The sequence below is a fragment of the Phalacrocorax carbo genome, chromosome 1, assembly GCF_963921805.1.
Source record: "Phalacrocorax carbo chromosome 1, bPhaCar2.1, whole genome shotgun sequence".
NCBI classification, from domain to species: domain Eukaryota; kingdom Metazoa; phylum Chordata; class Aves; order Suliformes; family Phalacrocoracidae; genus Phalacrocorax; species Phalacrocorax carbo.
Window position 1 is genome coordinate 55245738 of NC_087513.1, and position 67572 is coordinate 55313309.

The following is a 67572-nucleotide window of genomic DNA, read 5'->3' on the forward strand; positions in this document are numbered from 1 at the left end:
TTGGATGCTTGGTTTGAGATGCTGACACTCAGTGCTGCTTTTACAGCGATGACAAACAATTGTATCTGCTCTGCGCTCAGTATCTGAGGTTATCAACATTACTAGCTCATCAAAACAAGCCAAATTAGGAGCTGCAATCACAGCTGTTGCTGTCAATGTCTGACTGTCAAATTCCACATAGTACGTGGGTAGGAAAGACCTGGGGCAGATGCACGCAGCTTTCCCAGCTGCCACCAGACTGCACTTCCCTTTCCTGTTCAGAGAGTGGTAGCAGGCTGGGAAGGACCTGCGTTGCACTTTGCATGGGTGAAAGTACGAGGTCCAAAGGGTTAGAAAAAAGCAGTACTACTCAGCTTCTTGGGACCTACCCACCCAGAATGGCCCTCACATAGATTGAAGACAGGTGCCATCTGACATGATAGAAATGTACACAGGTTTCTGTTGTGAATACTTTTATTGCACACATAAGATTTTAAAGGTGAAAACAAAGGCAATGTACTCAAAACTGTTCAGCTTCTATACATCATAGGGCATAGTATAGGTACAGCTTATTCCTCTGAATGCTACTTTAATGATTGACAGCATTAAGTACATGGCTAGGAGTGATTCTAACACAGTCATTACAGCTAACAAAGATGTCAGTGCTGAGTTTTCATGCCGTGTATGCAGCTAACCAGGTATTTGTGTTGGGACAGGCTCGTGTTCAGCAGGGAAGCTCTTATACCCTTAGTGAAGGGGGGAAAATAAAAACCCTACAAAAAAAAACCATCAAGTGATGCAAAGGTAGTCACCGCATCCCACCACCAGACTGGTGCCCAGCCAGTCTGCAAGCAATAGCTACTTTGGAGAAACACACACACCCCGCCCCCAGTTTTATTGCCAAGTGTGAGGTTACAGGGTAGGAACTACCCTCCTTGGTCAGTTGGGGGTCAGCTGTGCTGGCTGTGTGCTCACCCAGCCCCTTGGTCCCCCCACCAGCCCCCTCGCTGCAAGGGCAGAGCAAGAAACAGAGACAGGCCTGCCGCCGTGCGAGCACTGCTCATTTGCTAAAACACTGGCGTGCTGTCAACACCGTTTTTGTCGTAAATCACACCGTAGCATAAGGGCAGCTATAAAGAAAGCTAACTCCACCCCAGACAGACCCAGTATACTGCAGGATCACATCCTCTTCTTGGACAAACTTGGGCTCACACAGGCCACGCTGCTGAATCTGTGCACAGGTGCTGCAGGCAGGAGGCAAAGGAATGAGCTTTAATAGACATGGAAAATATCAAGCCCAAGTCAGAGATGCAGGGAGCAACCACAGCTGGGCAGAGGGGCTCACGCAGTGGCATAAGCACTCTTCATAGCTGTAATGTTACAATCTGGCATTCATATCCGCCCAGTTAGTGAGATCAAAGTACCCAATCGTATAATGGAAACAACTCTCCCACAGGTTTTGGATACAAGCCCCCAGCCTACACTGAGTTACTGCATCACAGAGTATCTTGACTGGGACAAGATCTCTTTAATTACACACAATCTATATAAGTGATGTTCTGAAGAAAGCTCAAATCCATTGACTGTCACCCCTGGCAGAGTTAAACCTGGACTCCAGATAGAGACCTGATATCAGAGGAAGAGACAATGTAGCTGAAAGAAGACATCAGGCTAAAAGAGATAATTATGGGCTGGTATAAGTGGAAGTTAGTCACCAGTCCAGAAGCTTTGTATCAAACACAGGCAGTGTCCAGATGCTTATATTGGTGTTACAGTATTCAGAGATGCAATGGGGCTAAGTTAGAAAGGCAAGAGATAAAGCAGCTGTCAGATAAACCTGCTGTCAGATACAACAGGAAGAGAGGTGTTGGACTGAAAGGATGGTTGGTGAGGAAAGGAAGAAACCAGAGAATCTGACTAGCAAACTATTACAAACATCTGTGCAAGCAGAAGGCTGGATGATGGACTTTATAGTCCATTTGCCTTCTCTATTTTAGTAGTTATTGCCGCCTTCTAAAGGCATGCTCTCCCTTGAGTTATTGTCCCGGCTGCTTGATGTACCGAGCATTTACACAGCTAAAAAATCTATTAAAACTACCCGACTTTGTTTGGAAGTAACATCAGTACATGTGGCTTTAAATTCAGTGAGCCCAAATTTAATATCCAGCTTCAGTTGACGCTTCCTCCCCAGCTTTGTGTCTGGCATTGGCACTGTGCAGGAACCAAGCTGTTCCATTCCTTCCTCATCTACATACTGAGCATCCTGCTTTTCTGTACAATAGAAGGAAAAGCATGCATTTGTTTGATCTGGTTCTGTTGGATGGAAATTATAGTGGGCAATTTCATTTATTTTCACTGACTCCTCCATTCCCACCAATTTCTTGAAGAGATCTGTGCAGTAAATATGGCCATCAGCTTTTGCGACCCTTAGTTTACGCAAGTCATGTATAGCAGCATCAAATTTCTGAGTTACTGCTAAGCCATATGTCTGAGCACTGACTCTTGAGACAACAATGTGTGGATTGACTCCAAATAAAACAGCCCCTTTTGCAATGGCCACTTGGGCCTCCATTGGACAAAGGACACGATACTCCTTGCTAAAGGCCTCCCTGATAGCATCTCTCAAGATGATGCTAGATGCAAAGCCTCCCACAAGCAAAATGTACTGGACCCTAGCCATCTGAGGCTTTTCAAGAATTTTCCTCAAAGTACAAATGATATTTTCAACACTGTAGTCAAAAAAACTCTTCATTTTCTCATATGTAATCATGATCATCCCATTGCACCACACAGCTCCTTCCACTTTTTTGAAGAAGTGGGAGATGTCCTTCTTGCACTCTGCCACTCTGGTCAAGTTGTAGTAGCAATGTAAGTAGACCGCCTCCCTGACAGCAGAGCATTTCTGTAGACTGAAGTTGTACATCATATGTTGTAATTCGGTTGGGTGGCTCTTAACATATTCTTCCCATACACCATCATCGAATATTTCCTTAAGGAAAGCAGCGAAGTTTTCATCCACTCTGTTGCCTCCCCATCCACCTCCAGTTGCCTTGTGTAACTCCTTCAGGTAATGGTTTTCTTGGATCTCATGTACTGTAATGTCTATTGTGCCACCTACGCACACACAGAAAAACGCAGTTAAGTCAGCTGTTTTCTTTAAAGTACACGAGGTCCTTACTTTCCACTGAATACAATCTTACCTTCTGAACTCCTGGTTCACAAGTTTGCTTTTCTGCTGCTTTCTTTTCTCATCCTCACTCCTATGCTATTGCCTCACACTTCTAGATTTCCTAAATTTACACTCTTCCATTTACAAGCCTGGTCTGTCAAGGTTCCTACAGTAATTGCTGGCTGCTGGCTGCTCTGACTTGCTCCCTGCACAAGCCAATCTCCTTTCTGATCACAAAAGCAGACTGGCCTCCTCACATAGATAGTTGACTCCTGTCTTTTGATATACAAGCTCTGAGTGAAGATGAGCAGTGGTGGTGAGACTCTCAGGAACTTGTGGTCCTCTTGATGCCTTTTCAGTATTTGTTCACTATCACCAGACTGATCTTGGCAGGTAATTCATGTCACACCAAAAAAAAACTCACACAGAAAAACAGAGAAATTACTAAGAAGTGCTCCATCAAATATTCTTAATGATTTACTCTACAGGGCTTGCTAGCTAATCCCTTTGGTCAGTTCACTGGGCACTGCACTTGCTCCTATAGAGGAGGCTGTGAGCTCAGGCTATACAACAGCACGTGGGTGTGCATCGGTGGCTGACTCTGGGACACAGTGCAGACCAGTCTGGCATGATGGCAGGAGCTCTTGCTGTGATTGTCTGGCCTGAAGTGCATGACGGCATGAGATGCTCAGTGACTTCCATTTGCCATGGATGAGACCTTTAGCAGTCCTGTTCTCTCCTCCCATTTTTCTGCCTGCCCATGGGATCTCATTAAGTGAGAAATAAAAACAAAAATGCCATGACAAGCACAGCAGTGGAGTCCAAGCTCTGGTACTGCACTGCAGACCTTTGAGGACACTGTGAAAAAGCCATGCTCTGCACACAGCAAAGATGACACCTGTTAAATTGGGAAAATTTTACCTCCACAGTCAACAACAATATACTGGATCCCAGGGGACTCTTCAAACTTCTTCTTGTCACTGCTGTCTGTGATAAACCCTTCCTGTGGAAGCTGTCTGCACCAGACTGATGCAGCTTCTGGCTCCAGGGCAATAATCAACTTCTCAGAAATCATGTCAGAGATGAGGCCTGCCTAAAATCACAAAAGGGAGGTGTCAGTTCAGTGAAAGGTGGCAAGATCACCGCTGCATGAACACCACCTGCTAGGGAGGCTGTTCTCACCCCAGGAGCCCAAGCTGGGGTGGTGGTTCTTGCACCGCCGATCTCCGTGGGGTTTATTTCTGCACGGCAGTTGAGGGAAAGGGCAGAGCAGTTGTTACTGCCAATTTGAGACATCCTCTCTCCCACTGCCCCCAGCATGGGAGATTTCCTGACATACTGAAATTTGAAATACAGGTTGTTTAAATGTTGAAGAGTTCCTCTGCCTTGATGGGTAAAGAATATCCAAAGATAATTTGAGGAAGTGGTTGGTTTGTTGGCTTATCGTTGTTTGGGTGGGTTGGTTTGTTGTTGGCATGGTTTATTCAGCCTGGAGAAGAGGAGACTGAGGGGAGACCTCATCATGGTCTACAGCTTCCTCACAAGGGGAGGAGGAGGGCCAGACTCTGATCTCTTCTCTCTGGTGACCAGTGATGGGACCCAAGGGAATGGCAGGATGATGTGCCGGGGAGGTTTAGGCTGGATATTAGGAAAAGGTTCATTCACCCAGAGGGTGGTGGAACACTGCAACAGGCTCCCCAGGGAGGCAGTCACAGCACCAAGCCTGACAATATTCAAGAAGCACTTGGACAACACCCTCAGAGACATGGTGTGAATTTTGGGGTTGTCCTGTGCAGGGACAGGAGTTGGACTTAATGATCCTTGTGGGTCCCTTCCAACTCCAGACATTCTATGATTCTATGATTCTATGAAGTGGGATAACCCCTGCTTTTACCTCTTTTGCCGCCAGACGCATGAACTGCCTGGCAGCAGCGCTCCATATGGCTGGGACAGTAATGACCCAGGTGATCTCCTCCTGGCCACAGATGGTTTGGAAAGAGGCCTCTTGGATGGTGTTCAGGGCATGTTCCTTCAGGTAGCGCAGGCTTTCAGAAAAGACCATCAGGGCAGGAAGCATCTTTCCATTGCTGGCTTCCAGTTCCATGGCAGAAGTGACTTTCTACAAAAAAAGAGACATGGGGTCAGACATGGCAGTCTCAGGAAGAGACCTGTCCCCTTCGCATTGAGCACTGCACAACGTATGGCACAGAAGGAGGTCCTGTCTCCAAACCGGAGTAAATTCCTAGCAATGGCTTCAGTATTGTGGCAAACTGCAGCCTTATTGACACAGGTGAGCTACTAAACAGCTTACCCAGAACATCTGTGATTCAATAGGCGAAATACCAATGTGGTTGATAAGTCAGCTGTTTCTCCTGGGCCAAATTTTGTTAAGACCCTGCAGGTACTCCTGAACAGCCAGTGGGGAGAACTGTACTTTCTATGTGACACCAGCATACATTTTCCAGGTGTTCATATAGAGACTTTAGACCTTTCTGGCTGCACCTATACTTCTATGTATGGCATTAACAAAATTATATGCTGGACAAACACGTAGACAAAGAACCCTGTGGTCTGACACAATTTCTCTACAATGTGTCCTCTTGGCTTATGCATTCCCCTGAGTGTGTCCTGAGGCAGGTGGCTGCTGTGACACTTTTTAGTCTCTCCTGGGAGATGAAAACTCCCTCCATCAGACCCTGATTGCCTGCTCTGTCTAGAAATAGTGGGAATTGTTGCCTGTATCCAAAGAAGTTTCAGGATCTAGCCTTCACTACGCTGCGCTTCTCTTTGTTTTGCTTCAGCAGCTACCGAAATGGCCCTAAATTACAGCGATTATCAGATGGATAACCAGCTCCATTAACCTGAGATCCTTTACAGCCAATAGAGAAAAACATACAGGTCCAGATGCTGCCCAGCTTAAATAACACACAACCAGTAAAGGTGCGGTGAATCCTCTTCTGCAGGTGCAGCCGCTTAAGAGAAAGGGAATCTATGTTCATTTTTACTTACAATCATCTCATCTCCTGTCACTGTTCATGGCTCAGTTAGGAGAGGTTGATATAAAGAAGCTGTTACGGCATGTCCTCCATGGACGCTTTCCATGGAGATTTGGAAATAACTACTTATGTGTCTGGGAACTGGTGTTCCCCTTTCTTGTCTCTGAGTCCTTCTAATGGTTGCCCAGAGACGTTTTGGAATCTCCATCCTTGCAGATATTAAAAATCTAGCTGGACAATAGTCCTGGGCAACCATGTATAGGTGGCTTTGCTTGAGTAGGGAAGTTGTAGCAGATGACCTTCATAGGTCCCTTCCAACCATATCTGTTCTGTGATTCTGTAATAAAATTTCCCTTAAACATTTTCTTCTTGAGTGCAGAGAAATGGGTTTGAACTAAAACCTCTCTCCAGTCCCCTCTGAAAGTCAGTGAGAACCTGCCACTCCACAGGTGACACTGTGGCAGACCACATCATTCCCAGCTTTCCCAGGGAGGGAAGTCTTCACAGAGGCCTCCCACCTACTGCCTCCCCCCCCCCTGCATCCAGGTCAGCACTCATTGCTTAGCACTGGGACATGCCAAAGAGCAGACATGAGACTTTTTCTGGGGCTGGCCCTATGATCTGGGTTATTCCAGACCCTGGAGCACAGACAAGGAGGCCCTAAGGTAGCCTAATGTTTGGCTGAATAAGCAAACCCAGAAAAAGCTGCGAAAAATTCTGAACTAGCACAGAGCCTTCAGAGAGAAATGACAGCCACTACACGCTTGAAGGACAGCTAGCCACCCTTAAATTGGCTTCAGCACACCATTTCAGGGGAGGGAGAGACAAACTAGAGGGAAGTATATAACATGGTGATCCTGAGGTTGCCCACCTCCTTTGAATTGCAGGAAGCTTCACTTGTTCCTGTCGAGGACCGAGGGCAGCTTTTCATTAAGAACAAGCACTTGGCTTCACCAAGGTGTGCAGTCAGGTTTTACTGTCTTTAGACAATGAACAGAATCATAAAGGAAGGGCCTGTGAAGCTTTTGGCTAATTAAGAAAATAAATAATTTCTTCTTCAGTTCGTCAAAATGCCCTTTGATTTCCCTTCGTTCATCCTTATCAGCCAGATTTACTCAGCCCTCTTCACCAATTCCTCTAACCCCCACCTCTCAAATAAATTAATAGCTCTGACTCCCAATAGCAGTAACTGTTCCACCTACTGTGTTGTACAGCTTCATCTTGAAGTTCTGGAAGAAGTACCAGTTGTCAGCTTCACTGGAGGGCAAGCTCTTGTACTTCATCACAGCATCATAGCCAAACTTCCTGAACTCCTTCTTCTGGTTGAACAAGATGCACGTGGGTGTCTTCGGGGTCTTGAGCCCATGCTCTGTTCCCCAGTAAACCTGGCGGATTTGGTCTGTACCCGAAGCAAGGGAGAAACAGTACCCGCTGTAGGACGTGCCAAAATCTATAGCAACAACAAAGACTGAATCGTTGGCCATGGCCACTGGCAGTGCAGAGGAGTGCAGCTCAGAGAGCTATAGAGGACTAAACAGATGGGACTGCGGTGAAACTGAAACTGCTCTGGCTGATATTGCATGGTGAAGCCACCCCCCCCCATTTTTATTGGCTGGAGAGAGGTATGACTCTAGATACTGTGCAAAGAAATGGTTCATTTTCCTGTAAAAAGATTGGGCTTCTTACTAGTATTTATAGCAGAAAAACCCCTTTGTGAAAGCAGGTAAGTGCCTGACACTTCCAGTAGCTTCCTGCGCTCCTGGCAGCACGGTCCCCTCTGCTGCCACTCATTTCTGCAAACATTTTCTGCTGCTGTAAAGGCATGAATACACCCGAGTTTTCTTCTTACGGCAGAACGGGGCCATTTGAAGGACCATGTAAGGATGTTGATCCTAGAGAGGTGACTGCAGAAGGCAGCAGGTATGTTGCACAGAGGGTGTATCTGGCTAAACTTACCAAGTTTAACCTTAGTAGGTCTGAATATTTCTACAGAGTTGCTCGGGGTATTACAACGAGGGACTGCAAACATTTCCCGACTGTGAAGTGTTTCAGTAAAAGCTCTGTTTTCTACTTCCTATCCTTCCTGTCCACCACAGGGACGATTCATGTCCTCAAGTTCAGCTCAAGTTCAGCTCCAAAGGGTGAGGCAGATATTAAGTGGGTGTGAGAGGAAGGAAATTGGAAAGAACGGTATAAATAGTGTAAAAGATCCTGGACTTCAGGGACTCAGACTGTGCTCATCAGTTTTGCAGGGAAAGGCTGACTTAATTGCTGATTTAATACTGGATTGTTGAGCTTAAAGAGAAAAAAAATGTCCTCAGTGAAAGACTAGAAAAGAAATTATTTAACTGAAAAGGAATCCATGCAAGTAAACAAATGCAAAATCCATTTCAGCGGGAGGGGAGAGAGGCGGAGCTGGGAGAGAGGGGCAGGACTGTCCCTTGCAGCAGCCGTGCAGACTTGGATCAGCATAAACTGATGGTGAAGCCTCATAGTTAGGCTTTCTCTGATGATGCCTTGCTGCAGGAAGGAGCTTGCCGTCTGCTCCACCTGTATCCAAGCTGCAGGAACACCTCAACCTGGGATTGTCTTTGCAGTAATAGTTGATGTTTGGGATTCTCATAAGGAAATAGGGCAGAGCAGTTGTCGAAATGAAAATTACCTTTAGAACACATAGCTTTGTTCTCCTCTATTAAAAAAAAAACAAACCACATCCATACATTGCAAAGTTGATTTCAGCAGAACAGCCACTGCATTTTCTGTTACCCACACTCCCCAGGTCTGGGTTGAGTTTGTTTTTCAGGAGTTGTCCCTGTATCCTGCCCACTTCATCCAGCCCGAATGATTACTCAGATAACCTATGTTTTACAAAACCTGGCCTGTGCAGTCCTCTGAACTGTGCCAGGCATCACCTGGGAGATTTGGCTCGCTTGTGCCAAAACTGCATCCAGGAGGGTACTGGGCCATCACGTGCACTGGAGTCTAGCTCTGGTCTTTTCAGTAGGGTGGATGTAGCCATGGAGCCTCTGCTTATGGGGCAGTCTTTTATAGGGTACCTGTTTAGAGTATGTGATTTTTTCCCCCTTCCTTTTAAGAATTCCATTTTCTTTTCTCCTCAGACAAATATTTGACTCCCTGTGGCAACCATCAGCCTATGGAGACAAGATTTCAAGGCTAGAGGCATCATATCAAGATCTCGAAAAAAGGCTGGTACAGGTGGAAAAAGAAATAAGGTGAGTCTGGTGACCAGAAATTACACCATTTAACATGGCCCCTGGTGATCAGCTGTAGCTGGTGTATGTTATTACAAATAAGCCAGACACAAGAGGGGCTCTGAGTTAGCACCAAATTTTGTCTGGGTTATATTGGGAACCCAAAGCCCATTTACAGAGGCTGTTTGATCTGCATCATATAACATGCAGATCTTACACTTTCAGAGTATTTTATTTGCACTGTTGGCACTGACTTATAAAATCACAAACCACCTACCTGGCAAAGCACAGCCTTCAGATGTTTTGGTATCCAGATTTTTTTTCCCTCTATGGGCTGATCAGGAACTGGAGGGAGGAAGCTTAGCTTGTGCATTCCTTAGGACTTTAACAGATACTTGCCTACTGACTGTGATGTGTTTTATTATTTCTTTCTTCCCCTGATGGACTGACGGACAGCAACAACAGAGCTTGGTCTGACACTGTTGATGCTCGACTACAGTCTCTGGAGGGTTGCCGCTGGTAATGCAATTCTTTATATTAAGAATATATATAAGAGGGGAAAAATCATAAATGTTTCTGTGGCTGTAACTGAAACATAGTTGAGCCTTGGTTATCACAGCTCTGTCCTGCAGGGCAGACCAAGTTGTCTCTCCTGTTTGACTGCATTGTCATGGCCAGGCATGAGCAGGTTTGTCTTGGAGCGCAGATGAGGGCACGTGCCCAGAACACAGAACACGAAATCATGTTATGTTATGAGATGAAGAGTTGCCTTAACAACAGCAGCTCTCAAGATAAAGGCACCTGGCCTAATATGAAAGGGAAGTGGTAAAAGCAGCTCTGAGGACACTTTGGGTAGGTGTGCAGAGGCAGTCCTGGGTTTTCATTGTGAAAACTGCCCTCTTATGAGCTAGGCAGGCACTGAGGGAAGGCATAGTGGCTGGGATACTGGCAAGAAGAAGGGAAGCTGTTAATCAGGAGGAAAGAAAAAGAAATAACAGCCTAAATAATAGCATCTTGGGGATAAAATGCCAACATAAGTAATTCTCTGTGTCTAAGGCCAGGAGTGAACAAACTTCAAATAGTATAGCTGGATTTTCATACCCTTCCTGAACAGCTTTGTGGAGAACAGGCTTTCTTGTTGGGATTTCCTTGAAGACAGGCTGTGATATTTTAAAGTTTCTGATGATGGCTGGAGTATCTGTGGGGTCATGAAGGGTTGGCAGGTGTGCAGTCACGCGTAGCCTGGTAGTGGCAGAATACTCACACTTCCTGAAACCTTGGAGCTTTCTTCCAGAGTGGCTCAATTTTGAGACTTGGGCTGCTGTAAGGCAAAGGTTCCCAGACACTGGACCTAGATGCAAATGATGACCAAGCTCAGTCACTTGTGTCTCTGAGTTTGTTTACCTAATTACAGAAAGCTGTCAGGAAAGCCGTCTAGATACAGATTACACCGCCCAAATTCAGGTCCTCATTCTTTGTTTGTTCCCAGTTCTGTCTGCTTAACATAGATTGTTTTCTTCCATCTCTAGGCAGTATGCTGCATCTAATCAATACGAGATGCAGGAGACCAGCAACCCTGATCCTCCTGACCAGGAGGGACACAGGAGCTATGAGGAGTGAGTACCGGGTTTTTCTGAACTTTCTCTTCTCAGTATTGTTCTTTCACCCACAGCCAGTCACCTTCCTCCACTATGCATCTACCACTTCCAAGGTTAGACAAGCTCCAAACACAACATTTCTGTGTGCAGTAATGGAGGTAATGTAACTGACAGAGCAGAAACTTGATGGGATAATTCACAAGATCAGAATATTAACACAAGATGGTACGGCTTACTCTGAAGGGAGGGGAAAGAAACACGGGACAAGAGGTCTCCTTTATATTAGGGCTGCATGTACTTGTTCTGGGATCTGTAATACAGACGACACAATCTCTAAAAGCCTCTGGTGAATGATAAAAAGCAAAAAATCTCCAGCACTTTTAGGGTGTGAGTATGCAATCAACCTAGGGTAATGGTGTAGGAAGGGCTTTTTTAAGCTTTAGTAGTGTCACCTAAAGAGCAGGCATTGGAAACGGGAAAACTTCACGCACTGGAGGAATAGAAGGCTGCTATTATGCAGACATCTGTGGAGAAAAGAAGCCAGGAGAACAGAACTCTCTGGAGGGTTTGGGATGTTTGGTGATAATGTTTTGATGTTAATGATGGAGGAAACAACTAGAGGAAAGATGAAAGTAAGATTCTAACAAGTGGAGAACACTTGTGTTTTCTTCAAGCCTTCAACCACTGATCCTCACAACCCCACCTCCCTCTCTTTGGATGTAAATAGTTTTCCCCTTGATTTGAGCATGAATCCTAGGTGGGGTTTTCAGGGAGGTTGTTACATCCCCTGGACTTTTTCCGGGGTGCTCTGCACTTTCCCATCTCACATTTTTGCTGCAATTCAGACTATTCAATAGGGGCGAGTCCACTGTTGTCCCAGTGTCCAAGTACAAATAAAGAGATGTCACAAAATAAATCTGTTTCAGAGCATTTCATGAAGGTATCACCCAAAAAGAGCTTCAGGGGAAAGAGGAATATAAGAAGCTGAAAGAGAAGAACAAAGAGCTAGAGGCAAGGTAAGGTATTTGTTCGAATTTCTGATGCAATGTGTGTTTCTACACTGAAAAGCCACATACTTATTGCTTCCTCTAGTCCTTAGGGACTCTTTGTTCCTTAACAGACAGCCTAGACACCTTCTCCCCACATTTTCAACCTGCCAGCATCAATTTGTAACTGATTTCTGGAAAATGGTGTGGGTTGTTCTGGAAAGGGAAGGAGATATTCCCAGGTGAACATGTTAATAAATCAGCCTACAATGACATAGCCCAAATGCTGCTCTTTGACCAGATTCCACTGTGACCGTGCAAAACTGAGCTGCGAAAGCACTAGTTCCCACAAGAAAGCTGCATGCCAGCTATATAATATAGTTGAGAAGTGCATTGTAGAAAACACAGGATTCATGAAATAGATTCATAACATGCTGTAAAATAGTTACACTTATTCATTGTTTCATCTTGTCTTAGCTAAGTTTTTTAATATCCTTCCTGACCTAGAAACAAAGAGCTGTTGTCTAAAGTCATGGGCATGCACAAGCACTCTGAGAACATGAATGACCCTTCACGTTTGTCTGCTGTGCTGCATATGTATGAGATGCTCAGGCTACGTGACTGGGAAAGATTGAGGAGTTCCACAGTTTCCTATTTGACGTATAAGAGTGGCAGCGGCATAATTAAGGTTTGTTCATGTCCATTTTCTCAGTCTGACTCTTATCAGATCAATATGGTGTAGCCAGTATAGCAGGCTTTGAGTACTAGTATTTCTGTATCAGACACAGCTGGGGACTGTTTGGGTCTCTGATTTTCCAGTCCAGCAGGGCCTGCGTAATGCTGTTGAGAGCAAACTGATGGTGACCTCCTTCCTCCTGCCTTTCATTCAAATCCCAGTCCCATACCTCACCCATGTTAGGCACAAGTGGGAAAACATAGCCCAGTTTCTTTATGGTTAACGCTTTAAATACTAGATTGGAGACCTCATTCTGATGTCTGACTCACTGCTCTGATGCTGGGGGGATCTGAAGGAAAATACCAAAATGGTACACGTTAAAGGATGAGACTGAGATGAGGCCATTACTAGCATTGGTTGTGATGGTAAGGCCCCACAGATGCTGAAGAACGGACTTCAACATGCAAACAGCTCAATGAAACAGTTTATTTCCCAGGTATTGAAGACATATTTCAATCAGTTAGTGGCCCTACAGTTTACTCTAATGCAGATGTGGTTTCAGCACATGCTTTACACAGTGCACCTCTTGTTTCAATGTGATTGCCGCTGTAATCAGCTGTTGTCTTTGCACTGCAGAAGCTCTTTGATGCCTGTGAGAAAGATATAGAGAAGAGAACAAATAACATAATTGAAGTTCTTGAAATTTCACCTTTGAATGACGCTATGATCAACAGCAAACAGGTACTTCATGTTTCTGTGTAAATGGACAGAAGTTGCCCAGGGAGGTGGTGGAGTCTCCATCCCTGGAGGTATTTAAAAGAAGGGTAGACGTGGTGCTTGAGGATATGGTTTAGTGGTGGACTTGGCAGTGATAGATTAGTGGTTGGACTCAATGATCTTAAGGGTCTTTTCCAACCTTAATGATTCTACGATTCTATGATTCTATGTCCCAGGGAGTGGGATAAAAGGGTCATCTGCGTCTGCCATTCATTTAGAACTTAGCTTCTGCTAGGGACACTGCTCAAAATATATTGGCAATGACAGTGGGGATAACTTATGAGCTGAGAGAGATGGGGGTGTGGAAAACTGAGCTCCAGCAACCTTTCTGTGTCCTGCAATTCACAGACATACGCTGCAGGTCTGAACTGTCCAGCTGGCGAGGTGCATATACAAGTGCAGAAAGCATTTTCCAGCCCTGTGTTACTTTCACAGAACCTTCCTTCAAAGCTTGAAATGGGCAGCTTCTCCATTGCCTACCGACATGATATGAGAAACAAAAATTCCCAATGCTCAGGGACCGCGCTGCTGGCCATACTACATGCTAACAGTCTGCTTTGTACTGTGCTTGGTTTGTAGGAGATGGTGCAACAGATAAGGAATCTCTTCAGATATTCCTACTCCCAAAACCACTCAGAGTTTTACAGCAAAATTGTCATGGTGAGTAAAGATACAGCCCAGGAATAGGGGCTGTGGTTCAATTTTCCGGCATGTCTGTGCATCTTGGTATTAAAAAAAAATGGGAGGTCTCCCTTCTGCTTGGGGTTGTTTTCCACTTGTGGTGAGGGTCTTCCAGCCCATTTACTCCCAAATACTCTCACAGGCATGCACAGAGGTATGTGAAACCTTGTAAGGGAGATACAAAGCTGCACCAGGAACAGTGGGGAATGGCAGGACAGGCAGGGCAGTGCCCTCACCAGCAAGGGCACAGTCCTACCAGTCTCAAGCAAGGTGCAAAGAGCAGGGACTGGTGGTGGTCATCAGGGTCAGCCACAGACCAGTGATCACTGGGCAAACCCACAGCGACCAGGCAGGTCAAGACCAATCTGGGAAGCCGGTGGGTGGGTCAGGGCCAGCAAGGCTGAACACAGGCATCCCAACATCACAGCTCAGGCAAGCAACCAGCCACCACTGAGCTTGAATCAGCTCCTGGGCCAAGTGTTGGAGGGTCTGTGGGTAGAGACGAGGCTTCTCATAACTCTTTCGCACACCACCCTTTCTGCCAGCTTAGCTGTTTTTGCAGCAGTCAAATCCAAGGTTACGTGGCCATGCTATATCAGAGCTGACCCTGAATACAAGCAGCCAAACCCCTGAGGAGGCAGGGGAAAGCTTGCAGAGACTGTTGGTGTGCACAGAGCCCTGAGACTTGCTATCCAAATGGACTACAATCTAGTGGGTTTTTTTCTGGAAAATATATATATGTGTCATATAGATCAGATATATATGTGAAACTTGCAAAGAGCAGCTTCCTCCTTTTGCAGTTTGCTGGGCCTTTCTGAAAGCTCAGCCTTATCAAGCTCTTTGCAGATCTCTCTATGAGGAAACAGGGACAGTTACTGGATGCTGGAACAGTCCAGAAACCAGGACTTAGTAAACAAAAGAACCTTTAAAGTGACCCCCTGCCTGTCCCACTCGAACAATACCATCAGCTTTGACAAATGAAGTTCTTCAGTGCTTACTTCATGTGGGGCAACTGCACAGAACAAGAGCAGGGAAGCAATGTAACATTACATCAACATAACGTTACAAAGCTTTGAAAACTGTTCTCACTTCATTTTCAGCAAGCTGGCGTTGACCCAAAAACTACCTTTCAAAAACAGTTTGTACTGAGCTGCTGCAAAACGTACTGTTTGCTGCTTCTTCAGGACCCACCAGTTACAGCTGTGTGGAACTTACAGGAAAGCCCAAGGCAATATTTAGAGCACGTGGACAAGAAAGGCCAGGAGCACTGGAGAAAACCAGCATTTCTGTGGCCCATAATGAAATGTGGGGAACAAGTCATTGTGAAAGGTGTAGTCTGGGATGAAAAGTAGCATGACTTCAGAGTGAAGCCACTCACTTATATAACCACAAGGACGTGAAACAGCTGCTGCGCAATATGCTGCTTTTCTTTCTCCCATGAAGTGCCTGCTTTTCAAAGCTAGTAAGTTAGATGCTCCTGGCTTGGGACACCTAGAATAAATCATTATTTACAGACATGTATTAAAAATTGAAGATGTTTGCCTAAGCAGCATGCATACATTTTATATAACATTTGTTCCTTGCTGTCTCTAAACAGCATTTGTGTGGAAAGTGAATCTGTGTTTCTACCCTACCTTACCTGCCCTTCACAAATGCTTATGACATTGTCAGAAAACAGCTGAGATCTCAGCCATGCTATGGCTGGCACTTGCCTCCTCACCAACAGCCTGTGATAGGAACAACGCTTTGCAGGAACAGCAGTGGTATCACTGCCCTCCCCCTGCATCTAGAGCAGATACACAAACTGCAGGCTCATGCTTTCTACTTATGAATAAGCAGCAAGAACAAAGATGGCCTCTTGGGAAACAGGCATCCTTCTTGGGTAAAAATGTACTGGCTGAGAAAGAGATCAAGGCACTAAGAGACAAGGCTCACAAAGGCTACAACGGACTCTCAGAAGACGAGTGTGTGCTGGTACGTGTACCCAGCCTTGAGGCATGAGACACGCTGAGGCACTGAGACCCACTCTTATATGCCAAAAGGCCACCTGTGTCTGCAAAAATGCCACCTGCCTGTTAGTACTCAGCTGCTTTCCCACGTCCATACAATTTACGGCTCCATAGCCCTTCAGCTACACATGTGCCACAGCTCTTGATTAAAGTGATTGACTCTAAAAGTTGTATGTCACAGCATAAGGGGATGCAGTGAGGCAAATGCATGCTTATGTGCTCACATGACAAAACATTGAGTGAGAATCTTGAGATTTCCCAAATAAAAGACACTGTAAATCCTGCTGTGTGCCTCCAAAGTCCTTTCCTCCAGTTCTGCTTTCTAGTCCAGCAGTTTCCTTGGCTGCACAAACTCCCCAGCAGTTTCTTGAGGGCTCCCAGAGAGAAAGGCAAATTTCTGTGCAGCTCTCTGCAAGAAAATTGCTCTGCTTCTCTCAGGAATCCACTATTCTGAGAGCATTTTGCAGGTCACTGCCAACATGAGCTGGGATACAGGTATGTGCAAGAAAATTGCCTTTTAGAAAACCAGAGTATTCTGAGAAACAGGCTGTAAAGGCCTTGACTGGAAATATTTATTAAGGAATAGAGCAGGTGAATTAAAATTACATATGTGGCATATTTCCTACAACTTCTGCAAAAAGAAAGAACCACAATACTTAATTTTTCATACCTTGTAAGGTGTTGCAGACTAAGGTGAGCAGCACATTGACATTTCATCTTCAACAGGCTTTAGAAGGTAAAGGTAAGGGAAGTTGCCTGGTACCAGCAAGTGGGAGCTTCAGCATGACCCTGCGTCAAATGCCATGCGATTATATAGGTGCAATAGTACATATATGGCAAGCTGCCATGGTCTATTTGTTACCTGCTTAGAAATTTTGTTAGCCCAGTTTTTAAGACCCTGTGGCTCTTTGAGTCAGTCTAGTCCTGTTCTGTGGATCAGTTTTATCTCTGAAGCTCATTGCTTCTGCAGCTTCTCATGTGCGCTTTTCCTTTGATTTTTCTTTCCTTAACATCTCTTTTGCTGGCTTTAGGCTAAAACACTCAAGTTACAAAAAGCTGATTTAAAAGCCTTCAGAACACTACAAGCACTGCTGCATCTTTGCTAGTAGGCTTCACACACACTCCCTAGCCTCTCTTAAGAGCAGGAGCAGACTTTTTGCTCTGTCTGTACAGCACCTAGCAGAATCCAGAAAACCTGGCATCTGAGGTACTGCTGATCTTTTCCCTGATACATATGCTCAGCTGATCTCAAAGGGCCAACAATTTCCCTCTCCTTGCAAAAGGTGTCATTTGGCCTAGAGTGAATGGGCTGCTTCTTTCCTGCGCAGCTACACGATTTTTAACCGCTCACAACAGACCAGGTACTTCATCCATTAGCAGCAAAGGTCCACTGATTGCCACAAAGTGTCTCTGTGTACGAAGTTTCCCTCTTGCCAGGCTCTCACATCTCCTGGTGCAAAGGATAACATCTAGCCCATGATTCGACGCAGCCTCTTTTCCCAGTTCTTGATGTTTGAGGGTGAGATTTCACCTGGACAGAACATCCAGTGCACTGGTGTGGTGAGTTAGGCCACATGTTTGATGTGGGTTGCATTCCTTAAAACACTCCTACCAGCAAAGCGAGATGCCAGATTTGAGTATCAAATGTCCCAGCTGTTTCTAAGCACTACGGAGCAATCAACAAAACAACATTCTTCTAGAAATGTTGCTGGGGATCATGGCTGTGGCTGCTACTGCACTGTCCTGAGATAGCCTGAAGCCTCTGAACAAGAACAGGCTGAGTCACACAGATACATCTTGCCTTCCTCCATGTTGTACAGGATGCAATCATGAAATAACCCAGAGTTGTCTTCCCTTCCTTCTTTGGCTCTATATCATCATTAAGAGGCTTGGAGAAATGCTACTGCTACTCCTGAAATGTTGTTCTCCCATAGCTTCTTCCACCCTCTACTTCTTGGGGACAAACAGACTCTTCCACTGCCTGAGAAGTGTATTGTATTTCCCACCACCTTCTCCCCCTCGTCCCCTCCCTTTTCATCAGTCAACACACCCATTCAAGAGCCTCCCCTCACTTGGTCTTATTTGCTATTTAAACCAAGCTAAGACAGTTCTGACCTAAACTTTGTTCAAATCTCAGTGGAGACCCTTTCCCTGATCATAGATTCTTCATCCAGAAGAAGGGGGGCAAGTCTACCCATATCTCTACACCTTACACCTCACAGATGGATGGCAATTGGTGGAGTCAAAGTTTGCTCATCCCTGCCAGAGACAACATCTACTGCCAATCAAGAGCTCCATACAAATGAATTCACATAGCCAGGAGGGTTAGATCTTCCACCTGGTGCCCCGAAAGGATTCCTCACTATCATCCTACCAGTGACCCAGTATTATCCCTGGAGCTGAGGCACAATGGCTTCTCTTCAACTCTGTAGGATGCCACTAGCTTCTATCTCAGCCCTTCAGACTTTGGTGGGAGATCTGTCTGTCTGCTCCCACCAAAGACCCAGCCCAGGTGTTCTCTTCCTTTCTGCTCTCCCCACTGTCCAGAGAAGGAGAAAGAGCCTGTTCCCAGTGGAATTTAAAAATATCACCCATATCCTGATAGAGGCATTGGCTAAAACATCAGCAGCACGCTCAGTGCTCCACTTCTGTCACCCAACACTACAACTTGTCTAAGAAAACAGTTTTTCTAGTACCCTCACTGAAGTGAGTGAGGTAAAGGTTAGACCATACCACTGACACATAGTCCTAAAGAATAGCAGAAACAATGCAACAGGCTGTGGCCTTCCCCAGCTTCTGAGGTGCTCCTGAGAGCGCTCTCTTCAGGCCACTGCACAGACCTGGTTATTCACTTTACATGCTAGTAAACTGCAAGGCCAGCTGGGACAGGTAAATGGGAATGATTTTGAGTTTGGCTTCTGCTGCCTCTCCTGCACAAGTCTGTCACAATTCTGCCTCTGACAATATGATCCTGCTTTTTGCTTCCTGTGCTCTGCAGCAGCAATATCCCATAACTTCAGTGACCATCAGTGCTTCTGGTGAACTCATCTTAGACTGCCTTAGCTAAGTAATTTGGAAGACACACAGGCGTCTGAGGTCTCAATCTTGTGCATAGCTGGCATCTGTTGCTCCATAACCTAAAAACCCCCAATTTCTGGAGAGTAGGATATCTTCTGTCAGAGGATAAGTATGCCAGCAGTTATAATCCATGGATATCTGCTTAGCTGTTAGCTGTGTCTTGATCTTTTCTCCCTCTGTGATGTACTTTCATTTATTTCACACATGCAGGACGCTTTGGTGACAGAACGGATGGCTTGGTGAGCCAGGAGATTTGCTTCCTGTCCCTCAGTCTCTTACTTTCTAACAGCTGCAAAGGACCAGGGTTCAAGGGTTCGGATATGTGGAGAGAGAAAGTGCAAACGGATACTTTGACTCTGAGCAAGTCTCCTGCCCATTGCAAGAAACCAACCAGGACCAGCACACAGGAGGCTCAGCTCTTGGAAGAAGGAGCAAGCCAGCCTTGTGATTATCCAGTGGACCCCACTTAGATCATCAGAAGTACCTGGTCAGTGCTGTTAGGAGTGCCCTTAGGGTCTCAGATTTATTTTTTTGGGGGGTGTAAAAAGTCAATTTGATAATAATGAAACCTACAGGTCCTGCAAGACAGACATCCTCCCTTCGTTATCCCAGAGCCAATACTTCTATTTGCACTATGTCCCGTCAAGAATGTTTTGGGTGGACTTTGATGTTGTTAAAATGCTTGTCTTCTATTTCTTTTATTCCCCTCCAATCACCTTGCAATCTTACTGGCATTGACTAGGAGGCAAGTGATCTGAGGATCAGTGCTGAGATCTTTCATTGCTGAAGCTGAGATGTTTCAAGCAGTTTAGTTTTCTGCAAGGGCTTGTCTTGGGATGCTGAAACCAAATTCTCACAACACGGGATAACGGACCGGGAGACTGTTCATCCATGAGCAAGAGAAATGAATGGATTGACGTTTCTTTTCTTCTCCCATTTGCCTCCCCCACCCAAATGCACACAAACCAAAGGATCAAAATTATAAACTGGGTGGGCAGAGGCAACAGTGGTTTAGAAACTGAAGAGTATTAAAGCTCCTCTTTTCAGACTGGTTTGGATTACATTCTTGACCATATACTCTGAGGATAGCTATTTGGAGCAGGGACCAATTTTCCTAAACGTTTCTAATATCCTAAACAACTTATTGCTTAATTCTTATTGTTTTCTTTTACTTCAGCCGTGAATCAAGGCTGCGCTTTCAAGCCTGGAGTATAAGCCCTTGTCAGTCATGGAGTCTAATATTAATAAAAAGTAGACTTTGAGTGTGCAAATATCAACCAAAAGAAGAAAGTTACCTCTGGTTATCAAGAGAACTTGTACTTCTCTAGGGGCAGGCAGTGCATGTGGTTAGTGTAACTGAGCATGTCTCCATTCAGGGAATTCATGGCAGACTGGTGAGATGCTTCCTGCTTGGTGGGCAGCTGCTGCAGGCACTGACAGTGGGTGCTGGTAGCTGGAAACAACTAAGAGGGTGCAAACACCGTCAAGTGAAAAAAGGCCCGCAATTATGGCCAGGGAACTACCGTAAGGTGAGAAGGGTCCCATCTACAACTAGACTGTAGAATAAATATTCACCAAAAAGAACCCCCAACCCACTATGGTTTAAATGATGAACAACCAATAACCAACAGGTTATCAAGAACAAATATGGTCTTTTCCCAGCTTCTGAAAAATGAAATGGGTGGTGGGTATCTGTGTTATGGGAGGTATCTCCATGCAGAAATTCCTCTTCTCAGACACACCAGTACACCCGAGATTCAGGATACAGCCTTTTACGTCTGTCCTAACTGAGAGGCACCTTATCTTCTCTGACAGTTCTTCAATTTGCCAAGCTTGTTTGGGAACCTCATTCCATTTCCTACCATTCCTGTAGCCCACCACAAAGGATTTAAAATCTAGGCTAAAAGGAAAATTGTATTTAGCTCAAGAGCATAGTCTGAACATTACTAAAGAAATCAAAAGGGTTGCTTGTTGCAGAAATGTCAACTGAAACTGAAAGTAAAAGAACAGCACTAGAAAGCAAAACTAGCTTTCCTTTGAATAGGTGTGTCAAGTAACTCACCACATAATTTTGAAAAACATAAGCTTAAGCAGTAAGAAAGCCTGGAATTTAAAAATACTTAGTGAGAGGCTCACAGTAGCAGTGCCAGTGTTTGATGCCAGGACGAACGCATTACCATGACTGGCTGTCGGATACATGGGCAGCGTACAAGGAAGCGAGCGCATGCCTCCCCTGGCCGGGCAGGACAAGTGAACGCCCTGGCAGCCAACAGCCAGGCTCCAAGAATTGGCCTGTCCTGCTGCAACACCCACCTCAAACACGGACAAAAAAGCAACAACACCACAACAGGCCCTGTTCTTTTCTGGGTTACATCCAACACAAATAACTGAGGTGCTCCAGTGAAGAAATTAGAAGAGAAAATGTCCAGTCCTATGTATTTGCTAATAATTTAAAATTTTACCACAATAAGAATATCCCATCATTTCTGCAATTGTTTAAGTCCAAGCTAAATCCCAAATTGGTCTTTTTTTCTCTTTCTGTTCTTATTTTTAAAAATGAAAATTGTTCCTGTAGGAAATATGCGTCTTAATAAATAATTAACAGAGTAACAAAAATCTCAGTTTATAGACATAAACGAGAAATACAGCTCAAACAGAACTCAGGTTAACCAACATTTCTGGCATAACCTTCAAAAATGTTAATGTCTTTATGTCTTTGATCTGAACAAAAAAGGAATATATAAGTCAGGAGATTACTGTTGTAATTATTAGGATTCTACTTAGTGTACAAAACCCGACATAGAAAAGTTACTGCTACAGCAGCTAATTCCCCCTTGAGTTTTATTACAAAATTGTTTAATCGTTTTCATACAAAATGTTTCTGTGTCAAGGTAACGATTATCGTGACGGTATTCATGCAATCAAGGAGGAGTGTACTGCCTACATACTAAATTTGTAATAGTTTTGTTATAATTAATGGAGAAGAATTAAGGTTTCTAATAGCTTAGATGGTTAGAAGCTTTCCTAACTGAAGTTAGCTGGAAAGGTTATTTGGCTTTGATACATGGGGCATGTGGGTTTCTGTCCTTTGAAGAGGAAGGAAACACACCTAACACTGCGGTCGGTCATCATGACAGATGGACTTTATCTGGACTGAGTAATGATGTGGTCTTGCTCCACAGCAACTTATCAGACATTTTCTCTGGCCATGTCGTTCTGCTTTTAGCTGCTTCATCTGCCTCTGTAAGACTCAATGGGGCAACATTGTAAATTGGACACTGTGCCACGTACTACCCCAAGGTTAATATGATGTCCTTCGCATAATTTCCTAATTAGTATTTAAAGAAGGAAATTGGTGTGAAGCAGGGAAACAGTCTCCGCTGCTCTGACTTCTGTGCCCTGGGTCTCAGCTGACAAGGGAGATGTGCTCAAGAAATCCACCTCCGAAAAAGCAAGGGCAGGCCTGAAAGTTTCCCAGTGCTTTTGGACAAGGACCTCCTTGCAGGGAACCCCTGTGCTCAGAAAGATCTCTTTGCTGCTGCTTACACCTTCTCTCCCTCTCCCAGCCACGAGAAAGGAAGCAGAGGCTCAGGGATGGTCCCTGAGCAAACATTTGACTTCACATTCACAGCTGTGAGGAGAAACTGGGAGACTTATGAAAGCTGAGCTGCAGCTTGTCATGTTTCACAGGAAAAGTAAAACAATCGTAAAGAGAGGGAATGGAAGATCCTGAGGTTTAAACCCGTCCTTCCCACAAAAGCACAGCTCATGCTCCCCTAACCAGCCTCCCTAACCAGGAATTCCGTGTGGGATGGGAAATCCCTGCAGAGGGAAGGGAGCTTCACTGAATGAATGGGTGAGCAGACCTGGACTCTTCACCTGGAGAGAAGATGACTTAGGGGATGACAGGTGGAAGAGGCAGGGTAGCAGCTACACATGCACTCTCCACCTTCAGTTGCAAGAACTAGGCTAATGGAAACATAACGAACAGGAGGACATGGCTCACCATGCAGCAGTGTGGACATGTTGTACTCCTTGTCACAGGGCATTGTGGCTGCACAAGTATCACTGAGGTCAGTCAGCACCTGGACAGGTGTCTGGAAGAGCCCTCTATTGGGTGTCCTTGCAGGTGGGAAACAGGATATGGGGTAGATGGCCCTCTGGTCTGGAACCACTTGGCCTGCTCTTATACTCACAAAAATTTGCTCCAAGAAATGTTGCCTATTAGTTTTGCAACAGCAGGCTTTCAAGTTGTCACACATCATCCACCCCACCACCTCAGTTTGATCAACTATCTCGAAGCTGCAGGAAGACAGTGGAACAGGACCAAAAGGGCATTATTATGTGTACATTATTGTGTACCCTGATTTGATAGCGTTGAAGTCAAGTGCCAGTGGACAACTAAGCAGTGACCTGTCATCGCTGCTGGTGTGACTGTGGGCTCATGAAGGCCTGAAACGTTCTTGCGAGAAAATCTGTGCCGTGGGATCCTGAGCTCACGTGGCTGTGAGCAGACACCTCCACTGTGCCTGCCTCCTCTGCACTCATCCCCAGCCCTCACAGGCAGTTCCCGCACTGCTCAAGGCCAAAAGCTTCTTCCGAGGACCTTCCCCAAAATCCTGCGTGGAATGTGCGCAGGCCAGCAGCTCCACAGCGACGTGTGCTGGGATGCCTCAGGGTCACCAAAACTCAGGGTGTTGTGGTGGGGAGATGGTAGGAAGCGAACGATGAGGGTGCGGAGGGGAACCACGCAGCCGATCCTCCCAAGAGGTGCCAGGGGAGAGACAGAGCCGAGGGCAGAAGCAAAACCCTGCGTTTTGGCAACGTGCCTTCCAATGACGGGAAGAAACCCCGGGGCTGCAGGGCCCTGGGGGGTATGCTGTGCTGCAAAGGGCGTTGTGAGGGAGGCCCAGCAGCACCCGGGCCTGCGGTGAAACCCAGAGCCACCGCCCCGCAGGTACGGATGCCGCAGCCGGTGAGTCAGGACAGGGCAGGAGGTGCCGCTGGAAAAGCACTGGAAAGCTCACGTCCGCCCGAGCCTGTGCAGGGAGGCTCTGCCCTTCCACCGGCAGGTGTGGTTTTTCTTTGCCTGATTTTAAACAGCACGGCTCCTCACACAAGAAGCATTAAAAAATGAAATAACTTCCTGCAGACAGATGAAACATCCGGAAGGCTTTGGTGATCTATTTCCCAACCTCGTGAAGACCCTTAGGGCAGTCTCAGACAGGCCGCGATACGCATAGACTGGAGGCAACAAACGTCGGGTTATAACGCAGTAGTTATAAGTTCATCGTCACAAGGTGGCGACGGTCGGCCCAAGCGTTACAGCACCGCGCCGGTGCCCCAGTCTATCGTTATGACGCACATCACGGAAGTCCGGGCAGATCACGTCACCCGGGCATCCCGCGAAGTAAGCGGGCCACCCGGGGGCGACCTGTACCCGCGCAAAAATTCCTCTCACATTGGCAGTGAGGACCCGGGCGTCACCCCGGGTCGTTATTTTCCTTACTCATAAGTTTAAGGCATACCGGATGTGCGCCCGCCCCGTCAGGAGAACCGTATGCGTTATCTCCCGAGGTCAGGGCGAGCAGTTCCCTGCGCCACATTGCACCATAAAAGTTAGTTTTTCCTTTCCCTCACGGCTCTACCCTGTTTCTTTCCCCTCCCACGTCACATTACTGCTACCGCAGCCGAACCGGGACGGGACTGGCAGGGATTCGTATGTAAATGAGCGACAGGGCGCCGCAGGGGATTGTGGGACAGCCACCGCCCCGCTTCGCGCACTCGGGCGGGGCCGGGCCTGCCTTATTTCTGGAGGCGGGGCGAGGAACGGAAGCGGTATGATCTCACGTCCGGGTCTCGCTCGTTGCGTCTTATCGTTGGGCCCCGCGACAAGATGGCGGACCTGTCTCTGGACGAGCTCATACGGAAGCGCGGTGTGACGGTGAAAGGGAGGTGAGCGCTCGGGAGGGCGGCGCTCCGCGCCTGGCGGCCTCCGGTGATTTCTCCGTTATCCTCTCTGCTCGTTCAGCCCTGGAGGCTGTGGGCCGCGGCCTGCCTCAGCGCCGCCCGGCCCTATTCGCCTGTCTCGCCTTCCCATTGGCTTATGCGTTGGCCTGCAGGGCCGCGCCTCTGATGCGGATTGGTGATGGTGGCTGTCGCTCAGGGCCGGGGCGGGGGTCTATCCCCCCCTGCCTCGCCCCCCTGTGCCTGGCGCTGCCCCCGAGGCCCTCGCCCCCGTCAGGGCAGGTCCCCGTGTTCCCCCCACCGCCGCCTGTCCCCTGCCCTTCCCGGGATTCCTGGCACGGCCCATCCCTTCCCTGGTGCTTCCGTCTTGCACTGTCCCCGCTGCTTCCTGCTTTCTGCCGCCGATGAACCCGGTGGCGCTCCCCAAAGCGAGATCAGCAGCGCCCCCCACTCCCCCCCCAGGTCCCTCAGTGTTGGGGGTGCCCCATGTCTGCAGCAGGAGCTGCCTCCGGGCTGCGCCTCTTGGTCAGGCGGTGCCCTGGGGGTGCCCGGTGCCCCCCGCAAGTGCCCTGGGGGTGCCCGGTGCCCCCCGCAGCTCCCAGAAGGGGTGGGTTGATGAGTGGCACGGTGCATTGTGGGAGAGCCGTGGGAGGTGTCGTTGTGCCACTGGGAGCCCGAACTGTAGCGAAGCTGATGGGGATCCGCACAGGCGAGGCTGCAGAGCCTTCATCCAGATTGCCGCCTGCCCCTTGGAAATTGTGGTCTCTGTAGAATAGTTAATCTGACAGATTGTTTGAAATGCTTGCGTGGATGTGGAGCATGTTACATACTGGCAAGAAGGTTAGGTTCTTTCTTTGTATGGCAGATGTTTCCAGGGTAGACTGGGCCATTTAACCTAGTGTAGCTGTTGGCAGTTCTTACTTGGCTTCTCCTTTGGTAGCTTTTCATCTTCCCTTTTGCCATAGCCTCTTAATGCTTCTGAAGATCTTGTCCGTGGGTTTCTCCTCACCTGTGTTAACTAAGTGTGCTCCTTTGTTGTTGTTTGGGTTTTTTTAAATTTAGTGGTCGCCGGGGAATTTTAGGCTTTAATGCTGAATGTATATGCTTATACGTTTAGAGTTGTATTTTGAAAGCTGTCTGCTAACATACACTAATGAAACAATTAGATGTATATTTAAATCCTAGTCTAGACAAGGCCTTGGCTTTGTGCTTTCTTTCATGTTATCCTGCATGTTTGGAACAGTCTTATGGTGCTTAATATGCCAAGCACCTCCTTCCTCCTTTTTCAAATCCCTCTTTAACTCTCATTTCTTCCAGGAATTCTTCTTGCTTTTATTTGCTGAACAATAATCCCCCTGCAGCGCTGTAAGAATTTTTGTGCCTTGTGTTTCTCTGGTTTGTCATGTTTATCTCACTTTATAAGATTTCTGATGTAGCTGACTTGTCTTTGTGAAGGCTGGATAAACTGAATAAACTTAAATCACAATATCCATGCTGTTCAGTAGTCTAAATGAAATAACAGAAAAATCTTCCCCTTTTAAATGTACTAATCCACAAAATATTCAAGCCAGAACTTGGACTTCTGGAAGATGAATTACATGTTTGAGATTCCCTTTTATTTCAGGTGCTGTGGCACAAAATGCCTGAACAGTTAATTCTGTTACAGGGTAAGCAATTCTCTGCAGAAGGCAGTTGCATATTAGGATAAACACAAGTCTTCAGAGTCAGTGTAATCTTCAGTACAGAGTTTTCTAACCAATTTAATTAATTTGTCATTAACAGTTTTAACTAATTCTGGCTTAAATGCCGATACATATATTTAATGTTTTACTTTGACCTCTTTTATGCTCATTAAAAAGAACCACTCAGCAAACCCTTCTGCAGCACTCTGACTGAATGCTTTCAACATTAGCTAAATTAATGCTTTTTAAAATTGCAAGGCAAGTCTTGTTCTGTGGCTGTTGCTCTATGGGTACTGTTAGTCTTCTGCATTATTCTGGATATATTTTAATAAGTGGTCTTAATAATACTCCTGTTTCTTCTCGCTAGCGTGCTTTGGCTGTATGAGAGAGCAGCCGTAGGATTCTCAGCTAGGTAACAAAATGGGATCCCAGTTCTAACTCTCCAGTTGTCTAGACACAATAATGAAAGAGGCAAGTGGAGAAGTTCACTCTCTCGTGTCTTTTTTTACAGATCTCTGTACTGAAAATACATTACTGTAAATAACATTAAGATTGTAGGGTTAGATCAGGAAATAATGATATAAAGCTGTTCGAAGAATTCAAATTGCATCATCGTTTGAATTTGTGATGTTAGCCTTTTGACTATTAAAAAAAAAATCTAGATGTCGACTTTCAGACTTTGAAATACTGGACCATATGTTTCAGAAAGTAGATGAACACTCTAGCCCTCTGTAGCATATTTTAAAAAGCCAACAGCAAGAATATTTTTTTCAGTACCTTTAAAATTTTGTTTACCACTGTAATTTTTTTTTAAAAGAAACCCAATGGAGTTTTCTTTTAGGGAGATTTTGAAAAAGTGAATCAGACATGTACCAAGCTTTCACTACGTAATGGACTGCTTTGTGGTAATGCTTGTGTACAAGTACAAATGCTGTTCGTTCCGTGGACTTTTATCTTTGTGCTCTGTATTGTGATGACGATATGCTTAAAACGTAAAGGCCATTGAGTGCAGCAGTTCTGTTAGTAGATTAAATAAGAGGCAGTGATGTTAAAAAGTAATTTGATAAGTATTCTTGCTGGCAGTTAGTCAACTTTGAAACTGGTGGCTTTGAACTGAGATTGGTACTGTTGCTTGTACATCCTAAAATCCAAGCCTCCATGCTCCCATGGATCTGAACTTGCTGCCCAGAATTCTTGCAGTCCCATGTCATTCCATATTTCCGTTGTATCAGGACATACTATTGTATTACAAAATATGCTTTAGCGGACCTGCTCAGTCCTAAAGCTAGAAGATCTGTTTCTGTTCCTCTTTGTCTCCAAAGGTTTCCCCAAAATACCTAACCTAAGTTGTTGATGAACTTTGTTTAAATGTAGTGTATACTTGGCACAGCTGAGGTCAGATCCTTTACTTAAGTTCGTAAATATGAGCTTAAGGATGGATTTTGGAAATCAGTTCCTTAGCTGTTTATGTGGGAAGTAAAATCCAGCATAAAACAGCTTAGGAGCTCTACTGTTGTATTTGGTCATCTAACCTGAGCGGGTTTCTGTGCAGTAATAATGAGCTGTTGTTTGCAGCAACACAAATACTTTTATTGATACTGTATCACATCTTATAATGTCTGAAACTCTTGGGTTTTTTTTTTCCTTTCCTCCCAGGCTTAACACAAGGCCAGTGTTTGGAGGTGTAAGATCTCGCATTGGGATCCAGCAAAATCTTCTAAATAGATCATCATCAGCTGTCAGCTTCCAGCGGACATTTGATGCCCGGCAGAAGATAGGACTCACTGATGCCCGACACAAACTTGGGGTTAAAGATGCCCGTGAAAAACTGGTTCAAAAGGACGCTCGGTTCAAAATCAAAGGGAAGGTGCAGGATGCTCGAGAGATGTTGAATTCCCGTAAACAGCAAAGTGTTGCAGCTGAAAAGGTGACCAAAGTGGTGGATGCCAGAGAGAAGATCAGCTTAAAGAGGAGCGCTCCAGCTGCTATCAGCCCAACTATGGGGACAGTAAATCCAGCCATGAAAATCACCAAAACTATCCAAGTAGGTCAAGCAAGCCACCTCTGAGCCCCTCAATTATTCTACAGCAGTCCAGTAGAAATGATAATACATGAATATGTTCCCATGTTTACAATAGTGATAGAGTTAAGGCCAGCCTGTAGGGCAGGATTCAGAGTCTTTTGGGTGTTCTCGCAGCTGCTTGGGGCTTTTTGCAGAATCCCAGTTTTCATTTAAATTTTAATTTGAATTTTGGGCCAATAAAGACTAAGGCAGCACTCCTGTCAGCATTGAAGTAGTTGTCTTGAATGGTTAAGTAGTCTGTTCCCCACCTAAATACAAAGAAAACGTATGCATTTTTTGTTATTCTTATACCACCCCTCTTTGCAAGTCTGATGTGGTGGATTGTCCTGTCTAGATAACTGGTTTATCCTAGTGGCGGAATAACAGTTTATAATGTGCAGCTGCATTTGTATCTAAGAAGATGTAAATTTCAATAAGCCCCTCTACAATTTCTCTATTTCTACTTGTCTGGTTTTCAGTAAGGTGCTGGCTTCCAGGGAGTTGCCTGATTATACGATAAATTCCTGCAGAGGCTCAAGATTTATTTCAATTGCAGTGTTATCAGTGATTACCGTAACTTGCTGATTTCCTTTGACAGCTTTCTAACTTCACTTTACTATGTGCGCAGTAACTTGATTCTTAGCAAGCTTCTCTGAGAAACAAGTGCTATTGAACTACGTGTATATTAGGTACAGTGGGTAGAGTCAGAATAGAAGTTTCCAGACTGTCAGGATTGTTGTTTGAGGAGTGGTTTTGTTCCTCACCTCTACAAGGATGTAACTGAAGTTCCTAGCCTACCTCTTTCATTTTCTTCCTCCCAAAGATCGGTGGTGTGCTTACACATACCCAGAAAATCTCCTGTTCTCATCAGTTTGAAAGCCTGGGTGAGTCTGCTTTCTGTTGAGCTGTGGTTTTTGCTCAAAAGCACCAAGCATTTTTCTTCTTTAAATTAGCCAAGGAAACTTCCCATTACTTGGCATGTTTCCTGCCAGGCTGACCTAAGAAAGAGAAAGGACTCTTGTGGCAGTAAGAAGGGCTAATCGCAGAGCAATAGAGCAGTCTGTTCAGTAGCCTGTTAATTAGTAGGGTACTTAGTACTCATGCTGTCCTTCTAAGCCAAATCACCACCATCAGCCATTAGGAGTTGAACATTTTCTACAAAGTTTCTAGGAGTTTTCAGAGACTTGGTACGGCAGCACTTTGCTCTGACCTGATTTTTTTTGTATGACTTGGTTTGACCTACAGTACTTTCTGTTTCTTAGACAACATATTGCAAGAAAAAAATATTGTAGAATATAGTAGTGATTAAGACTGTAGACAAAATCGTGCCAAGTGAACAATTATTTAATAATTTTTTAAAAAGATTTATACCAAAATTCCAAATTTCCTTTGGCCCTCCTCTCTTCCCAAATGTGGGAGCAGGATCAAACTAGAGTATCTTGATCTGAGATGCAGTGCACGCCTCTTATGTCCTGTACCATGGTCTTCATTCTCAGAAAGGAAGAAAAAAGGTCTTTGAAACCCAAAGAATTTCCATACCTCTGCTGGTGTTTCTGTAAGACAGGTACCCTTGTTTCTGAATTGGTTAGCAAATTGAAACATGAGGGATCTGTGGTGTAACTTACAGCCTAGAGATAATGCAGATCTGAAGATTTTACTGCCTGTATGGAATACTTTCATAAGACGACCCATTCTTTTCTGTAATGGACAGCTTCCAGCTTTTTCAAGAACCAAAAGGGCATTTTTGAGAGAGTTGCTGCTTGATTTCATTTGTTTTTTAGTACAGCTATATTCCCTGACTACCTCTGTGGTCTTTTCCCTGTTTCATGGCATAACAGGCTGCAGAAGGGTCAGCTATGCTACCCCATGCTTCATTTTATTCCACTGCAGCTTATTCCAGCTGTAGTGTGAAGCAATAGCATATACTTCTCTTTTGAAATGGAACACAACTGAATTGTGTTGTGTACCAGCATGAATTTGATGGAAATCAGCATCCCTGGTTCCCTGTAGCATGAAAGAAGAGAAGGTCACTTACTGATTTACCCCATTCACAGTTTCATGTTGGCAGAAATGTTGACCTAGTTAGTGCTGGCAGCGCTGGAGTTAAGTCCCCCTCCCACTCATTTTGGACTAAAAGTCAAGTAACTTGAATCAGTTTGTCTGTGTGGCCTTAGGTTTTAATTTCTTTGATTAAGAGAAGCTATCTCATATTGAAATATCTCGTGAAGCATATTATCTAATAGCATATTGTGGTAATAAGTTTCAAGAGCAGGAGAGTGAGCTTCATTTAAATGGTCTCAGGGTATCAACTAACAGCTCTGATCTTCTGAAATGGGGATCTGGACGACTGTAGTGTTTAATGCTTTGGTTCTTTCTCTCTAACTGTAGCAGAAAGCTCCAGTTCCTGGACACTCTCATCCAGCAGGCATGAGGATCAATGTGGTGAACAACCATACACACAAACAGGTGTGTGCCTGCTCTGTGCCCTTTGTTGCCTCTAGGGGGGAAAGAAGGTGTGTGTAAACAATGGCAAGTGCAAAGAAAACTTTAAGTAGGAAAGAAAAGTGTTTGGAAGTTCTCTAACAGCTTAGCTGCCTGTTCTTGCATGGTTAAGATACTTTCATGGTAATCAAAGTTTTAATTCAGTCTAATTGATCTTGATTCCTTGTGTGTTATACGAACACAAAGTAGGTATTCAGAATTTTTATCTGTATGTGCTAAAGTTTATTTTTTTCCTAGAGACTGTGACCTTTAGCTCTGTCTTTCTGTAAATGTCTCAGTGATAACATATGAGATCAAGTTTTGGTTGTTTTGATTCACCATCCTGCCAGCCTCTTCAGAGAATGCATGTGACCATACATGGTCAAATGTTCTACAGTGAGGTGGGAGAGGGTATAACATTCCTGTAAAATCCCAGCTGTTGGTCCCTGCTTCAGATTTGATAGTGAATGATGTTAACTGGTATTCTGATGTACTGTCAAATTTGCCATATCCCTTATCAATCAGACTGCGAGGAAAGCCCCAGAATTTGTGCTGTCTCTTCTGGGATCAGTTTAAAAGACCTTTGTCACAGCCCCCATCATTCAGCCACCTTACTACCTTTGGTGCTTTCAGAGAGGAATTACACATTTTAATAGTTTTTTTTTTGTATGTGTGTACATAAAGTATTATATGAAATATTGGAAAATTGTCATTCACAATATCATGTCCTGGTTTAGGTTTTTTTGCCTCAGTTCGGGTAACTTTAACTATTAGTGCTTTGTTACTTCTACATTGACTTGCAGCCCTCACCTATCCCAGATGCTGTCACCTAAGGAAATGTCTTCATTACTCTGACCTCATAACTATAAGCCTCAAATCCATTTCACTTTGTCTCAAGCTCAAGTCCATTGTCCCAATGGCTAGCATTTTTCCCAGTTCTTTTCTGCACAATTCTCCTTTGTTCTACCATGTCTCTTTGGTTTTTTTTTCCTCCATAGCATTTCTGTGACCGCAACCACTTTCCTGTTTGTAAACCAGGATCTTGCTGACTATGACAACCCACTTATTTTGCAAGCTATCATTGCTAATCCCTCCATTTTTCTTTACCTGTCTACTGAATTAATGGGAAGCTATTCTGAGTTGTGACTGTTATGTTCTGGGCAGTGACATATGTGTATAGACTTTTTCCTTAATGTTATTTAGAATATGAAAAATATTTGTGTAGGAGTTAGCCTCAGTATTTTAAGGCAGGGCTATGAGTGTTAAGTTGAACTGGGAAATTAATTATTCGTTGAGTAAACTTCCTAGTGCAGTGTTTTCTAGTGCCAGACAGATATATGCTGTGCTGAGGAAAGCAGGCTATTCAAAAGGAACATTTGATTCAGATATATTTGGTAGTCTTCTGCTTAATTAAAAAAAAAAAAACTAGTCAAAAAAATAATATGCACAGGCTTCAACTTTAAAGGTGGCAGGCTGCTAAAAAGTGAGAAATTGAGGCTTTACTCCATTAATGCAGTTTCATCAGCCCTGATGAGGTCTAGGGATTAGACCTATATGTGGTTTCAGTCCACCTAGGGAAATAGCTTTATTGTTGCATTTCTGGAAAAGAAGTTTGATAGTTTTTTACACTGGCATTTTGAAATGGACTTGTGTACCTTCAGCTCTCTGTCCCCTGGCTGCAAGGACAAGAGTAAAGTCCAATGTAGTCATTACCTGAAGAAGGTTGAAGGCAGAGGAAAACTACTTGTTTTGGAAATGTCTAGATTAAATCTACCTGCTTGTAAACTATTACCTTGCTTCTCTTCAGGGTCTGTATGACATGGAAGATGATGATGAAAGTGTCTCTCCCCTTACTAGCAAACAGATGAAAATCACCACCACAAACAGTTTCCTGCACAACGCGGTAAGGGATTATCTGAACAGTCCCCACCACGCCATGCTCACATTGGGTGGACACACAGGCTGCAGCTTTACAGGGCTTATGTTCTTTTAAAGTATGTAAACGATGCTTTCTCCTGAAATGTTTGCTCTTCACCCCACCCTTCCCTTTGTGCCAATGCTTCTAGTGTTATTTTGGGGACCGAGTCCTTTTAGGCTAACTGTGGTTTTATAGGCCTTTTGCAGCCAGAATGTGTGCTTTCTCCCTTGCTGGCAGGTTGCTGCATGTTAGCCCTTGACTTCTTGTTGGGGAAATGCTTTGAACCTATCTCGTTATTGTTTGAGCAGGCAAGCAAGGGAAGCTTTCTGCTGCTTCTAGAGGCTGGACACCAAAGCAGGAGGTCTCTTGCCATGCAAAATCTTGGTTGGCAGCTTGTTGGGGAGTACTGATGCTCTGGAGAAGATGGAGTTTCAACACAGACAAATGCGAGGTCTTACTCTTGGGATGGGATAACCCTCTGCAACTTAAGCTAAGAACTGACTGGCTAGAAAGCGGCTTTGTAGGAAAGAGCCTGGGGGTCCGGCTGGGTGATACGCTAAGAATGAGGTAGCAGTGCATCCTTGCAGCAGTGAAGGCCAACTGTAGAAATCAGTCTGGCATTTTGAGAATGCACCCAGAGTACTGTGCCTGTTATGGGGCTCTGCAATACAAGATACCAACAGACTGGAACTAGTACAGCAGGGTGGTCAGGGGGCTGAGGAGAGGGTGAGAGAGCAGTGTCTCTTAAGGCTGAGAAGAGAAGGCTGTAGTGTGATCTGTCCATGTGCTTTCACTGCCTAACAGGCAGTCATGGAAAAGGCAAAACCCAGGTCCTTTTCAGGAGTGAACAGGGAGAAGATGAACAAACAAATGTGTTGCAGCAAAAGAAGCTCTAACTAGAGACTGGGGGAGAGTTGTGCAGTTCTCAGGGTATTGGTCAGCCTCTGGCATGGGACTTAAAGGTTGTAAAATCATCATTCTCAGAGATATTCAGAGTTTAACTGGATGAGGCCTGAGCCAACCTGATGTGTCTTTGAAGTTAGCCCTGTTCCAGACATGAGGGCTGAACATATTTTTCAGAAACTGTTCTGTGGTTCTAAGAAGGCAAATTAATGTGGTTTTACCATCACACAGTCAGTTTAGCACAATGATTATCCGTGGGGTTTTGTTATGTAGGTATTCAGAATAGAGTTCCTGGCTGTTTGTGATCCTTAAAATCAGCCTCATTATTTTTTTGCAGGAGTAAATGTGTTATCTTCAGTGTTCACAGCAGCTGCCAAGCACAATTTTTATTCTGGCTTTGAACTCCCCAGGTACTTCTGACTAGGAAGGTTATGCTCCATGTCTTTTTGTGTCCTAGCTTGGTGTTACTGAAGAAGTACTGCTGTTTATATTAGGGCAGTTCAGTCTCACTGTTAATGAGCAATCTTTGTGTATGCTTTGTAAGGTACTTGAAAATCTTTGGATAAAAGGAGCTTTTCAAATTCAAATTACACTGGTAAAGTTCATTTAAGAACAATATGAAACTAAAAAGTGTTTGTTAGTGAGGGGAGTCCTCTCTTGGGACAAACATAAGCCCAGAAACCTTATCTGATTTTTGTCTCAAAGCTGAAAGTCTCCAGCATTGTAGTGGTTTTGACACTGGGAAGGACATGCAGTTCTTAGTGCATGCTAGTAATGCTCTCCTGCTGTTGGTGCTTGAAGAGGAGGGATGACTTTTGTTGCTGCAGCTCTCAGAGATACTCTATTCTTTCTTCCTGTAGACTGGGCTGAGTGGCAATAAATTCTCTCTGTCCAAGACTGTTCCCCTGACTAAAGTGGTCCAGAATGATACATACACAGCTCCACCTGCACCTCCATCTCCTATGCGGACGAAGGCCTTGACAAACATGTCCCGGACCTTAGTGACAAAAGAGGAGCCTCCAAAAGAACCACCACCTGTTGAGGTGAGCACAGGGAAGTGGGAGATGTTCTTTATAGGAGTCTCAGAAACATCTGAAACTTGCGGTTCATCAGTTATGCAAGCAGCTTATTTCTGCCTGCCTTCCACCATTATTTCTGGGACTCCATCAAGCTTATTCTCATAACTGTAACCCATGTCCCAAGAATATGAAACCTGTCTAAACATCCTTTTCTTCAGTCTTTGAGAGACTGGGAATTCTCAGTGCATCTTGCTTCTCTCAACTTTATCTAACATGGGAGCACGTGGTCCTGGAGGAATCCATGTTACAGGGAGGTGGCAGTTGTTGTTTGGACACTCCTTGGAGGGAATAGTGTTTTAATGCTACTAGTTGTTTTCTTCTGTCTGCTCCTGTTAGCAAGATCTTGCAAGGATTCTTCCAAATATGGCTTCTTGCTGTCCACACAAGCCCGCTCAGGCATTTTGTTGACAACCTGCTTGGAATTGCATTGCCAAACTGCCTGGTATTGGGTACAGGGACCCCACCAGGTGTTGCCAGGCATGTTGAGTTCAGCTTGCTTTTGAGGGGCTGGAGCCATATTTTGGGTTTTGCTGGCTGTGTGTAGTGTAGGTGTAGAGTGCAGCAGCAACACACGCTTAAAAACGTGGGAATGACCAGTGAGTACTGTGTATGTATGCAGATAAAGTTAGTGTTATACTTGGAAATGAAAGAGAAAAGTTACTTCAGAGAGAAATAAGCATGGAAAAGGGGCTTCTTTTCACCGTCAGATGAGCTGGGCTTTTGTGAGCATTGATACTTCATCTATTACTAGCTGTAATACTTCCAGTATTACTAGCTGTAGCTCTCACCTTTCTGTTTGTGTATGGACTTTCCCAGGCATCCCTTTAGTGACTTTTTAAAAATGCTTTCTCTGCTGTGCTGTCTTGCCTGCTGCATTTCTGACCTTTTATGTGATGTATTTGTTTGTGTTGGCAGCTGGCATTCAGTCCTTTGGAAGGCACAAAGATGACCGTAAACAATCTGCATCCTCGAGTCACAGAGGAAGACATCGTTGTGAGTGTTGCTTACTGCTGAACTGTGGATGAGTGACGCTTCCTTCCCTTGATATCTCTTGATAAATCATTTGATCTGTGGTGAATGCAATGAAGAGGGGTATGATGTGGGTTTGCTTTCCTTGCAAAAACTTTGAGAGTTCCTGATTATTTTTTTTGTTTTGGTCTTCACTTTTTTAAAAGTGTGCGCTTAAGGAGTTTGGACAAAATACCATTTCTAGGGTGTACTGAGATACCTGGCATCACTTAGAATTCTGAGTTCATGCCAAATGATTCTTGGTGTTGTCCTTGAACCTATGACCCCATCCAAATTATCTAGGTGCTTCCATTCTCAGCACACTGAGAATGTCTTCACATGTGACAAACAGTATAAAATACTGGCCTTGAGCTTTTCTGCTTGTGTTGGCAACAGTACGGAGCTTTGTGCAACCTGTATTACTGATGCCAAATATTCATACTGTAGCAAACACACAGCGAGGCAAGTGGCAACGTTCTGCCATGTATTTACTAAGCAGGATGGCTGGTACAATTAGAAAACTAAGCCTTTCTCACTCACTGTCTTTGGCTGAAATGGTACCTTTGATGTGACCATGGTCATGACTAACTCTGCCCTCAGGAGTTATTCTGTGTGTGTGGCGCTCTGAAGCGAGCTCGGCTGGTGCACCCTGGAGTGGCTGAGGTAGTATTTGTGAAGAAGGAAGACGCTATCACAGCATATAAGAAATACAACAACAGGTGCTTAGACGGTAAGTTTGAGGCCAGAGTTGTATTTAGGATAGACAAATCAACAAAGGCTTTTTCTACCTCAGTGGAGAGTTTAAAAGCGTCTGAGGTGCTCATATGCTGCCAAGAGAGGAAATGCCAGAAAACCAGTTCTAAGAGCTAGACAATGTAATATGCTTCTGTGTAACTAGCTGAATATATACACCGTTTAGAAAAGGGAAATTAGAAAAAAAAGTTTTCCTAGAAAGAGAATCCTCAGAGCTAGAGGCAGGGTCTTGGTGATTCCACTGGTCTAACCTCCACGTTAAATTTCTTTTCTTTCTAATCCAGTGCCAAGAGCTAGATAGTTCTTAGGAAGGCTTTACCTGCTTACAGAATAGCTGTTTGCAAAGTGCAAGTAAAACTAATATTTGCAAAACTCTCAAGGCATAGTCAGAGACATTTGGAATCAGACCTGTAAAAAGAGTTAGTATCAACTTCTCCATAAACTTTGAATTATGCAACTGTTAATCTGGATCTACCTGCAATGTTGTTACAGGCTGAAATTAGCTGTTAATTTTTAGCTGGAAATAGATGCTTTTTCTTTCTGTAGATGAATGATATGTTACGAATGTCAGATGAGGAGCAGACAGCCGAGAATGGGATATTCTCTTGTATGTCTGCTAAGGGTTTTGTACCTATGTGTGATTTCTTAATCAGTGTGAGTCTTCATATTGCACTGAGTGTTTCAGTGGCTCTTCTGTTGCTGTGATTTTGCAACAAAAGATGTATCAGTTGTTCTTCTTCATGTTTCCCCAGCATGTGGAATTCTATTGCTTGCACTTATGTGTGATATTTCTGGGGTCTTGCCTTACAACAATTCTGATATAAGGGGTTTTTCATTGTGTGTATTTAAGGTCAACCAATGAAATGCAATCTTCATATGAATGGGAATGTCATCACCTCAGACCAGCCTATATTGCTGTAAGTGTCCTTTGGGTGGGGAAAAACCAAACATGTTTGCAGGTTCTGTTTTGAGGAAAACCTGACAGGAGGGGAGGAAAACTGCTGACAAATTACTGTCCCATTAATATTATTCTTTTCCTTTCTGTGGCACTCTGAGCTGAGTGCAATATAGCTTGACTCCATAGTGTTCCCAGCCCTGAAGCTCAAAACAAGCCTGAGATGGGGAAGTTATCTTGTGAGGAAAGCATATGTAAAACGTCTGTCTCTAATATTGGGAAGGGGGTAACACTGGGAACAATAAATGCGGACAGTGTTAAATTTATTTCATAATGAGAGGTTAAATACTGCTTTTCTTTTTCTTTTTAATCCACCAGCCGATTGAGTGATACCCCTTCAGTGAAGAAGGAAGGGGAGCCACGCCGGTCAAGTGCAAGCGCTGCCTCAAATCCCCCAGCTGAGGTGGACCCTGACACTATCTTGAAGGCACTCTTCAAATCCTCAGGGGTCTCTGCCTCTGTGCAGCCCACAGAATTCAAAATTAAACTCTGAGAAGGGGTAGTGAGCAGTGGACTGGAAAACTCATTTAAGTTGGGGAATGAGAAAAGTGCAGGAGTGCAGATGTTGTTTGCATTTGCCTGCCTTTAAATTCTTTGTTTTCTATGATCGCTACCTTACTGTACAGTAGTGTTTCCTCTTGTGTGTGTACTTTCTGTTTTCATAGTTGGAGTTTTCTTCCATGATTTTTTTCCAAAAGAATAACCTCCCCCTTCTGCCAGTAATGTATTACCAAGCATATACCATGTAACTCCCTCCTTTACTCCAAAGCCCCTAGTGGCCATTAAAAGTGCACATAGATTTTGAGGGAAGGAGTGGTGATCTCCTTCTCTTTTCTTCTGACTGACCTTTAAGTAAAAGATGCATCCCCTTGATTATCAACAGGCCAGAACACCACATTGTTTCTGAAATTGCTGCACTGTGTACAAAGTCAGGTGTGGCTCCATACAGGAAGCACTGTCTTGCATCTTTGACCTGCATGCATTCAGTGGCATAAATTCTTCCTTCTGGCTGTTGGACACTTTTCTGCTCAGCAGCTGTGACATTGAGAAGTGTGAAAAACTAAGCTTCCCACTGTGTGTACCAGCCAACGGAGGCATCAGGCAGAAGGACATATGCACAAGTTCAGTACCTGTTGTGCTGTGGGATGGATGCCTCAACACTGGTAATGCAGAGAGGTGGGGGGAAGAAAAGGGCTCTGGCATTTGTACAATGAATATATTAGCCCTGTAGAGTCAGCCTCAGTTGCTCTCTGGACTGAAAAATGAGAACCAGTCTCATCTTCAGAGCTAGAGGAAATACAAGTGTTTGACTCCCCAGTAGACTGTATTGCATCCTCCTGCTGATGCAGGGACACTAGTTTTTGTTTCTTACCTTGTAACTTACCCAGTCTGCTATAAAAAGAAAGGAGCTGGGGCCTTTTTCAGATACTAATAATAGGAAGCAGACTTTCCTTGCACCTGAGAACTCACATCTTTGAGAGATGTCATTTGGGCAATGTTTGGCATGCAATTGGAGGATGATTGCTGTACTTCATGGCTTCAGGGAGAGGTTCTCGAGAGAAGAGTTGGCACTCTAAGGAACACATAGGGGAGGAGTGCTAAGCAAGTCCCATGCAGAGCATCAAGGATGTACCTTGGGCCAGTATCTGTGAGGAGCCACAGGCCACTAGGTGGCACTTCCAATACTTCCTTTGTTAGTACAGCGTTATTGCCATGGATATTTGAAGTCCCAGTATCTCTGTTCGTTCGTATTTGTTCAAATTGTATTCTAAGAGAGGAAAGCCCAGAGCCACTTCCAGAATCTGGCTGGGGTTTGAACTTGATCCTTCTAACTAGGAGACTAATCTAATCCATTCTGTTCAGCTCTGCTGAACTTTAATGAACTTTATAACCATTGTAGGTCCAGATTCCATTTCTTGGTCAACTCTGTTTCTTTTGCTTTCTTGTTCTGTATTAACTCTTTGCTATATCTAGCTCGTGCAAACCATTCCTCTATCTCACTGTATCCCTTTTAGCCATGGAAATAACTGAGGACTTGGCAGGACTTGTTTTTCTGGAGTACTTCAATAGGGTGCTTCATGTGAACAGCAGATGTTTGTAGGGGAGGGGACCTAAGACAGCTATTGTTCTCCTTTTTTAGATTGCCCATCAAACACCTGTGTTTTATTAAAAAAAACATGGGGGAGGGGGAGGAAATATTAGGGGTTGGAGAAGATAATGTATTATCTGTTTCTGAATAAACGTTTGTTATACAGAGAGTGGATTCTAAGCCTTTTTAGATGCTGTGAAGCAACTAAAGATAGGTGGAGTTGTTCCAGCATTGAATCAAGTGGGTTTTTAGAATATAGAAACTTCAAAACTGATAATGTGATGAAGAGCAAGAGGAGTATATGGATGAGAGAATTAGTACTCATAAGCCTTTTCATCTCAGTCATTGAAATTAGTAGCTGATTTTTGCTATGAAGTAGGAGCAGTTTGTGTCCCTACCTAGTTCCAATTCTGTTGTCACAGAAAAGAACAGACTTTTATTGGCAGCCTAGTAATTTAAAAAGTAATTTTATTTTAAAAATATAGCTCTGAAATTAGGGTACCTGTTCTAGGTGAAGTAGGGTACTTTTAATATCAGCTAGATAGAAAGCTATGCAAATGTGAAGACATGTATTCTGAAGTGTATATCTTGTCTCTTTTGAAAGAATGGGAAGATTCAAACACTTTTTAATTATTATTAGATTCATGTCCATTCTAAAAGCCATATAGCAAGATGCACTTTGAAACTTGCTGTAAAATTGCATTTTGTTTAGGTTACCTGAGAAAATATGTGATAACAGTAACATACTTCCTTGGAAGAGCTACTGTTCTGTTCTCTAGCTCTGTCATCTATGGCAGTTTTTTTTTTAATTGGTGAAGTCAATGATCATCTAAATATCGCTCCATGATTTGTCATATCACAGTGTTTTGGCATGCATTGTTCTTCCTGTTCTCAGCTCTCTAAAGTTATTTTGATCTTTTAATACTTCATAGTGTGGCTTCTCCTGTTGGGCAGTGAAAGAAGAGTAACCAGTTATTCCTGGTCCTTTTCAAGCAGTTCACCTTGCAGCTCTCCAGTTTCTGCTGGCTGACCTACAATTGTGATAATCTGTTTTCATTCCACTGAGCTCACCTACAACCTTCTGACCTCAGAGCTGTGCACATTTGCCCTCATGCAGCTTGGTTATATATTTTTGTTCAGTTTATTCTGGGCTGCTAAAGATTATAAACTCACATATGAAACATTGACTGATTTGAAGTAATTCAATATGGCTGGCCAGGACAGGTGGTAGGTAATTTGTAATAGTGTTTCTGACTTCTGAAGTGATGCCAGAGTTTGCAAGTTTGTCTGGTATATTTTCATGGCTTTTGCATGTACCTTTTTTTCTGATAATGTTGATTAACTTGGATATTTGTTTGGTGAGTCAACTCTCCATGTTATTTCTTACTTCTGCTGACATTTTTTCACCTGGTACATCTGTCTTGCTTCAATATCTTTATTTTGAAGTGGTCCTGTCTTCCATTCAGTCATAAACATAAGCTCCTCTGTAAAGGTCTCTTTTTTTTGTTTGTTTGTTTTTCATGATTAACAAGAGCCTTTAAAAGCAGCTGTTCTTTTAGTCATCTTGTGAATGTTTTTTCATATCTCTTCAGATTTATTTCTTCTTTTATTTGCCTCTCTAGGATTGGGCACACTGTCTGTGTTTTTACACTGTTCAGGTCTTCATTTTCAGAACTGTTACGCGAAACGATGGTGTGTAATCAGCTTTCTTACAGAGCATCCTGTAAGATGCTCTGGATGGGGAAACGTTTTTGTTAACACTCCACGACGGGGCGGCTGAGGGAGCCGCGGCCGCCGCCATTAGCAGCGCGGCGCTGCCGCGGGGAACTACAACTCCCGGCGGCCCCTGCGCCCCGCCGCTTCCCGCCGCGCTAAGATGGCGGCCGCCGAGGAGCGTGTGGTCGGAGCGGCACCGGCGGGCTACACGGGTGAGGAGGGGACGCGGGGGAGCTGGGGTCGGGGCAGCAGCAGGGTTCTTTAACCGGTGCGTCGTCCGCAGCTCTGGCGGTGAAGTTCGGAGAGCGGCAGCGCTCGCCCCACTGTCTTTTGGTGAAGGAGCACCAGGTGCGGGAAGGGGCCGGCACCACGCACCCGCCTCGCCGCACCCTCTTCGTCCTCAACGTCCCGCCGTACTGCAGCCCGGTGAGTGGGGCTGGGGCGGCCCGCGGGAGGGGTTCGGGGTGTCTCACGGGCGCGGGGCTCGGCCGGGCGGCGGGAGGCCGGGGGCATCGCCTCGGCAGCGCGGGGCGGTGGGCGGAGGAGCCACGCGTGCCTCGGGGTGGATGTGGGCAAGGGGCCGGGGTCGTGCCGGAGAGCCTCCCGGTGCGTTCTGTAGGCCCCGCATGAGAGGGCGGGGAGAGAAGTTACTCCTGCTTTCCTCTGCCGTTTATTCGCTTTTATTTTCCGCGTCAAGGACTCTCTGTCTAGGCTGTTCGCCCGCTGCGGCCATGTCCAGTCTGTGGACATCTGTGAGAAGCCAGGGCCAGGAGAGAAAAAAGAAAAACTTACGTCCAAATTCTTCAACCGCAAACCTGTAACGGTAAAGCTCGGGTTGAGGGGGGGAATACTCATGTTTTAGTGGTCAGAATGGGAAAAGGTCACAGGCAGTGGACGGTACTACTTGGAACGTGAGACTTGGAAACCATTTGGGGTCATTGGGTGACATGATCACCTATCTAAGTGTACATTATCTTTTTTTGTTATCTCACTGTAACTTGTGGTTTGATTTTTATTTTATTTGTACTGCAGCTCCTTGCTGCATTGCCGGTTTCCCTGGTGTATCTGACTGGCCTAGGTGTCTTTTTCTTTTAGGGATTTCAAGTAGCATACGTAGTGTTCAGGAAACCAGCTGCTGTCCAGGCAGCCAAGGCCCTGTCGCGGGAAGGTCCCTTGCTGATATCCACAGAGAGTCACCCTGTGAAAACCGGCATTAGCAGTAAGTCAGCCCTAGCTATCTTCCTGCTAGCTATTGCCAGGGAAAAACCATACCCCTTCCTCACTGAATCCTACCCTGCATATCCCAGGTTAATTCTCACCATTTTGTACTGAGCCAGGAGACATCCAGTGTTTCATTGTCCTGCTTTTATTATTAACAAGGTAGGAGTCTTGTTGTCCTGGATGTTTTAGTCTGGACCAGTGACGCTATGGGAGAATGGGATCACTTGGTACAATGAAGGGCAGTTTTTCCCAATGTCTTTTCAGTATCACATCGATTCAGAGAAACTGGCTGTCACTTGCCCTCAAAATGGAATCCAGACTCAATAAGAGGCACCAGGTGTCTGTGAAGATGACACCACTTCAGATGTGACCCCTTGACAGGAACACAGCCCTGAACATTGTACCTCTTGGGCTTATGTCTAGCCCACTGCTGCTTGGGAAAGCTGCAAGCTCTTCCCATCACTTACCAACTGTGGCCTTTGCTGCAAGTTGGTTGAGCTGTGGCAGTGGGGAGGCTGAACAGGAATGGGAACAGTGTGTCCTTCCCCACAGCAGTTCTCTCTAGAGCTGCTCAGAGGTATCACACTAGGGCTTGCTTCTAACAGAGGCTACTGCTGACTTCAGCCCTCTCTGTCTCAGAGTGGATTGCCAACTATGCAGCCTCAGTCGTGGATCAGGAGGAGCTGAAGGCTGAGGTGGACACCTACATGCAAGACTATGACAAAAAGATAGCAGAGGTGAGTCCAGGCTGGGGAGGGAACCCAGCTAAGCAGTTTGTTTGGGGAGAAGAAGGGAAGAAAGATCTTTCGGTGACCTGGCCCCAGTGGAAAGGGCAGAGTGAAGCACACTGGGTGGCAGGGTTGTTTTATTCCCAGTTGCTGGTGGGCAGTCAGGCTCTGGTTTGGTCCCTAACACCTGACCCTTCCACCCAGGGCTTACAACAGGTATCCGCTAATAAATTGGGTCCTGGCTGGTGTGCAGTGTTGTGACTGAGAGTTGAATACCTGTGCCATGGGTCCCATGCCTTCCTTCAAATCTTGTGCAGAAGCAGGAGCTGTAGCTTTGCATGGGTGCAAGGTGGGCTGTGGGAGAGCCATGCACCAGGCTGGCTGGCAGCCCATCTGCACTGAGCTGCCTCACCCTCCTGTCTTTACAGGAAGAAGCCAAAGCAGCCCAGGAGGAGGGTGTTCCGGATGAGGAGGGCTGGGTGAAGGTAACACGGAAAGGCCGGAAGCCCGGCCTGCCCCGGACAGAGGCTGCCAACCTGCGGGTGCTGGAGAGGGAAAAGCAGAAAAGGGCCCGCAAAGAGCTGCTCAACTTCTATGCCTGGCAGCATCGTGAGACAAAGAGAGAGCGTGAGTGTCCGAGTCTCCCCCTACCCTTGCCTGTGTCTCTTGTCTATCACACTGTGGCCCCAAGAGCATCCTTTTTCCTTCAGTGGAGCCTGTGTCCAACTGCAGGTGAACGGTTGGCTGGGTGGTTGGGTGAATGGCCTTGCTAGTGACTGGGGGCCCAGTGCCACCACATATCCTAGCAAGGACTGCTGGAATATTTTGTGGGAGAGTGCACAGGTCATGGCTTTCCAACAGATATTTCTTCAGTCTGCACAAAGGCAGCAATTGAAAGAGAAAACTAGCCTGTTTCCTCCCCAAGAGGGAGCTGCAGCACTGCCGGAGGTGAACAGCCAGAGCCCCAGCTTGGCGCTCAGCCTGGGCGCAAAAGAACCTGCTCTGGCAGTGTGTGTCTGCGGGTGTCAGGACTGAGCCCTTCCTGGTATGTGGAAGTGAAGCTTCCCAGGAGAGGGAGATCTGCTGCTCCCATGTGACCTGTCCTCTTTCTCTTGCCTCTTTCAGATATTGCCCAGTTGAGAAAGAAATTTGAGGAGGACAAGCAGAGAATCGCACTGATGCGAGCCCAGCGCAAGTTTCGGCCGTACTAAGCTGTGCTAAGCTATTCCTCGGATGTCTGTGGACTCCATGTGCCAAAGGATTTCAAGGATCTGAGGCAGCTTCAGGTTGTCCTTGCCCTTGGATCTGAAATGGGAGATCCCAGCAGCTACCACTGGAGGGGGGAGTTTCCTTCACTAGCACCAGTATCCTGCTCTCCCAGCCATCATTTGGCCCTGCAGCACCACTTCCCAGGGTGCTCAGGTCAAGGGTCTGAGGCACTTCCTGTGACGGCCTGTATCTCCCTGCCACCTAAGGCCCTCCTGAAGCTTGGTGAGAGCTGCGATTGACCTAGCACAGCCTCTGCAGGGGCAGGGAATGGCTGAAGAACTGTAAATAAACTGCTGCTATGTTCTCAGAACGTGGGAATGCCTCTCTCTCCACTATGGGGGGCAGCTTCTTATGTGCTGGGGTGGCAATTAGTCACGGCTTGTATGCTGGTGCTCCTTTGCACATGTTAGCGTGAAGGGTAAGAAGAGAAGGGAAGTGACTTTGGGAAAAGCCCAACTGGGAAGTTCCCAGACCTGTTGTCACAAGCAAACATCAGTGGTATGGTACAGAGCCCTACCCCTTCCCTTGGCATCTCCCTCCCAGGCAGCTCGTGCTCAGGCAGATGTTGAGATGCCCAGCCTTCCAGCTGTGCCTGGAGCTCTACAGCTGTGTCTAGCATGGGCATGGGGAACTTCTGCTGTTAAGTACCATCACTAGAACAAGGTGAAATGGGAGCCTGGCTTTGGAGGGGGAAACCAGACTCTCACCAAGGCCCTTTCCACTTAACCTGTCAGCAGGTCAGGATGGCAACAAGCACAATCAGCTGCAGGGCAGTGCTTTTGTACTCCCCATGTAACATTTGTGCATCTTTGGATGTAATGATTGCTTACCCCAGTGCACTCTGATCAGAAAGGGGCTGCAACCCCAACCCAGGCTTTTACACATTTAGTTTATTACCTATAATGATATGGGTGTGACCATGAGTGTAAGGTGGAAATGCTTGTAAATTCCACTGAGCTGGGTTAAAATGGACTTACCCTCCCCAGGAAAACCCACTGCAAATGCAGCTTCTGTTGCATGGGGAGACTGCCAGGCCTGCTTGCTTCAGCTGGCTTTTCGCATCAGTTTAACTAGGAGGCAGATGGATCCTTAATATGCCGTATCTAAAGCAGAATGCATGTAAAAATCACTGCCTCCTAAGATTGGTGTTTTAGCTGCTTGGGTGAGCCTCCCAAAAGAAAGGAGGTTCACTCTCCTGTACAGTCAAAAAGACAATTAACATTGTGAGATGAATCTTTATTTAGAAAGACAGAACTAATCTCTGCCAACTTTTCCATTATTATTAGTTCTCCCAGCTGCTCAGCTAAAGGATTAGTGACTCATTCCCTAGGAGCTCATTGAAATGGCTTTCTGTGCCCAGGTGAGCTCTTATTTAAGCTGATTTTTAAACAAGCAGCAAGTCTCAGTACAACAGGGACACTGAGGCCCTCTGAACTCAGGTACCCATGGAAGTAAGCAGAGAAGCAGAACACTTTCTATTTTTTTTCAGTAGGTCTAACCCCGGGAGGAGACTAGTGACACCATCTTCAGGGAGGAAGCAAGGTGAGCCACCTACCTCTTCATGCTACATCTGGTGCTGCTGCTCCCACAGAGGGTACCTCTGCCTGTATTCCTGCTCCATTTCAGGGTGCAAGTTAGGAGCAAGCAAGGAGAAGGCCTCTCTGGGCCTCTACCTGTTCTCACAGAGCTGGAAGTGGAGCAAGGATTCCTTTTCCCTCTGACAACTGAGATGCTTTGTGCAGCACTCCTTCAGGGAACCCCAGCAGACCTGCTTCCACCCTGCAGTGAGCTAAGCTTAGGAAAGAATATTGTGAAACTGATGTTGGATGTGAGGTAGGAATGGTTCTGTTCTCCTGGACTGCTGCAGCAGTGATCCTTCTTCCTAGAGCCTGGCTCTGGCATTCTGTGCTGTCAGGAAGTCGCTGATGAACCCAGACACCACCTCAGGCTTGTTCAGGTGCACAAAATGACTCCCAGGCACCTCTACTAGCTGGATGTGCTGGAGGGAGAGGACACAAGAAAATACAGACCAGGAAAGTGTTCCCTCAGGCAAGCTGTGCTTGCTGTGTGGCACTTGCCAGTGCCGGGGGAGGCAGGACAGGGATGGCAGGACTAGGGAATAACTGGGTCCAGAGGGCAGTACTGGGACTTCAGCAGCAGGGGCAAAGTTGGCTTCCCCCCCATGGGAGAACTGTGCCATTCAGGACAAATCACCCAGTGGGGTGACCATCTTGCTTCCTAGCTGATGTTCCCAGATTGGTGGTGCAGAGAGTGGAGATGCAAGGATGGAGTTTGCTCTCACCTCTTTGAGGGTAGACTCGAACGCCTCCCGTAGGGCTTTCACAAAGTGATTTCTGCTGTCTAGCTTGTGCGGTACCAAGAGTCCATCTTGTGCTCTGAAAAGCAACAGCAAGGCTCAGTACAGCGTGGAGCATGCCTCCGTTTGTCTTTGCTGTCCTGGGCAGGAGGAGTGTCCCCAGGACTTGGGTGACAGACCCAACTGCTCTTTCCAGGCTGCTTGCAAACAGCAGGGTTACGGACTTGTGCATGGTAGTCAGAGGAGCACTGCACAGCTTGGCTTAAGCAGCTATTTCCTATAAAACTGTTTAACACCTTGGGTAATTGGCTAGTAGTATCAGAGTAGAGACAGGCTAAATAGTATCACCCTAGGCATGGCTCTTTAACTGGTCTGAGTGCACCATTCCCTGCCCCCACACTGTCTTCTGCTCTTTTTTTTCCTTCCAGCCAGCTTCTACATCTCCCCTTTCCCCACTCCATGCTCCCTGATTGGAGAGGGAAGTAGCAGGGCAGTCTTCCTGGTAGCATTAGCGGCCTCCTGCAGAGTTAATATCATATTCTGTCCTACCGTGATGCAGGTGATGGGACAAGGTGACACCCTGAAGGGATGTACTCTGTACAGCCTAGAGAACTTATCCTCACCATGTTGCATTTCCAGGCAAGCAGGAAGCTCCTTAGGCTCTTATGAAGCCAAAACTGTGCTTCATTTCTCAACTTCTAGCACTTCTCATTTCCTAGAGAGTCTTCTAACAGCACCAAACAGGCCAGGGTAGCTAGAGCCCTGCACATCTTGCCCTCCAAGGAGAAGGGGAAAAATGCAGAGGACTGACAGAACCAGTGACCCACCTGAACAGCTTAACATCTTGTGGGGCTCTGCAAGCCACTGGCTGTCTCCCCACAGCTCCTCCCTGCCCTGGGCACGACAGGGGAGAGCTTGCAGGAGCTGGGTCAGGCCAGGGGCTCCAGGACCAGCTGGAGGAGGTGGAGGCTGCTGTGGTTTCACCTGCTTGCTCAGGGAAGAGGTTTTGGGGACGGGGGCAGGGGGTTGCTGTGACTGAGGGTGAAGAGTCAGGCCAGGCAGAAAGCAAGAGGGAGCGGGGCTGTGGAGGGTGGTGTGTTTGCCCGGATGGTCCCTTGCTGTAGCACCAAGGGACAGAAAGCTGTGGGACGGCAGTGTGAGGGCATGAGCGTGGGGAAGACAGAGCAGGTCTGGCATTTCTTTGGTCGGTCTTACACCGGGGAGGCCCAGCCTGAACATGTAGGGCCAGGCTGGGAGGAGGATATGCCAGCTGCTCTCTGCCTGCTCCAGGAGCCTCCCAGCCCAGGGCAGTGGTGGGGAACTAGGAAATACTTCTCACACATGAGGCTGGCCCAAAGGTCTGGGTGGCTGCTGCAGAGGAGGGGGTAGCAGAGGTCTCCTTTCTAACCTTCATCCCTTCACCCAGGGCTGTAGGGAGGCAGCAAATATTGGTTTGGCTTATGCCTCACTCACACAATGATGAGAACACGGTCCTGAATCTTCAGCAGGAGCTTCACACACTGCTCCACTGTGAAGGACTCTCGATTCTGCTGCAGGTGCAAAGACAGAGAGAGCAGCAAAGGTCAGAGACAGCAGCTGGGGGGCAGAGGGTGTCCCTGACCTCTGCTGCACTAGCAGCATTGAAGGCAGAAGTGGCTGCGGCCCCAAAGCTGTTGTGCTGGGACATGACAGGCAGCCAGGCTGCGCACAAGAGTAGCTGGCTCTGCAGAGGCTCCTTCTGTCCAGCTGTGTTTCAGGGCTGCCAACAATGCTGCCTGCTGGGATGCAGCACATATGGGAATGATCTCATAGCAGAGAAAAGCTTTAAAAATCCTTTTACTAAAAAGGAGACAGTACAATACTCTGGCTCTGGTGCAGGTAGAGGAGGCCCTACTTGCTCAGAAATGGCACAAAGCTGTCAGAATAGCAAATGTGAGGCCTTCGCTCCACCCTCTTGCCCCTTCTTATATGGGTGACCTGATAAAGAAGCTGATCGAAAGCATCCATCCATCTGCTGCCTGAAGAGTTATAACGGCAGGAAAATGCAGCCAGGAGGCCCTGGGGCAGAGGAACTGCTAAAAAAATCTGTAACATTTTCCAGTGACCCTGTAAGCTGAGTCAGTTAATGATTGAGTGCAGGCTCTTTTAACAGCAGCATTTAAAAGAGATGTGGGAATTAGGGAAGCAAAAAGTAAACAGTTGGGTGGAGGCAGGGCCTGGGTGCAGTGAGCGGGTCTCCACTATCTCAGAGTTCTGTAAGCTCAGGAGCAGCAGAGGGCATGTCAGAAGAGCAATGCTCACCGTATGGACTCTCATGTCTCTGTTATACACCAGCCCTGAAATGAAAAAAAAAAACAAGAAAGTTTTCATGTCTCACAGGAGCACGAGTTGCTCCCCTCCTCACCTTTGGAGTATGCCCAAGACTTTGAGACAAGAGAAATAGGATTAGTTTGGATTTTCCCTTTTTTTGGACTTTTTTTTTTCTGAAGCCATTCTAGGACTCAAGCACCAATCCCAGTTGCTGGGAACGGACAGCTCTGCCTCCAGACTTAATTGCTCCCATTCAGGCTGTGTAAACTTCTAGTGAGGGCACCCTGTACCCTGTGGAAGACAATGGCAGTTGGCACCACTCCCTTCCCACACCCAGCATTGGCCCAGCACTGTGATGAGCCCTGTCTCCAAGCAGCCCCTTACCAGTGGGTGTCTCAGTCGCTCCTCGCTGCAGTAGGATTGCCCCACCCTCTGCTGTCAGATGTGTGTTTGCTTCCAAGAGCCTGGGGGAGACATGGCAGAGAGATTGTTCTGCTGGAAAAGGGAGGAAGCGAAGTGAAAATGGCATGACAAGGTGACAGTGAGCTCTCAGGCTGCTTCAGAAAAGAGCAGAAAGAAGCAGCAGCTTCTGGCAGCAGAAGCAAAAGGTCTTGCTGAGATTCCAGGGGACTTGAAAGAGGAAGCGCAGGGACAGTTTCACTTTCTCGTTCATGGAGCTGTAACTCTGTCCAAGGTGAGGGCAGGCAGCAAATGAAGAGGACAGGTGGGAACCCACCTCTGCAATGCTGCTTTGGGGCTCCGTGCTTTGGGAGTTTGTTGCTTTGCCTCTAGGCTCAGTAATCTGTCAATCACCATCCGTTTTGATTTCAGCCATGCATCAGTGTCCTGAAATAAAGAGTCGCAGGCAACAGGAGTAACTCCTCACTTCTGAATTGTTTTACCCCTTAACAGAGGGTAGAAGAGGGCATTTCACCCTTCAGCATCCCTCATAACTGGTACCAGTTATGGACATCATATTAAAAATGCCCATTTCTGGGGAAAAAGGGAACAGCAATACTTAAAAGGTAAGGTGGGAACAGAAAGCTAAGCACTGCTGTAAAGAACTTAGTAACTTTTTACCCCTGCAATCTTTTCTACCCCTTCATACCTCACTTTTGAGTTCAGGACAACTCTCCAAAAGAACAAAGGAAATATGGTATCTTTTGCCTCTCTGACCCTGGGCTTCTGCCCCACTTCTGTCAACCAAAGCCCCTGGTAGCATCTGGTAGCAATGATGGCAGGCTGCAAATGTAGCTTTATGTCCTGCCAGGAACAGAAAAAGAAATCCACCAATCTTGCACCCAGGTCACCCAACAAGCTGTTGGCAAAAAGGCAACCTTGGCTGGCAGTTGCTTGGACAAACGTTCCAGTTCCCCCCGGACATGGGCATGGCACAGACAAGTGAATTTCAGTGCTAAGGGACTGCAGGATGTGGAGCTCTACCAAGTATGTCCTAAGGGCCACCTGAAGCAGGGATCATAGTCCATGCAACAAGGAGCAGATCTGTGCCTGCCAAAAGGAAGAGCCCTGAGACTTGCGTGACCTACCAGGAACTGGTCACATCAGTGCTTTCTCTGAACAAATGAGGGAAAGAAAAAAAAAATCTCTTATTTAGAAAAGGGAGGGGAAGGACATATGAAATCTAACCTCTGGAGCTAGCAGAAAGCCAAGACTTTCCAGCAGGATCAGCTTGTCCACCATCTCAGGATAAAGGAAACAGAACTGAGGAGATGTAAAACAATACAAGAGGAAGAGAAAAGCTGAGCACTGAGTGATGTCTTTGTCCTCCTATACTGGAGAGGGGGTCAGAGAAGGGCCTCTCCTCCCCTGAGATCCAAGTCACACACTGTGTCCCTTCGTTCTCCCATTTGTTGTTCTAGCTGTAGAAATCACAAACCCCACAGAGAAAGGATACTTTACTCACCATTCCTGCCACAGCCCCACCTGCAAAGGAAAGAAGCATACTCAGTCATGCACTAGACACCCCCCCCAAGGAACAGAAACTCCCCTTCCCCATGGCAGAAGCTGCCTTAGAAGCACAAATGTATGTTGTACCAAGGGACAAAGCCCCAGCTACAAAGTAAAGCTCTCCCAGCAGGCAGGATGCAGGCAGAGAGCAAGGCTAGTGGCCAGCTGGACTCCCCCTCCTGCACCATTCCCATCTTCCTTTTAGACAGCAACGGCTGGGGAGGAGTTACTAGTTAAAACAATATGATGTGCAGGTCCTGTGAGCTGTGGCCAGAACACCTCTGGGGAGCAAAACCCAAATTGCAGCAAAACCCAATCACGTCCCAAGCACAGAGGGATAGAGCCTGGAGTCTGGTTTCTCTCAGCAAGCATCGTGACCCACCAAGAAATGCCCTGCTGTCCCCAGGCTTTGTGGGGACCAGCCAGGGAGGCCTGCTGCAAATTCTCCTGCCATAAACCACCCCTCTTTGCCCATTACTGTTCCCTCCTGGGCGTGGCAGAAAGGCCCACAGCGATTGTTACCACTCTTCGTGCTATAGGGTCTTGAAAGCAGAGGCATTTCAAACAAGGGCACAGATTTTTGAATCACTCAAGCAGGAACCTGATACTTGACACCATATAATAAATATTCCAACCCAGCTCCTAGCAGCATGTCTTGTAAATTAATTATCTACTCTTATTTCCATGAATCTCACAGCTTACAAGGACAAGAGCCACTTACCCATACTGTGACCCATCAGGGTGAACCGTCTCCACTGCAAGGCTAAGTGGCAACAGACAAAAACAGACAGTGCTGCATTAGAAACCAGAGCAGCAGCATCTTGCTGCTTCTCTACCAACACGGGTCTCTTCTCCCCGGAGGGCTTTTGCACTGCTTAATTTGCTTCCTAATCCAGAAATGAGGTGGCTAAGTAGGCCAGTTTTAAAGAAAAAGAGCATCCACCACCTCGTTTCATTGGTAGTTAAGTCACACAGCTCTCAAGCTCTCTCTGTATGGCAAACTACAGCAAATTCCCATTCATTGCCAGACATTAGACTGGCAGTAAGCAAAGAAGCCTGACTGGGCAGCATCTGCTGGAAGAGAGAGGCCTTGACAGAGTATCCCGCTGCAGGGCATTCTGCAAAAGCCATGAGGACACAGAGCCAGGTCCACTGCCTTGAGGAAAGTATGATTATTCCAAGTGAAAGCTCTCTGCACCATTTAGCACATCAGGCTCCTCAGCCCATCTTGGGACACTCCGAGAAGCTTATGGGAAAATATTGCTTCATTAGTGCTGCCCATCTGAAATATACCTCACTGAAAGACGTTTTACCCTCTGGCATGACAAAGAACTTCTAGAGGCTCTTTGTATACTGAATGAGGGATGCAAAACTGCACATGCCACAACCTCCTGCACGATTAGCATACAGATGGGCAGTTAGATCAGGAGTTGTTAGGAGCTCAAGACACCTTGCCTTCCAGATTTCTTTGTATGGTACTAAAGCAAGCCGCAACCTGCCATCGGGGAGGACCAGAAGAGTCTCCAGCTTACACCTAAAACTGGTTAGAGGTCACTGGTTGCTTACAAAAAACCAGTCTGGCAAAACTATTTAGTTGCGTCACGACTTTGCCACTAATGCTTTTCAGTGTAGAAACACTTGCCTCAGCTTACTGTTTCTTCCTCTCGCAAAACAGTGAGAAAGAGGGATGCTTATTCAATCTGTGGTCACAAAGCACCAGCTAACATCAGGCTGGGTAGAAGCAGAGGGAACCAATGCCTCTCCTGGGAGTAAATGCTGCCTACTTGTTCTGAAGAGCAGGAGCAATATAGCACCCCCTGCATGAACATCCCCTCAAGGGTCCCTTCAACCACCCACCTGCTACCACCCGGCGCACATCGCTCACATAATCCAGGAAATGGTAGGGGGAGCCTGCAGGTCGGTGGGATGACAAACCGTGGCCAGAAAAATCCATTGCCACATAATAGCAATCTGAAAAGGAGAAAGTATCAGATGTGCAGCCCTGCAACACAACAAGAACCATCCTGATGAACCAGACCTACCTCTGGGGAGCAGTGGAATGAGCTTGTCAAAGGTGTTGGCGTTGTCCAGCCAGCCATGCAAGCACAGCACAGGGCGTCCCTCCAAAGGTCCCCAGGCCTTGGCTGCCACGTGACCCCAGGGCACAGGGAACTTCAACTCTGAGAACATGCCCAAAATAGAGTGCTCACACGTGATGTCCCTGGAGGGCCACGTGCTCTGAGTAGGTCCCAGGGATTTTGTTAATGGCCCAGAGCTCTGGAAAGTAATACAGATCTTTAGTAACTCACCAGCCTCCTATGTTCTTAATTAGCAGCTTGCTGATTTATAGCTCCCCATTCAGCATCCCAAGCTGCCATCCCTGTCTGCCTGTTTGGGGAATCCTCCTCCCAGCACACACTAGCAATGCTCCCAGGAAGAAACAAGCTTTCCCTACACAGGAGAAACCCTCCTCTCTGTGTCTCTGCAGCAGCTGCAACCCAACCAGAAGGCACAGGAGATCTGGCAAGAGGGAACCACACAGAATTCCCCCAACTAGCTGCAGCCAGCCAGGCACCTGTCCTGGACCAAAAAAACAATTTTGGGAATAAAGATGCTCCCTCCAGTACTAGACTGTTAGCACCTTCTCCTCTTTTACCTTGGTGCTTCCCCTCTTTCACACCACCAGTCGGCACCTTTGAGAGAGCAGCTGGCTGTATTCCACACCGCATGTCACTGCTGCTACCCTCCTGTGCACCTGTCAGGGCCAGGGACCCTGCCTGGGATACAGGTCCACAACCTGCCAGGCACTTCTTCAACCTCAAACCTGTCTCATCACTGCTGATCTGCCTGGCAATCACTGAGCCAGGCTCCTGGGTGAACCCCCCAGTACTACCCAGCCTCTGGGGATCTGGTGGTTTGAATGTCTCCCCTTTACACCCAAGCCCTTCTGACCCCTGGGGCCCCTTATGGGCAGCCTGACTATCCCCATCCTAAGTGTTTCATGCCATATCCCCTTCCCAGTGACTTGTCTCAGGTCTCTGCTCCCTAAAATAGCGCCCTGAAACCCCACAGCAATTAAATAACTCTACAGCAAGTCCCTCCTGGGCCCACACCTCTGTCAGGTGTGAGGAGGTGGGCTGAGAGGGGAGGCTGCTGTCAGGGCCCTGAGAGCACTTACAGGCCCCAATGACCTGAGGCCTCCCCACATCTTTCCCTCCTGCCCATGAGCCTATTTAAGTTCAGCCCAGGACTAGCCCCCACAATGCTGTAGGATTGCTGGTCTCCAGCAGCAATGCCCTAGCCCCAAGGTCTGTGGCCTGCCTGCTGATCATGGGGCTGTGTCTGACCCCGGCTGCCCTCACTGGACCTGCCCTTTCCTCGGAGACTTGCCTGACGACCTGGGCTCCTGGCAGAGCCTGGCTGCCAGCCCCGGGTGCGCCCTGCCTCCGGGGCAGTGGGGGTCTCCCCAGCCGGGCAGAAAGGGCCGCTACACCCGGGCCTTCGCCTCAGGGCGCCCTGGAGCAGCTGGTCCCGGCGCCGGGGAATGGTTGCCCGGGGACCAGCCCCCTCCCGGCGCCGAGAGCGGCCCCGGAGCGCTGCAGCTGCTGGCGGCAGCCCCGGCCCCGCTACCCGCTCCACCCCGCCCGTCCGCACGCTGCGCCCCGGTCCCTTCCTACCGCTCCGGCCGGCCGGGACGGCAGAGCAAGGCCGCGGCAGGAGGACGCAGCCCGGCGACGGGGCGGGCCGGGCCGGCTGCACCGCCCTGCACCCCGCCTCCCCTGGGCGCTCCGGGCCTCCGCCTGCTGCCGCTCTGCCGGCCTGGGGCCGCCACGGGCTGAGGGATGGGGTGGGAGTGGCGCCATCTTTGTCTTTTCTCATTACCTCACGGCACCGGGGGTCCAACTGGGAAACGGGGTGGTGGGGGCAGAACAGCGCGGCCTCCCCTGCCTGGGGAGCGCTTCCCGGTTACCCCACTGCTCCTACTTGCTTTCCTCCTGGCCTTGTTCCTCCCCCAAGCCCAGTCACACCAACCCAGCCTGCCCCCTTCTTCAGATCCCCAAACCTCTTCCCTGTGCAAGCAGATGAAACCATGGCAGCCTCCACCTCCTCCAGCTAGTCCTTGAAGCCCCTGGCCTGACCCAGCTCCTGGAAGCTCTCCCCTGAGTGCCCAGGGCAGGGAGGAGGTGTGAGGAGGTAGCCAGTGTCTTGTGCAGAACCTGTGTTCTGTCAGAGTAACGAGGAGTTAATGACATCCATGGGGTCTGAAGCTGTGGTCAACCTACGGGGCATCATAAGGACCTGTGAGGAGTCGAAGTCATGGATGTATGGCTGTGTCCGTGACTACCTCCAGAAGACACATCACTGATAACGAAAACCGCCTGTACTGCAGCATCGCAGTGTGAGATGTTTTAACTGTGACCCAGGAGCATTGTAGTGAAATCAAACAGGCTCAGCGCTTGACACCAGCACTGAACTTCTGTTGCTCTCTGATGGAGAAACTCTTCTGAACTCTAACGCTTGCTGGATTCGTGTTGCTCCAGGGGCGAGAGTCACTCTTGCATACTGTGACCCATTGCAGTGAACTGACCCTACTGCAGGCTAGGTTGCAGCAGATAAACAGCAGACAGCACTGCCCTAGCCGCTCCACTCTTCTGCAAAAACAGATACTGCTTAGGCAGAGAGGTTTCTACACAGTTTTCCTCATTAGTTGCCCAGAAAGGAGGTGGCTGCAGAGACCAGGCTTTGAGAGAGTCAATACCCGAGTACGGCTGGGAAAGCTGCTCGCTGGTGCCCGCGTCCCCTCCAGCAGTCACAGTCTGCCAGGCCTGATGCAGACCACAACCATTCCCCTTCAGTCAAGGACTTAGAAGTCAAATGAAGCAAAATCAAACCGCACTGTGAGCAATGGGACAGTTAGAGAGAGCAGAATGAATGTCTGTTCTTAGGGAATCATTTTTATATTGGTAATTCAAAACTCCGCTCATTTCAGCACATCAGTCTCCTAAATTACGCAATACATTTTCAGAACAGCCTGCGAGGCTTACAAGAAACCAGCATAGAATCTTACAACCCTGTTTCTCCGGCCTAACTCAAACTCATCCTGGCTCTGCACCTCAGCAGTTGAAAGGCAATCTTGGGGACCCATCACAGAGAAGAAACGAGAGCTATGCAATTCACAACCTCCCCTCCAGGTGAGCCATTAGAAGGGAAATCAGAACATAAGTTCTTTTAGGTTTGGAAAGTCCAGTGTGTTGTTTTTCCTTAGGCCTCCATGGAGGAGGAGTGGGAAAGAAGACCACAAGCGCTGGGGAGCCATGTGGAGGAAGAGCGGCCACAGTAGCATCTACAGCTTCTTTCCTACTGCTGTCAGAGGTGGGTGCCTGATCACAAAAAGTGAAAAGCAAGAGACAGCTCTTTCTTGGTAGAACAGATTTGTAAAATGCACTCAATAATCAGTTGCTGCTGCTGCTGCTGTTACAGAGGGCAGAGTATTCCTGTGAATTGCTGCGATCTCTTCACGATGAGCCACCAGAAAGCAGTGTAACTGTTAGCGGTGGCTGCTAGGCTTGCAGTTGTTCTGTCTATGGCATGGCTCTTGAGGAAGAGGACTCTGTGTCAGGAGCAGGAGTGATGCGGGTCCCTTGCACAAGCCTCTGTGGTTGGTGGGACAATGGGCCATGGCCAGGAAAATCCATTGCTGCTTAACTGCAACCTGAAAATGAGAGAGCATCAGGCATGCAGACCTGAAGCATGACACAGAGCCCATCCTTGCAAGTGAGACCCACCTCTGGGGAGCAGTGGAATGAACCCATCAAAGGTGGGCATTGTCCAGCCAGCCATGCAAGCAGACCACACGGTGTCACTCCAGGGTTCCCAGGCCTTGGCTGCCATATGTCCCCAGGGCACGGGGAGCTTCGCCTCTGAGAACTTGTACCCACAAGCAACATCCTCTGAGCACTACATGCTGAGTGCTGGTCCCAGGGAGCTTATTAACAGCCTAGAGCTCTGGACAGAGCTTGTAGATATGTGGTGGTTACCAGATTTATCTGGCACCCCTGAACCCCTGACCTCTCCTTAATACCAGTTTTCAGGCACAAGCCTTGTTTGGGATAACCATGGGATCTTCCTGTAAATGTTTATCCTGGTAGTACGTGCATCACCATTCACAGGTCTTAGACCCTCTCCCCCACTCCAGCAGCCAGTAGGATCTGGGCTTTCTTTGCTTTGAGTCACACAGATGACCTCTGGGTCTTGGGTGGGAAGGATGTGTTCGCTTGTGAATTCTGGCTCCTGTGACTTGCATCCCAAGTCACTTCAGGTAGGAAGCTCCATCAGCAGGGACCTCATGGGAAAGGAAAAATTCTACACAGAAATCATCAGTGATAGGTGATGTAAGATAGAGCTCCAAGTGGAGAAGGTTGCACTGGGATGCAGCCCTGGACCCTCCCTCAGCAGCATGATTGTCATCCTATAAGCCAAAGCCAGATTGTTGAAATCTTCTCCAGGTCCCTCATGTCTTCTCTAGCAATGCTACTTACCCTCTGAAAGAGCAGCCCAGCATCTTACTGCAGTCTGCCCCTGCAGCACATGGCAAACCACCCCTTAGGAGGAGGGCCCTATGCAGGATGCACAGCAAAATTTGGATGGCTCACAAAATTAATTTTGCTGCATCTGTTTCTAAGAAGTGCTGCAGGCTACTGCAGTGGAACTGCTGCCTGTGGAGGACCAAATTAGATTCCACCTGGCAAGGTGCTGGGGCGTTGGCTGAGGTGCACTGGCCTAGTGGTAAGAAAGGCTGGTTTCACTTAAGAACTTGGTCTTAGAGATTTTGCGTGTACTTAGCAGAGGATAATTTAACCTCTGTGTCCTTGCAAAGGAGGAGGAGACTTGCAAGGGTGAACACTGGGACATGTAAAGCTGTTATACCCTACTGACTTGGAACAGCATTGATCAGTTTGTGCTAGCTGCAGATCTGATGAGGAAACTTTAAGTACAGCAGATTGATTGCTACCAAGGGACAAATTCCCCATAGCTGGTTGCATTCAAGCACAGAAGTACTGACATATTGATCTATTTATGGTGATTTATTAGTAATAGCTCTGTACCCCAAACTCTCCTGTGCAGTTATACATGTAAAAAAAGCATGTTATTGGTAGCGTAACTGATTTATTCCAGAGGATATATAGAGGATATACCTCTATATAAAGCCCCACGTTGTAAGCATATGCTGCTATCTATAGTGGACAGGAAAATAAAAGTGATAATGGAGCAAAATATATCCCATAACCAGCCCCAGCATGCTGGCTCCCAGGCTTTGGGTTTGCAAGCAGTAAGCAGGTGTGGGGTGCTGTTGGGGCCTGCAGAGCAGTTCCTGCTCTGGGACAGGGACTAGCTCCTTCCCTGTTCCAGCATCCCAGCACAGGGGAAGGATCCCTGCGAGGAGATGAGGGAAATCTGATGAGTGCAGAGTTGTTGGTGCTGGGCATGGGCACTGCTTGGGCAGCCCACAGTGGGGTGAGCGGGAGCAGAGAGGCACTTAATGACCACAGGGAAGCCCCCACCTCCCCAGTGCATGGATCCCTAATGGGCCTTCTGCCCTTTGTCATGCACACTGCTTGGTGTCCCCCTACCTGAGGAAAGCTGCCCTCTCATCCCTGCCCTCCACACAAGGTTGCGGAGGTGAGGACCTCATCCCCTAATTTGACTTGTTCTGGAACAAGAACAGGACTTACAAGGAGAGGCCTCAGGGAGGGGCTGAACCACAGATCTGCACCCTGCAGACATTTCCCACTGGACATGTCCCTCCCTTGAGCTCCATCCACAAACAGTGCTTGCCTCAGAGATGGTCTCAGGGAGTCACAAGGGTTTAAATGAGCTGCCCGTGTGGGAAAAGTTGAGGTAGGATGTGAACATCCTGCAGCCCAAGAGGTCTTGCCATCCCAGGCTCTGCTCAACAGCTGCAGACCTACCCAGGTACCTCATGTGGTGTACATTTCTTTTGGTTTTCCCTAATTTCCTCTTGAATTTCACTGATGTGAATGAGTTTCTGATGCCTGAAATAGCTGCTGAGTTTCTTAAGCTCAAAAAATGCTGTGACACTTAAGTTGGTTTCTCTCCCCTTGCTCCATGCACGTGACTGTTGCGCTCCTTGTCCCAGAGCTCTCCAGCCCTGCAGAAGGTGGGAGAGACAAATAGATGCTGGCTCTTTACCCACCACAGTCTGGGGCCAATGTGATAGTTTAAACGGAAATATTTGGCAGTTTAAGTTAATAAGCCAAGCTATGAATGGTTGAAAAAGTAGCGTGCATCTGCTCCAGGGATTAACCTGCAGCAGAATTTGGATAGTGGGGCTGCTGGAGTGTTAAATCATCCCCACGTGAACCACCGCCATTCAGCTGGAAGCAGCCCCAGGCACACACCATGCATCAGCTGCAAGTGGTGCACATTTGTATCACTTTATTTGCAACTAATGAAATAGCTAGAAACATTTATTGCGTATAAATTATATATGAGCACCCATCATACAAATAAACTCTTTCCTGTCTCAGCTTTCCATTTTCTCCTTAATCAGAAAGTCTTTTCTACTTGGGACAGATTCAGGAGTCTCTGCTAGTTCCCATCCCCTGGGCCTGTTTTGGTTAACTAGCTAGGCAAGCTTCTCTCCAGGTCTTTTCAAAACCCATACATACTGTTAGAGTAAGCGCCTGCTTTAATGTATTGAATTGAAAAGTGGCAGGGGAAGGAGAGGAGTTTCTCTTCAGATCTTGTCTAGACTTAACCTTCCTTCACTTTGAAAATCTGGCAGATTCCCCATAGGCTGAGGCAAAATAATAGTGAAAACCAGGAGTAATCTGACACTTGTAATTACAGGCCTACCAGCTCCTTATTAACCTCAGACAGAATAAGGAAACGCCACATACAAGGATCAGTTAAAAATAAGGGAAGAGTTCTAGTAAATGCCAAGTTTTATGTGTTTATGGAAAAGAATCCATAAAACTGAATTGGTAACTTTTGGAGGTGTAAATTATAGGTTTGGGTTACGGATTTGGCTGATAAATGTCAAAGCTGTTGACGTAATATGTCTCCAGCAAGGAATGTGATACAGTCTTACACTGTGTTTTGATTTTTTTAAAAAAACTGGAACGATACCAAATTAGCAAATTTTGTAGTAATTGGACTGAAAATTGACTAGCTAGCAAGTGTCCAAATGTTAAAGTTGGTACAAACACATAACGTGTGTTTTTGAAACAGGCCAATGGTAAGTTACTCAATGCGAGCCACAATTCTTGTCTGGCAGCTCTGTCTGTGGAAGAAGTGACTCCGGCAAGGCTTGACTCATGATGTAGGAGTAGCTGAATGTGAGCTCCCAGCGCAACGCTGCAGTCGGAAAGGCTAACAGCATCCTCGGATGTATAAGCAGGGAATATGGAGCAAGTGTAATGAGATTATATTGCATCTGCTAATTCCATGGATGTGATTACTGATGTGAAAGAATTCCCAGTTTTGACATCTACAACTCAAGGAGGAAGTTAACAAGTTTGAAAGGCTTCCTGCAAGAGCTCTAAGGACTAAGGTGTTTGAAGACATCTTATGGAGGAGGAGAGCTTAGGACTGATATGCTCAAAGCCTAAATATACCGATGTAGGATAAAATTTTTGCTCCTCTGCTAGCTGCTCTGCCCAACAATAGCACAAGAACAAACAGTCTAGAAGTATACATTCTATAATGGAGAAAGTAGTTAAGTACTTGAGCAGTTTACTGAGGGTGGTGGCAGTTTTTGAATCAAGATAAGATGTTTAACAAAGCAACAATGATTAATGTGACAGAGTCTTTTGTCCTATGATCATGAGGAAAGCAGACCAGCCTAGAAATTAGTCTAGTGCAACAGACACTGCTGCCAGATGGTACCAGCATGCAATGCTTCTGCTACAACTGCTCCCAAAATTAGAGCCCATAGCTATACTGCTCCTTTACTTCTATGTTGTTATTCTTCACTTAGAGGGTCAGCTTCCTCAGCTAAGGAAGCCCCTGATTCTAGGTCCAGCAGTGACTTAGGAACTTTCTGCTATGGAGTCTGTGCCTTGGATCGCTCCCTGCGCTCCTTCATGGTGGTCTCTCGTGACTGTTTCAGTTTGCCTTGGGGAAAACCCTGAAGCAGGTGGGCACAGGTCAGAACTCAGTGCCTGTCTCCTGTGAGTGGGGTTCAGCGTCACCTCTCATCTCAACATGGGGGAATAAATCTGGGGAAGCACGGGCAGGGGCGCTCCAGGCAAGGTCCACCACTTTTGGACAGCACTCCAGGAATGTGGCCTGAAGATGTGAGATAATGTGGAGAAGCGATAGGCCTCAGGGATGCAATGAAATCCTTAACTGAGCTTCTCCCTCCGCATTTAGTAGGCAGCAACGTTAGGAGGAGTTAGCTGAGGTGGTTACAGATTCATGGGACCACAGAGCCCTAGGGAGCTCACAGCTGGGTCCACTGGTACAGCGGGCTGGTAGCTACTTGCCCCTGTCCCAGACCTTCCTCTGTTACTGCTCTGAGGTGTTTGACATATAGGCCAGATTCAGAGGGGAGGGAGCGGTTTGCTATACAATTATAAAAGGTTGTTTGTTTTCTCTGCAGCTGCTTAAATCTGACCTAAATACCTTCCAGGCTATGCAGCCTGGTGCTTTGAAAACGTTGAAGGTGACTGACTGCTGGGTCTTCCTCCCACAACCAAACCAGGGCATGTACAGAGCCATAACTGCAGGGCAACGAGCGGGAACTGCCTTCCCCTTTTTGCCCTCCTCTGCCTTTGGAGTGTGGTAATAATAAACGTACAACGTCTTGCTAGACTTGTCTTCTCACAGAAATAACTGTGCATATTCTAAGAGCCTGAAGCAGAAGATTGGTTACATTTTAATATCAGCTTTTTGGGCCTGTGACTGTGGGGAAAGGAGCTGGTTGTGCCCACCTGCCCTGCTTTGCACAGGAGGAAAGCCCTTCCTTGAAAGAAGCCTGAACAGCCACCAGCAAAGCATCCCTCCGTCCCGCTGGGCTACCTCTGCCCAGCCACTGCTCACTGCAGCTCAGCTCCAGGACGCTGCACCCCGTAGCAGCCACCCTGCAAAGCCCAGCCTCCCAGTGGCAACCGCTGTGCCCGGTCTCAGCAGCGCATCGGCTTGCTTGGCTTCTCAGTTTTGCCTCCTGCCCTTGCTGCCTGCGGGCACATCGGGTTGCACATTGCCCAGTGGTGCTGGGAGAATGGGCCCATGTTCCCCACGGCTCCATGAACCTCAAGCCCAGCTGAGGAATGTGCAGGAACCCCATGTTGGGCTGGCAGCGCAGGCTGAAGAGCATGAGCACGGTGTCTGCCATGGCTGTGGGGGAAAGCCAGAACGGCAGAGGGTGTTGCAGACTGGAATGAAGATGCATCGGCAGCAGCATGTGGGGTGCCGATTGCACCACTGGTTATGGCTCCCTGCCCTCGAGCCTGCCCATGCTGAGTGCTCCTGCCCGCTGCAACACGCAGCATTGCTCAGTAAGGGAGTGCACCAGCTCTGTGCCGGAGGTTGGCAGCCTGCAAGCAGCGGCGCACAGCTCCCCACAGCCACGCTAGGTCACTCCGCTCTGGGCAGCCCCTGTACCTTCGCTTTCCTGGAAAGCAGTTTCTCCTCCTTACTGAGAAGAGCTCTGCTCTCAGAGGGGAAGGAGGGGCCTGGCCACCGCATCACTCAAAGGGGCCACTACTTGTGCTAATTTTTCTCATAAGACTTGAACTAATACAGCCTCTGCTCGCTCTAAACCACAGAAAGGTGTTTTTGTTTGGGGTTTTTTTTGGGGGGGGGAGGGGAGGAAGGGGGCTGGGGGATTTTTCTATGTTGGTTTTGTCCTCCTGGCTTTCTCTTTTTGTGGTGGTGTTGGGTTTTTTTCTTCTTCTTAATGCTTCGCTGTTAGAATCTCTTAAAAGGAGGCTTTTAGAAAGTTATGAGAGGGACCACCTAGAAAGGTGAAAGGGGAGGAAGGGTCAAAAGGGAAAACCACCTAAGACCGTGTGCAGTCAAAGGTTGTACATTTTGTACTGTTTGCAGGCTGGATTTGCAGCACGGCAGGAGATCGTGGCAATCATTTCCTACCCACTCCCCAAGCATTCTTCCATCCTCCTCTCTGTACAAAGCTGCATGCACTGCCTGTGTCATCTCTCATGCCGAGGTACCCAGGCCTACCCCATGCTTTCTTCTCTCCCTTTCCGTCCCATTTGACCACCTGGCAGGAACCCCCCAGATTATGACCGGGCCACTCAGATTGCTCCATCGCCAGGGCAGACTAAGCGCAGTGTGTTTCACCTCCCGCTCACACCCCATCCACAAAGCCAGTCTGCACACCATTGGGTGACAGCATATTTGGGTCTGGCTGGGAGCCCAATAAAGCACTGAGCCCCTAAATAATTGGTCACCCATCATCTGGAGATGATGCTCCAGCCCCAGCTGAGCTCCCACTCACAGGTTGGCTGGCTGAAGAACAAAGCAATACTGACACATCTAACGTGTTCACCCATCTTCCAACCCCCTAGCACAGCCCCATGCCCTCTACGTACTTCTCATTTCACTCTTCTGTGCCTCTCTTCCTTTCTTCTCCAAATTTTTAGTGCTTCATTCTTCACCTTCATTCTTTTCCGTTCTAAGCCACATTACTTTCTCTCGTCCTCCAGGGCACTACATGCCTTTTGTTTCTTAGAAAACCATCTTTATCTAGCAGTGCAGTGACCTGCTCCAAAATACCTTTCTTCTTCCCACACTTCCCAAATTGACAGGGGCAAATAGGCAGCTCGTGCCTCTCTTTTCACCTGCTGCAGGCCATAAGAAATCCGCATGCTGAGAAAGAGCAAACCTGTTAGGGTGTTAGTGGCTCTTGGGCTGTTGCATATCATCACCTTTGAACTCACTAAAGATTTGGGGATTGCTGAAGAGCAAGCAGAGGACTGCCACAAAGCAGAACTATGATCCAAAGGTAGAATGAACTTGGACCTACTGCCCTCAGCAGCTGGACTTCAGACAAAACTCTCTGGAAATGGCTCAATCCATCAGCAGCGTTATCAATTAATGCTTTAATGTTTAATGTTTTTTAAAGTTTTAGAATCGGGGGTAGTGAAGGTACACATATCCTTAGGCAGAGGAAAAAATGAGGAGTAGGATAAAACAACTAAATCATAAGAAGAAATCCTGGCCTCTTATAGGGAGCTATTCCTCTCCATGCTGACATCAGCGTCCTGGGCGTCTCCGAAACCCTGCCTTCAGATCCAGCTTTCTCCAGAGATGCACCAGCAGGCAGTGTTCAAAGTGGGTTGCACATGGCAGGACCATTAGCCTGGCTGCACCCTCACTGGCATTACACAGAGCCTTTTAGGTGGGTATCTGTGTGCTGAAAGCAGTTGAGGAAAGAAAGCATCAATCCAGTGGTGGAAGTGTGGGGACTCTCCAGGTTCTAGGGAATTTGCTTACATTCTTTTTTTCTTAAGAGAACTCAACTAAAGGCAGGGACTGTTTTTCACCTTAAACACATCCAGGATTGGTGTCAGCTTAGCAGGGATGAAACGCAGCACTAGCGAAGCCAGTGCTTGAGCATGGTTTGCTTGCTGTCTCTTCCTTTGTGTCACAGGACACAAAGCTACTTCAGCACCCTTGTGTTTTCCACCCATAATAAAGCCACCTCAGAGGTACCTCGATCCCGAATGTATTTTGGTCCTTGTGAGTCAAGTCTGGGCTTTGGAAAATTGTGGTCAATGGTGCCATTGTGACGCATCTCACCAGCTTTTATTGCTGAAGAGGATTGCTGCAATACGCTTCAGCAGCTGCTGCAAGGTCACGGATTCAAGTGGATGGGATAGAGAGAAGACCAAGACCCACAAACAATCTCCGAGCAGTGAGGCTGCTTGTTACTTTTCGCAGGACGGAGAGGAAGAATAAAAGGCAGAATTAGACTGGTCCATTTAATGTTAAGGCAAGGTGGCTGGTAAAGTCTATGAAGTCACCCAATAAATTCTATAAATATCCAGAGAGGGAAACGGACTCCCTACTAGGCAACTGTAAAGCAAACCACAAGATATTTTTGAAGCTGCCATCCAAAAATACAAGGAAAAGTGTGACGAGCCTACTTATAAACCAAAAATGGAACAGATGAGCACTTCTTCTCTGCTGTGATTTAGGGTTCCAGCAGCAGGTCCTCCCACTGAAGCCTCCCTGAAAAAGAATTAAGCACTTTGCGCAGACCCTTACGGAAGTTCTGAAATTCTTCTGTGGCCAGCAGCACCTTCATGCTTGGTTGGAAGAAAAAACAAGGACTGATGTCTCAATGCTCAGTGGAACTTCTGGCAAGGCTGCGGATCAGATTCAGTGATGTGTTTCTGACTGCTTTGTGCTCCCTAGCAATGCAAAGCAGCTGTAAAGCCCTCTTAGTCAGCCGCTCAACCCAGAGTTACAGCTGCTTTGCATCACTAGACGGGTGCAGAGCAGCCAGAGCATGTCTGCGTTCGGTGTTTGCATCCAACTTCTTCAACGGGGCAATTCACCTGGCACACACGCACTGGGGGATGCGTGCAGCAGTCTCGGCGGGATCTGGATCTGGGGAAAGTATATAGGTGAATGAGAGCTCTGACGGTGTAATCAAGTCATAGCCAAATTGCAGGCTAGGCCTTTAATAACTGTGGGGTTTGTACTGAATTGTGAAGTTTATCTCTTCTCCTATTACGTCTATTCTTTTTGAGCAATACTATGCTCATGGTATGCACCACGTGGTGCACTATTTATATTTTACATAATAAAATTTTTGCATGTTTTCCCATTTTTTTCCATGATTTCCAGTATTTTCATTCGACCTGCCAGGGCAATAGCGTGCACTTTTAGACAGAATCACAGGGATGTGGTGTTGGAAGGGACGTCTGGAGATCATCTCGCTGTGCGTTAAGCTGCACTGCCGGGGTGCCCGGTGCCCTTCTGGGGACTCCCAGAGTTGCTGGGAGAACTCTGATGGTGAAGGTAAAAGCCGGGACAGCCTCCCCGTTTCCCGCTGGTGTAATGGGCCCTCGTTTGCTGGCTCAGCTGCCCCGGCCCGGTGCGTAGCCCCCCGTCCGGTGTTAGCCCTTCTCCGGTGCTTGCGAGCTACGATGCCCCAGCCCGTTGCTGCAGGGCAGCTGATGGGAACCGGGAGGAAGGGCAGAGCCCCGGTCCCCCGCTGCCGCCGCCGTCGGGGCCCGCCACCTCCCCCGAGGCGGTGCGAGGCTCCCGCGGGTCCCGGGGGACGGTGGATGCTGCGGTTCCTCTGCCAGCCTGCAGCGGAGGTGCTTTCACAGCCGCTTTTTTGTTTGTTTGGTTGGGGTTTTTTCCCTTTTCTCTCTTTCTCCCCTAATCCGTCCAACTTTAAAAAAAAAAAAAAACAAACACTTTTTTCTTCTTTACTTTTTTTTTCCCCTTGCAAGAGCCACGCCGTGGAAAGACGGGGTGGTGGAGGAGGGAGAAACCCCTCCCCTTCCCCTCCCCCGTGGCTCCTTCCTCGGAAAAGAAACACTTGGGGGGTTTCCTCCCCTCCTCCCCTCTCCCCTCCCCTCCCCTCCGCACCGCTCCGCTCCCCGGAGCCGAAGCCGCCGCCGCCGCGGCGCCCGCCCCGCGGCCGAGGAGGGCCCGGCGGGCAGCCGCGCCGCCTCCGGTAAGCCGCGCACCGGCCCCTTTGCGAGTCGAGGGGCCGGGGGGGGATGCGGAGCGCGGCGGCGGCGGGCGGCGGGGAGCGGGGCCGCCTCGGTTTCACTTCGGGGCGGGAGAGCGGCGGCGGCGGCGGCGGCGGCGGGGGCAGGGCCGGGCAGCGCCGCTGTCGCCCCGGCACGGAGCGCTCGCTCGCACCGTCGGCAGCGCCGCCCGCCCGCGGCCCCGGAGGTGCCGAGAGTAAGTTGTGCGGCGTTAACTGAGAAAGGCCTTTTTGGGGAGGGGGCGTGGGGGGATGCTGTCTGTCTGC

At 47.3% G+C, this 67572-nt stretch overlaps 5 protein-coding genes, 1 long non-coding RNA gene and 1 other non-coding gene across 15 annotated transcripts; 3 read left to right on the plus strand and 4 right to left on the minus strand.

Moving 5' to 3' along the window:
• Positions 1-435: 435 nt before the first annotated feature.
• LOC104046838 (heat shock 70 kDa protein 12B-like) lies at positions 436-7799 on the minus strand. The gene is made up of 4 exons (XM_009507066.2): positions 7347-7799; positions 5043-5267; positions 4070-4241; positions 436-3093 (listed from the first exon to the last, which is right to left on the minus strand). Exons 1-4 carry the CDS (start codon positions 7626-7628, stop codon positions 2048-2050), a joined length of 1725 nt encoding a protein of 574 aa, XP_009505361.1. The 5' UTR covers positions 7629-7799; the 3' UTR covers positions 436-2047.
• On the plus strand, positions 7764-15426 carry LOC135313595 (uncharacterized). 2 transcript variants are annotated; one of them, XM_064453165.1, is made up of 10 exons: positions 7764-7867; positions 7999-8064; positions 9264-9377; positions 9813-9875; positions 10886-10972; positions 11881-11970; positions 12448-12628; positions 13253-13357; positions 13973-14053; positions 15175-15426. In XM_064453165.1, exons 1-10 carry the CDS (start codon positions 7794-7796, stop codon positions 15424-15426), a joined length of 1113 nt encoding a protein of 370 aa, XP_064309235.1. In that variant the 5' UTR covers positions 7764-7793. The 2 variants fall into 2 exon arrangements, with proteins under 2 accessions (XP_064309235.1, XP_064309243.1); XM_064453173.1 differs by having other exon boundaries at positions 7790-7867; positions 7965-8064.
• LOC135313603 (uncharacterized) lies at positions 10148-24867 on the minus strand. Of its 4 annotated transcripts, XR_010373193.1 has the most exons (4): positions 21298-24867; positions 20457-20624; positions 16754-16872; positions 15477-15565 (listed from the first exon to the last, which is right to left on the minus strand). It is a non-coding gene; the product is annotated as an uncharacterized LOC135313603 (long non-coding RNA). The 4 variants fall into 4 exon arrangements; XR_010373195.1 differs by lacking the exon at positions 15477-15565 and adding an exon at positions 10148-10707 and having other exon boundaries at positions 20457-24867; XR_010373194.1 differs by lacking the exon at positions 15477-15565 and adding an exon at positions 13079-13266 and having other exon boundaries at positions 20457-24867.
• On the minus strand, positions 24539-24687 carry LOC135311652 (U12 minor spliceosomal RNA). Its single transcript, XR_010371266.1, has one exon. It is a non-coding gene; the product is annotated as a U12 minor spliceosomal RNA (small nuclear RNA).
• Positions 24868-24963: 96 nt separating the features above from the next.
• POLDIP3 (DNA polymerase delta interacting protein 3) lies at positions 24964-38774 on the plus strand. 2 transcript variants are annotated; one of them, XM_064453114.1, is made up of 9 exons: positions 24964-25116; positions 28467-28854; positions 31261-31338; positions 33161-33256; positions 35035-35217; positions 36169-36246; positions 36862-36991; positions 37865-37931; positions 38288-38774. In XM_064453114.1, the coding sequence occupies exons 1-9, from the start codon at positions 25058-25060 to the stop codon at positions 38460-38462; spliced, it is 1254 nt and encodes a 417-aa protein (XP_064309184.1). In that variant the 5' UTR covers positions 24964-25057; the 3' UTR covers positions 38463-38774. The 2 variants fall into 2 exon arrangements, with proteins under 2 accessions (XP_064309184.1, XP_064309190.1); XM_064453120.1 differs by having other exon boundaries at positions 31264-31338.
• Positions 38775-40371: 1597 nt separating this feature from the next.
• Positions 40372-45302, plus strand: RRP7A (ribosomal RNA processing 7 homolog A). The gene is made up of 7 exons (XM_064453185.1): positions 40372-41986; positions 42058-42200; positions 42472-42597; positions 42870-42993; positions 43635-43732; positions 44152-44350; positions 44849-45302. The coding sequence occupies exons 1-7, from the start codon at positions 41935-41937 to the stop codon at positions 44932-44934; spliced, it is 828 nt and encodes a 275-aa protein (XP_064309255.1). The 5' UTR covers positions 40372-41934; the 3' UTR covers positions 44935-45302.
• Positions 45303-46213: 911 nt separating this feature from the next.
• Positions 46214-55386, minus strand: SERHL2 (serine hydrolase like 2). 4 transcript variants are annotated; one of them, XM_064453140.1, is made up of 12 exons: positions 55265-55386; positions 53630-53864; positions 53445-53558; positions 52309-52350; positions 51544-51563; positions 51267-51341; positions 50356-50465; positions 50004-50083; positions 49611-49645; positions 48783-48856; positions 47295-47388; positions 46214-46991 (listed from the first exon to the last, which is right to left on the minus strand). In XM_064453140.1, the coding sequence occupies exons 2-12, from the start codon at positions 53775-53777 to the stop codon at positions 46875-46877; spliced, it is 909 nt and encodes a 302-aa protein (XP_064309210.1). In that variant the 5' UTR covers positions 53778-53864; positions 55265-55386; the 3' UTR covers positions 46214-46874. The 4 variants fall into 4 exon arrangements, with proteins under 4 accessions (XP_064309210.1, XP_064309202.1, XP_064309224.1 ...); XM_064453132.1 differs by having other exon boundaries at positions 48783-48859; positions 55265-55380; XM_064453154.1 differs by lacking the exon at positions 55265-55386 and adding an exon at positions 54701-54790 and having other exon boundaries at positions 48783-48859.
• Between the last annotated feature and the right edge of the window lie 12186 nt (positions 55387-67572).

What these genes read in the sequence shown, in the direction of transcription:
- LOC104046838 (XM_009507066.2), bottom strand. Translation starts at nt 7,628, where the DNA reads ATGGCCAACGATTCAGTCTTTGTTGTTGCTATAGATTTTGGCACGTCC. An exon ending in TGCGTCTGGCGGCAAAAGAG is followed by an intron (nt 4,242 to 5,042) that starts GTAAAAGCAGGG and finishes TTGTGATTTTAG; the next exon opens with GCAGGCCTCATCTCTGACAT. An exon ending in TATTGTTGTTGACTGTGGAG is followed by an intron (nt 3,094 to 4,069) that starts GTAAAATTTTCC and finishes GTGTGTGCGTAG; the next exon opens with GTGGCACAATAGACATTACA.
- RRP7A (XM_064453185.1), top strand. Translation starts at nt 41,935, where the DNA reads ATGGCGGCCGCCGAGGAGCGTGTGGTCGGAGCGGCACCGGCGGGCTAC. An exon ending in GGCACCGGCGGGCTACACGG is followed by an intron (nt 41,987 to 42,057) that starts GTGAGGAGGGGA and finishes CGTCGTCCGCAG; the next exon opens with CTCTGGCGGTGAAGTTCGGA. An exon ending in TCAACCGCAAACCTGTAACG is followed by an intron (nt 42,598 to 42,869) that starts GTAAAGCTCGGG and finishes TTTTTCTTTTAG; the next exon opens with GGATTTCAAGTAGCATACGT.
- POLDIP3 (XM_064453114.1), top strand. Translation starts at nt 25,058, where the DNA reads ATGGCGGACCTGTCTCTGGACGAGCTCATACGGAAGCGCGGTGTGACG. An exon ending in TCACAGAGGAAGACATCGTT is followed by an intron (nt 36,247 to 36,861) that starts GTGAGTGTTGCT and finishes CTCTGCCCTCAG; the next exon opens with GAGTTATTCTGTGTGTGTGG. An exon ending in CAACAACAGGTGCTTAGACG is followed by an intron (nt 36,992 to 37,864) that starts GTAAGTTTGAGG and finishes TGTGTATTTAAG; the next exon opens with GTCAACCAATGAAATGCAAT.
- LOC135313595 (XM_064453165.1), top strand. Translation starts at nt 7,794, where the DNA reads ATGGTTCATTTTCCTGTAAAAAGATTGGGCTTCTTACTAGTATTTATA. An exon ending in GTGACTGCAGAAGGCAGCAG is followed by an intron (nt 8,065 to 9,263) that starts GTATGTTGCACA and finishes TTTTCTCCTCAG; the next exon opens with ACAAATATTTGACTCCCTGT. An exon ending in TTTACAGCAAAATTGTCATG is followed by an intron (nt 14,054 to 15,174) that starts GTGAGTAAAGAT and finishes CTTCATTTTCAG; the next exon opens with CAAGCTGGCGTTGACCCAAA.
- SERHL2 (XM_064453132.1), bottom strand. Translation starts at nt 53,777, where the DNA reads ATGTTCTCAGAGTTGAAGTTCCCTGTGCCCTGGGGTCACGTGGCAGCC. An exon ending in CATTCCACTGCTCCCCAGAG is followed by an intron (nt 53,559 to 53,629) that starts GTAGGTCTGGTT and finishes TCTCCTTTTCAG; the next exon opens with ATTGCTATTATGTGGCAATG. An exon ending in GTGGGGCTGTGGCAGGAATG is followed by an intron (nt 51,342 to 51,543) that starts GTGAGTAAAGTA and finishes ACATCTCCTCAG; the next exon opens with TTCTGTTTCCTTTATCCTGA.